Source organism: Diabrotica undecimpunctata, chromosome 3 (genome assembly GCF_040954645.1).
Source record: "Diabrotica undecimpunctata isolate CICGRU chromosome 3, icDiaUnde3, whole genome shotgun sequence".
Classification (NCBI taxonomy): Eukaryota; Metazoa; Arthropoda; class Insecta; order Coleoptera; family Chrysomelidae; genus Diabrotica; species Diabrotica undecimpunctata.
In genome coordinates, this window is record NC_092805.1 from 167,095,682 (window position 1) to 167,167,770 (window position 72,089).

Below are 72,089 nucleotides of genomic sequence, written 5' to 3' on the forward strand. Positions count from 1 at the left end.
CTGGATAATAATATGTTATACTTTTTACAATAATATTAACAGTAACACTAGCCTTAAAACGTGTAAGTGTACATTACATACATGAGTAAAGTCGACTCCAGATATATATCGCCCGTCAAAATTCTAACCGTTTCAAAGATAAGTTCTTCTAATTATCCATTTCGCCTTAAAAATTTATTCAAATGGGAGTCTGCAAATAGACTGAACGCTTATAATATACGCATCAAATGTGTAATAGTATTGTTAAAAACATTTCATTATAATTGATTTGTAAAAATGAAAACAAAAAGAAACAGAGGAAACAAATTTTAAATTGTTTTTCACAATGTATTTGACACATTATTTGGTTAAAAATCTCATTTTAGCGATGGCTTAAATGTTTGGTATTAAAAATAGTTTTTTAATTCAATATCGATAGTCGATGGTTTATATATATATCTGGAGTCAACTATAAACTCAACAACCTATGCATAAATAAAAGTATAGAGCAGTGGTGGGGGGTTTGCGGTATTTTTAATAGTTACTGATTGATTACCGGTCTATTGAACAAATACTAATGAACATCTGAGCTCAATATAAAAACTATATTAGCCTGGTAGAAAAGTTCGCGCAACCCCTGTGTTCTACTATTAGAAACAAATTTACAACTGTATAGTAGGAAGTGCAAGCGCCGATTATTATAAGATTTCAGGCAGGTGTTGGCAATGTTCAAGAAAGGAGATAAAGAAGACCCCAACAATTATAGAGGTATAAATCTACTGAACCGCACCCAAGCTTACCACAAAAGTCCTAACCAACAAAATCAATAAACTAACAACTTTATCAGATAAACAACAAGGATTCAGATCCGGAAGATCCTGCGTAGACGCCGTATTTGTACTAAGACAAATCACAGAAAAGACCACTTTATAGACCTGACAAAGCCTTTCGATCGCATCCAAGCCGAAGACGTCTAACACCTACTGTATAAAAGGAATATACCAGTCAATATTATAATACACAGAAAACTAACACAGCGTATATCAGCACAAAGCGGAGTCAGACAGGGTGAATCGTTAAGCCCACTTCTCTTTATACTCCGACGAATATCAGCGAAAAGCCTGTTGGATAAGAAGAGAAGCGAAAACATAAGAAGAGCATGCAATATAGAAGACATAAATGGATGGGTGACAAAACGGAAACAGGAATGGAACGAACACATTAGTAGAATGGCAGAGGATAGGATAGTACCAATAGCACGAGATAAGTCACCAAATGGACAAAGAAGTATTGGCAGATCAAGAAAAAGATAGTGCGATAATTTAAACAATTTAGGAGACTAATATTGAAGAAGAAGAAGGTTATCGAAGATAGTGTGGAGAATAAACTAGATGACCAAAGAAATTTTTTGATTAATGAAAATAACTTTTATATTTTCAGAAAGACGGGGATTCACCCTATTTTGATCTCTATAAGAAACATCTGTTAAACCAAAATTATCCCTGCAAGTGGATGCATCCCTTAGCATCAATGGGATGCTATAGAGTGGCCACCTTGATCTCCAGCATTAATACCACTCGACTTTTTTTGTAGGGATATTTAAAATCTGAGGTCTACAAAATACTTCGAATTTCTCTTGATCATTTAAGACAGCGCATTATTCAAGTCTGCAGAGATATATAAAAAAAGAAACATTTCAAATAGTGCGACAAGAATTTGAAAATAGATTTTATTATTGCCTGAATCTTTATGGTAGTCACTTTGAACACTGTTAATGGTAGTCACTTTGAATCACTTTAAACTTTTAACAATGGAGGTTGGAATTAAAGAGAAAACAATATAATTAAATATAGTTTACCAGAGCTTTTAAATGAGATATGACTTGATACCTCCTGGTTTCTGGGAGAAGTAGGGAAGAAAGACCAAAGAAGACTAACTGGAAGGAGACGCTTAAGCAGAACATGTCGGTAAAGGAGATTGATATTGTAATGATCCACGATATAAGTTATTGATGCGTCGTTATTTCATATCTGCTCTACACTACCATCAGACATACTTATAAGAACTCATTAGATAAGTACGAAAAATATATATAACGTCTGACAGATTTGAATAAATCTATCAAATTTTGAATTATTGTATCTTAATGTTATTTTTCTACATTTATACTGAACAATTTCGTATTAATATATAATAATATACATAATATAATATTAACAATAAATAAATATATATCTATTATAAATTAAATATATGAATAGTAATAGTCATATAAAATATGTATAACTTTTTACATATCGATAGACACTTTTGGAATTTCTCATGACAATAATACATTTCTTATATTGTAAAAAATAAGATCTTTTTTTAACGTTTACCACAAGAAATTTCAAAGCTCAAATGTCACAGATAAAAGCTCCCGTTATGAAACATTAGATTTCGGTAAACAAAAGTAAAAACCGACTAATTCAGCCATTACTTGACAATAAATTTTATTTCATAAATTTTCATTTTATAATACTCGTGCTAACACAGCAGTAATGTACCCAAAGTAATGATTGTGTGAAATTAAACTGCAGCGTTGGAATCTGTTGTATATTCACTTCTTAGACTTCCCAACCTGTATGATACAAAAATATGAAAATATTTATTACAACCTGCGCCAACCGTCTTGTAATTTGTGACAATATGGCCGTAGAACTTAAGGCAGCTAATAGTTAAGCATATATTGATAGTTCTAGTTCTAGTTCTATATATTTTGATGAAAATTGTCAAATGTAATTAAATAAAGGAAACATTTTGAATCATACAAATTGAATTATAATTATATTTACAGAGATCTCAAACATGTTCAAATTGTGTAATGTATTGGCTAGGTTTAAGGATCATCCCGCTTAAGGCGCTCATTACATTGCACACCCATCGTATTTCGACAGGTAAAAGCATAGTACCGGTTGTGCACATAAAAATAAACGTTAATTTGGATTCCAAGTTTATTTCCAAGTGAAAACTTTTTATTAATTTTTAAATTGTGTAAAGGAATAATAAACAAAATAAGAAGGACAAAAAAATTATATTTAACATTGCATGTGGAGTTGTTAAAGCAGGACTTGTTGTTAAACCACTGGTCTGTCAAGAGATGAACTCAAGATGTCAAGTAGACCTAATTGACATGCATTCTCAACCACAATGAGTTTGGATTTATATTGGTTTATCAAGACCATTTAACGAAGTTCATACAGTTACGTGCCCTAAAGAGAAAACACGCAAAAGAGATTGAATGTAACCTAATTAATATTTTAACTATATTTGGAGTCCCCAGCATGCTCCAAAGTGACAATGCCCGTGAGTTCAGTAACCGAATCGTAACAGAAGCTTGTGCAATGTGGCTTTATCTGAAAATTGTGTACGGAAAATCTAGACACAGCCAGCCTCAAGATTCGGTCGAGCGTGCAAATCAGGATAAAGAAAATATGTTCTCGGTTTAATAGAAATCAAACTAGTAAACGGTGCATCCTATGAAAAAAAAAATGATTCCATAAAGGCATACCTACTCATTATGAGGCAATGTTTGGGATACCTGTAAAATTAGGCTCGACATCGTATTCCTTGCCGGATAAACCCATCGATCACTTGAAGCCAAAGAAGAGCTTCAGGCTCCAATCAAAACAGTTATAACAAATATTTTAAGACACAACCATTACCTCTCTTAATCTGTCCTGCTTTAAAATTTTCGAAGACAAATTTTACTTCTTTACACGGATAAGTATTCGTTAACTCGGATTGACGATTTATTTGATAAGTTACGAGACTCCCTTGTTAGGTATTTGGTTTTTTTTAACGAATTTATTGGATCAAACCAAATAGTATTCAATTATTAAATACATTGTCCTTTATTTATATTTTATATTATTATATTCATATTATTTATATCGTATATAATAACAAAAACCTAGGCTACAACATTTAAATGTTTCAAATGAGTATTCCAAGAAAAAATTGGTAATGAGTCCTCTGTTTATCTAATTAATAGATTAATTTCTGACTTAAACCAGACTAGAATCAATGTTTTAAGCCTCTTTAAGCGAAAAATTTAGTAATTTTAACCTAAGATAAAATTATGTACTTTACAATAATCCACATCTATTGGTTTTATCGATTATTGCTTTTAAAAGTTAATTTTCATCAGCATTTGTTTGGTATCTAGGACTCCTAGAAGTAACTCTAAACTCAACAGGCATATCGTAACATTTGCAAACGCAACACGATGGAAATTTAAACCAATCGGAAAATATTCCTCTGCACTCGTTGCTGGGATCGTACGCCAGTAGCCTGTGAAGCCTGTACTGCTGTTCGCATCTGCAACCCTCTCTACAGTACATTTGGCGATGTTCAAATGTGCACTTTTCCCAGTGTACGTATTGTTCGAATGGGTACATATTAAGAAGAGCCAGGACTTCTCCTCGGGTGTTGTTCGCCCAGAACGGGGCGACGACTTCTTCTCGGACGGGACAGGCGTTCCTAAAAGTAAAAATATGTATTACGGTACTGTCTAAGAAGGCAATTTTAACACTTTCGCTGCTACATGAATTATTAATAACATGAACGTAAAGGTAAGATTAATACTATTACAAGAATTAATATGAAACTCAACAGGCTTCTGGATTAAAACGCGTCGATTATCACTGGGCAGAGGTTTTGACATCCTCTTTGATGCCTTCTTCAGGACTTCCGAGGTCTCAGTCTCCCGAACTCCCAGACATTACTACATTGATTACTATTCAATGCATTACTGCTACTGGGAACAGCGTACAATTATATCGTCGATGGTGACCTGGTTTGGATGGAGGTTGGCATGGTGGTTGGCCTGGTGTTGGCGCAGGTGTTAGCGCGGAGGGTCAAAGGGTCAAGCGGATGATATTATCTTTATGAGAGGTCTCCAAGTCAAAGGTAACTAGATGCCGCCATCTCTTGTATTGAGACAGTTTGGCACATTTTCAATTTCTATGGCTTCTCGGATAATTCTTGGTTTATAAAAGCGGATGGAGGCTGTGGTTCTGGAGTTTTTAAAATCAATTTTGTGACTTGTATGAAGATGGTGTTGACTTAGTGAAATTGGATAGAAACTGGACTAATTGACCAATCTTAATGTTTTTTCTATTTGTTATTATTTAATTAAGTTAAAAATTGTACAGTTGTTTAAAATATTTCCTAGGCTCTCCTATTTAACGGATTTCAATGTTATTTTTAAGCTTGATACACTTTTATATGTCAAAAAAGTTTTAAAACTTTTTTTCAAAAATGAATCTATCTGGACTAATAAGAGATAAAGAAAAAATTGCAACAACATGATTAAACTTACACTCCTTTCATGTTATAGTTCACATGCAACTTTTTTTTTGATTGGTCGTTATCAACATCCTGGAAAAGCATAGTCTCTGCCATTTTTTCTTTTTCGTCAGTTTTCTTATCTACAGAATCCCCTTCTGTAGTAGTGGTAGTAATGGTGCTGTCCTCTCTAGTTTCGTTCATTAGATAAGTCGTAGATTCCAGAATTGATTCCGTAGTCGTAGTAAGATCGGCACTTTCTGAATAGTTCTCGGTGGTTGTGATCTCTTCAGACTTTTTGATAGGTGTACTCTTTGTAGTTCTCTCCGTAGCCTGTCGAAAGTGCGGAGCAGTTTTTAAACCGGCTAACTTAATGGATATTATTGGTTCTTCGGAATAAATGAACTTGGTATTAAGGACATCGTCGTTGGAGAGATCTTCGCGGAGAAATCTGGCTTCACTTTCTACTTCATTATCTTCGTTTTCGACACCTTCAAAATGGTATCTAAAAATATAAACAAGAAATGAATACAAAATTGTAATAAGTAAATAAAAATAAAATAAAAAAAAATAAAAATAAAAATTCTTAAAACTAAAAGAATACGTGTATATCGCGCCATCGAAAAAATCGTAAAATTAAGGTTACATTTGCGGAATCTTAGGTTAGTTACTGCCACATAGGAATTCAAAACAAATGTTGTTTACAAGTTCTTGCTTTATTTTGAACACAAATTAAAATAAAATTAGATAAAACAAAACATAAAATACGTTTATTGACGTTTCAATTTCCACTTCGGAAATCGTTCTCAAAATACAAACATTAGTAAATTAAATAAATTTTTTTATATATAAAAAAAATTAGTTTCAGAAAAATATTAAAACAAAACATGAATAAGCCCCTTTGGATACTTTTGTAACATATTTGTAAGGGAGTTATTTGTCAGCAATTTATTAAAATATATCAACAAGGTCATTCAAAGTTAAACCACATTTGACTGCGTGTGGTCTGTTTTAAGTAGTTTTAAAATTCCACCACCTCCACCACTTCCACCACCCAACGCAATTAACATTTCGACCAACAACTGACTCCAAAGGGTTCTTCTCAGAGCCATTTTTTACAATTGTTAGTCTAAATATCGAGGGACAGAACAAACAGAACCTCTGCTTTCTCTACAGTGAATCACGGAAGGCTACTGACCAAACTCTATGATATACTCGAAGATTACCATCTAGTTAAAATTGTCGAATCTTTGTTAAAGAAACAGAAAATTCTACGTCACGCTTGAGGGAAAGAAGTACCAAAAAAGACAAAAATAATGGCTTTGCTAAGGGTAGCGTTCTGGTCACCATCCTGTTTAATATACATACAAATGACCAACCAACACCTGAGTACACAGAAAACGTTCAGTATGCCGAAAACCTGGCCATTACTTGTGCAAAGAGAAACCTTTAAATAGAAGGGAAATTAGAGAAATCCCTCGGCACCATGCTAAATTACTACCGAAACAACATTCTTAAACCGAACATAACCAAGACCCAAGTAAGCTTATTCCATGGTCACATAGGTCAGAAACAGGACACACCAAGTTCTATGGGATGGTATTACTCTGGAATACACAAAGAAACTAATCTACCTAGATGATCACTGTGAGGAAACAGTTCCATCAGATAGTGCCATCCAGAACCAATATTTGGAGAAACTTCTCAATAGCAGGTTGAAGGCCAGACCAGTCATCTTGAGAACCACTGTCCATGCGCTCTGCTATTCTACTGCAAAGTACCCTGCCCGATTTGGTTATAATCAATTTATGCAAAAAAATTCCTAAACGAAACACGCAGAGTATCAGGCTATATGAAGACAACTCCAACAGAAAAACTCTATAGAGCTGCTGGTTTTGCTAGCCCCAAACTGCCGCAGAAAAGTACACGAATTCACAAAACGGACCAATCAGACACTCGTGAATGAGATGCTCAGTGGTGCAAACTTAAATACCAATATGAATAACACTGAACTGAATAACTGGCGTGGCATCAGTGAAATATACCAAATAAAGTGAAGTCTTAGACACTTAAGAGACAACAAATGCGACGGAGGCGTCATACAGAACATGGAACACATAATAACCTACCACAGCTGCCCAGTATCTGCAATCTCGATTATTTATATCTTAACAAGCAAGGAGCGTTGGACTGGGTCGAAAAATTTGAAAATCTGGACACGAAAAAGTAAATTAATTAACATTACTGATGGTGCTGATATTGAAACCACAATTACACCTGAAAAATGTTTATTTCATTATTATTAGTTTAACTTACCTAGAATATCTAATACTATTCTCAAGCGGATTCAAGATCTCCGGCTCATCTGGAAACTCAGCCCTTAGCACATGTCCATGTCTCTGGTCGCCGTACATACGCCTCATGAGCCCTTGGTTGTCTTTAACGAAACGTCTAACAGCTTGCCAAGGATAAGTTTTTCCCGCTGACGTACAGTATCCTTGCTTCAGTAGGTCGCACGGCGGTTGGAACATTTTTCCAGACCTATAAGGACGGCCGCAGGATGACTGATCTCCACCTGAATCGTACCCATATCCTAAAATAGCATGGGCATACAGCTGTAACAGAAAAATAATATAATATGTTATTTAAGTTATACTAACTCTCCAACATAGGTCGAAAGCAGTTGTAATAAATGTTTAGTAATAAACATTTAATTATAATTTAATTACAATTAATAATTAAAAACGCTATTAAATTAAATTAGCAATTAATAAATTAAATATAACAAAAACTAAATTTATGATCATCAGCAAAAATAAAGTTAGAGACGCTCAACTACTTATCAATAATACACCAGTGGACCGAGTAAAACAGTATAACTATCTTGGAACAACAGTAAATGAACAATGGGATCACTCACAGGAAATAAAATGTAGAATAGAGAAGGCTAGGAGTGCATTCAATAACATGGCCAAACTCTTTAAAAGCCACAATCTTAATCTGGAGATAAAAGTAAGGCTCCTACGATGTTATATCTTCTCAATATTGTATTACGGAGTTGAATCCTGGACACTAATTGAAGCAATGGAGAAAAAACTTGAAGCCTTCGAGATGTGGCTATACAGGCGAATTCTAAGGATATCATGGACAGACAAGATAACCAACGAGACCGTATTACGAAGAGTGGGCAAAGAAAGAGAGGTGATGTATACCATTAAAAGGAGAAAGTTGGAATATCTCGGACATATAATGAGAAACAGCACTAAATACAGATTACTGAAGGTAATCCTACAGGGTAAAGTATTCGGAAAGCGAGGAATTGGGAGAAGGAGAATATCATGGTTGAAGAACCTGAGGAAATGGTTCTCCACAACAACAACGAATCTATTTAAAGCATCAGTCAATAAAATAATTATAGTCAGAATGATTGCCAATATTCGGAACGAATAGGCACTGAAAGAAGAAGAAGCAATTAATACACGATCTATCATCTTATCATGGTTTAGAAACAAAAAAAATACCAATTCTATTTCAAAAATAGACAATAAATAACAAATAAGGGTAGAGAACTTCATGTTTTAGAAAGTTAACAATTTATAAAATAGTAATTACATAAATATATCGAAACCATGTGTTTGATTAGAAAGTTTATGGAATATTAAGGATCCTTCAGGGAAACATAAAAAGAAAAATCCCAACAAATTATTAATCTTTGGTATTAGACAAGAATCAATCAGTTTATATTATATATTTGGACTTTTCGACAACTTGAGATCGAGTTCTTTACCAGCGTTTATTGATCCAAGTTGAACGAAGAACATACCTGGTGTATTGAAGATTTTTGATTAACCAAAAATACTGTGCTGTGAGTCGTGTAGTAGTGTGCTACAGTGATTAGTTTTGGGTCCGATTCAGTATTGGTGTACATAGATATTCATTTTTTAATATCAAAAGTAATATTTTATTTTTTGGCTGATGACACTAAATTATGTATAATTGTTTTGTGTGGCAACAATCAACTTTAAGATTCTTCCTCTGAATATCTCCAAGTGTGAAATGCTACAGCCAAATAAAAATAATTAAACTTGGTATGTAATTTTTAATGTACTACACTTTATTTTAATTAACCAAATTTTGACCAAATATTTTGACCATATATTTTAACCAAAACATTTATTTTGTTAGGTTTTGTGTAGTTTGATACTGATACGACCAATACCTGAGTTCGCTTGTTCAGCTGGATCTATTTAACAAGTCTTGGACTTCTTTGGGATTGTCTAAAATTAGCACGATAGATAGATAAATTTAGAGAGCCTTTTGACCTATTCCACTGCGACCTTTTCAGAACTATTGTGGTCCTCTAGTCCTAGACAACATTCTCTAGCCTAACTCTTTTTAAAAAGTCTAATAGCTTCGAGACTGTACCTTCCGTGTAGATATTTGCTGGTATATTTTCTTCTCCTAATGTAAAGAACCGCACATTTGCAAGACTATCACACTAACATAGAATGTGCTTTGCTGTTTCTACTTCGAGGTGACAGAATCTGCACAGGTCATCATCTGATAATCCCATCAGCTTCAAGTGGCTATACAACTTACAGTGCCCTGTTAGAAGACCTACTATGGCTTGGACTGTTTTCCTGTCTTTGCTTATTAGGTCTGCCGTAAATTTTGACGAATGTTCTGTAATGAACTGTTTCGCTTGTCTTTGTCCTGGTGAATTTTTCCACTATTCCAGAGATTTGTGAGCTGCCCACTTCCTTGTAGCCATTCTTGTTACTGTCTTTGCAAGGCCGCAGAAGGGTTCCGGTCCAATGAATGGCATTGATGAGCTTTGTTTGGCCATTTCATCTCCTTTTTCATTGCCCTTATGACCCTCGTGCCCCGGTAGCCAGACTACCGTAACCTTGCAACATTCTCCTAGTTTATTTAGGGCACACACATAATCCCATACTAGCTTAGAATTGACCTCTACAGAATTTAGTGCCTTAAAGCACTACCTGACTATCTGTAAAGATGGAAACTGAACGGAACGTTCTTTCCTGCATTTCTATTTCTTCCACACAGTGTCACATCCTTAAAAGACTTACCGGGAAGTGTATCCCTTGATTTGTCCCTACTATGCCGGCTCCCACAACTTCCGATGTTTTTGAACCAACCTTAAAGCTATTGTTATTAGTTTTCTGTTGACAGCACCATGTATCTGGCTCATATGTCGCTGACTATGGATTAATTTGTGCATCACTGATCTGGCTTCGCCCTGTATAAAGATATGAAATGGTGGTAGATTCAGTAGGACTTCCAACGCTGCTGTAGGAGCTGTTTTTATGGCCCCCATAATACACAGGCATGCTAGTGTTTGTGTATAACCTAGCAGCCTTATTGATCCCACTTGCTGCGTCTTTATCCACCACATCACCGAGAGATAGGTTATCATTGGTCTAATACTATAATAATAACTAGAGTCATTTTGGGGTTAAGTCCTTAATTCTCACTACACAACTTCTTCTTCAACTGCTCAGGGACATAATAGCTTTCTATGTGGTTTTCAGAATGTGAGTATTACATGTAAGCCTCTGATTAAAATACACTCTAAGGTATTTTGTTTCTTTGGCAAATGAACTCTCTGTTCCTCCCTGCACCGGTGGTTTTAGGCCTTATAGTGCTGTTTTTTTTTGTAAAGTTGATGATTTGTGTTTACTCAGCATTAACTATTAGTCTCTCTTGTTTACACCAGTTGTCTGCTTCCGGAAGCTTCTAAAGTTTCTTAGTAGCTTCTGCAATGTGTTATTTTACTGAGGCCAAAAAGATACAGTATTGCTCTTTTTTGTAATTTTAAAATATCATCAGATTGGGCAGCTGTGCTAGAACCCCAAAAAGGAAGACCGTATCGAAGATGAGACTCGAACAAAGAAAAATATGTTATTTTGGAAGATACTAAATTGATTTCCTTTGAAACAGATCTTATTGCATAGCAGGCTGAGGCTAGTTTCTTACTTAACAAATCGATATAAAGCGACCATTTAAGGTTGCTGTCTATAAAAATACCAATAAATTTTACAGAATCAACGATACTGATCTGGCTATTATTAAAAAGCAAAAGTTGAAAAGCTCCTTTATAGGATAATGTTACTGTCTTATCCTCGTTTAAAGAGAGTAAATTAAAGTCGGACCAGGTTATTATTTTAAGAAGATCAGAAGTTATAGTTGCATGAAGAGTTGCAATATTAGAGTTCCTTCAGATAATACTGGTATCATCAACACAAAGAACAATTTTTCTAGTTGTGCTAATTTTATTACGAAGATCGTTTATTATGGACTAAATTTCTTTTGCAACATTTTTAGAGCTTTCCAGACGATTTTAATAGTACATTTTTTTAGCTGTTTTGATAAGTTTTAGATAGGTTCCTCTTGGTTTCTACTTGGTGATATATTCAGTCACAAAGACGTTGGTAGTAAATTTCTTGATGTGCAGATTCTTGGCTGTTCTTAATTAAAGGAAATGCTTTATTGAAAATACAGACAAGCCTATCTATAAAATTACTCAAATTATAGTCCACGTCAACAGAGGGAAAGTGCCATCCAGAAGTCAAGCACAAATTTTGGTATTTACGAAAGTTAAACCGGAAGCGGGAGCGAAAAAAATCGTACTTAAACGTTGAGTTTTCGAGGATTGTTTATTAAGAGTGTCTATAACTTCGTATATACTGCTTCATGATCAGATAGTCCTGAATGAATTATTGTAGAGCGTACATCAAGAGGTGAGGAATCTGAGACAATTTAATCAATTATGGTAGATGTTTTTTTAGTAATTTTTGTAGAAGAATTAACGTGTATAAAACGTATATAACGTGTATAAAAGTACCAGTTCCCTATTGTGATCCTCTTCAATAGGTTTTAAAAATAGGTAAAACATTTTGTGTATGAGGTGTTAAATGCCCATAAAATGTTTATTTCTTTTTTCAATAATAACTTTGATTTATTGTTGGAAAACACACTTGACAGCCTTACTTGTTCGTACTTTTTATACATATTAAAAATGTATATAACACAAATTAAAGTATAAACCGTGGAAGGTATTTCCTTTAATACGTTCATGACAGGTTCGTAAATCTAAATTTATAGTTGTTATTAAAATCCATTCAAAAGGAAAATAAATGAGCAATTAGAACAACATTATGGTGACATAATTAGCGATAAAGACATCAAATAAATGTCGTTACGGGTGATTTAAATGATAAAGTGGGTCAAGCGGAAGTACCTTTAAGCTAATAGGGACCTTTAAGCTTATAGAGAGGGATTAAATAGAAGTCCTCATAAATACACCATAGTCGCCTTCACACGCAGACGGTCACTAGAGGGATTAGGTCCTCTAAAGCTACAGGGACAAGAAATTCAGCCAAAGGGAGAGGTAAAGTATCTCGGGGTTATACTAAACTCAAAATTTACCTGGACCTGGCAATTAAAAAATAACAAGCAGTGCAGTTACAACACTTATAAGGGTCGGGCGTATGTATGGGTAGAAATGGAAATCAATACTGGACATGGTGCACTGGGTGTACACCATGGTGATCAAACCCTCAATTACCTTTGCAGCGACGATGTGGTGGACTAAGACAACACATACAGCTGCAAAAGCCAAACTCAGTAAGGTGCAAAGATTTGCGTATATGGGGATAACTGGTGCCAGGTCTGCTGGGACTGCCCCCTTGCATTTGATAATATAAGGAGAAGCAAGATTGGGGGCCTACAGAATAAAACCATCACTGAAACTTTGCAATGAAGAAACAGGGCATATGATTATCACAATTTTATCACATTTGTAATGAGAAACTAGATCACATAACAAAAAAATACAATTTTAAGAATTTATATAGGGTGTCTGTTCCAGACAGGAATGTATGGAGAAACAAGGAGTACCATAATCAACAGGGTAAGATCTGCTTTAGACATGTATCCAAAACACAAAGGGTATAGGGACAGGAAAATACTCCAACAATCCAAGAATTAGCTAAAACTTTGCCTTGAGGAGGAACTGTACGGTCAAGCGGAGATTTGTGCGATATTGCAATCTGAATCAAAGATCTCTTGAAAAAGAGCAGATCCATAATATAAATGTCTGACAAGCAAGCGGCACTGAAGGCACTGGCATGTCAGAAAGTGGCGTCTAGACTGGTCGCTGCATCAAAGAACTAAATAAACTGAGAGACCGGAACAAGGTTGAGCTCGTCTTAGTAACAGGACATCAGGGTATCGAGGGCAACGAAAAAGCAGATTGAAAGAGGATCAAACGAATCAAACGAACCAACTGTAACTCTGGGAGTACCAAACGCTGTAGTTTTAAGGCTCTAGAGGACTGGATCAGATCATGACCGATATTGGGAAAGCATGCCAAAACAAACACATGGAAAAATCGTCGTTGGTGGACCATGTAGAAAAGGAACAGAGGAACTGCTTCATATGGGCAGGAACAAATTGAAAATAGTAACAAAAATGTTGACCGGGAATGCACCAGTAAAAAAATTCCTGAATAAACTATATGACAAGGAACTATAAACTGTAAAATATGTATTATGCGATTGCAAAGCGCTGGACCGTAAAAGACAAAAACTGTATGGGTAGCCAAGAGGAGACCCTGGTATATTTACGACACACCAAGCAAAAGACCTGTGCAAACTTCTACAAGGGTACAAAAATTCTAGAATGGATGTAAGAAACAACAATGGGCAGCAAACTCAAAAAAAAGCCCAGGGGAAAACAGCTAGTAGGGACCCTTGAGCGAAATCCAATTTTACCTATGCTATATTTATTCATCCATTTTCACTAATTTATTAGCATCCTAATACTTTCCCCCCCTTAATTAACCCTTAATGGGAGCTAACTTTAAGTGGAGGCTAGCAGAATTCAAAAAAGGCTTTTTGACTATAGCTTATTTTTTCATCCATTTTTCACTAAATTATGGGTATGGGGAACCAACCTAATAATTGTTGCTCAGAAATATTCAAGCTAGCAGAATTAAAAAAAAAATTGAAATACTACCGTGTTGTGCTAGGTTTTTACTAATTTATTATTACCCTAGTATTTCTTCACCCCTCAATTAACCCTTGTTATATCACGTTAAAGGTAGCAAAATAAAAGAAATAATTTTCAAGTACCATTGTGCCCTGTAAGTCATCAACTACCTATGATGAGAAGCCAATGCTAGGTTGAATTTTGAACCGACAAAACGAAATTAAAAAAAGGTATTTTTGATAATTTTTCTGTATTGTAATTCCATGTAAAACTATAGAATTTCCATTGTAGGGCCTAATTTTCAAAATCTATATCAAGAAATTTGGTATTTGAACAATATGATAACAAGGTATTTGAAATATGCCTAAAAAACGCTGAATTTAACGCGTTGTAGATATTTTAAATTATGTACTTAACAGTTGTTTCGTTATTTCTTCTCTGTCAGTTGATTTCACCTCTTTTTTTCAAGTTCCAATATCACTATTTTCTCCAGTATTAAATATTTTAAGATTACTGTAACTTTTTAATACTGTAAGTTTGTTTATAATCTGTGATCCATTTTTTATCCCTCTTTATCACTCTCTTTTAACGTTTAACTGTAAAACATTGATTGGGCATCGAGAAATGTATGTAGACATTATCCACTGACATTAAATCAGTGAGAAGCGACACGGAGCCAATGACTTGTTGATAAAATAGAAAGCTTCTGTAATCACTTGTCCAACAAATAATTATATGCAAAACTACCATTTAACTTCACAAATCTGGTAAATAAAAGTTGCCAATAAAATCAGTGACATACAGGAAGTGAAAGTGAAATGATTACTAAGAAAAGATTTAACCAAAATCAATAAAAATCGAAATCGGACAGAATTTACCAGGAAATTAAATAAAAACATAATTAGTTATATTTTTTATGAAAATTCCAATTTTAAGGAATTAAAAAGCTAAAACTAAAGTTCAAAAACTAAACAGTACAATTCAATCTACGTATAACCACTCATGTTACTTAGCTGTTGATGAATCGATGATAGCGGTCAATGGCAGATCATCACTCAAACAATACAAGCCATAAAGCTTGTCAAACGAGGCTATAAAGTATGGTATTTGGCAGACTCAATTTCCTACTATATATACAAATTCCATATTTACACTGGAAAGCCGGCAGACGTCGACGGAGCAAAAAACCTTCTTCTTCAGGTTCCTTCTCCTATCGGAGGTTGGAAATCATCATCGCTATTTTAATTTTATTGGCCGCGCTTCTAAATAATTCTAATGAGCTGCAACCGAACCACTCTCTCAAATTTCTTAGCCAGGATATTTTGCGTCGTCCTGGGTTTCTCTTCCCTTGTATCTTCCCTTGCATAATTAACCTAAGTAAAACGTACTTCTCGCCCCTTATTATATGACCCAGATATTGAATCTTTCTAATTTTAACAGTTTTTATGACTTCACATTCTTTCTTCATTCTTTGTAACACCTCTATATTAGTTACTTTTTCAGTCCACGATATTCTGTAGATTCTCCTGTAGCACCACATCTCAAAGGAGTTTAATTTTTTGATTTCAGACTGTTTTATTGTCCACACTTCCATGCTGTATAGTAAAGTAGAAAAAACGTAACAACGTAGCATTCTTGTGCGGATCTCTAGATTAAGGTTACGGTTTTTTGCCATTTCTATTCTAGATCTGATTTCTTTTGTTTGATCTCCATATTTGGTTAGCCACGTTCCTAAATATTTATATGTTGTTACTCTTTCGATCGTTGTATTATTGATGATCAGGTTATCTACATTTTGTGGTTTTTTTGAGAATATCATTGTTGCGTTCTGCACATACGATGACCTCAATATAACAATTGGGGTCATCCTGAAGGGGGAGAGAAGATATTTTGTTCAATCTAGAACTCGCTGGTTTCCCCCTTTTTAGATTGGGTATGTATATTCAAATAAAGAAAAGAAATGAAAACCAGTGGACTGTATAAAACTCTATTTTAAAAAGAGGTGAAATAAACCATAAATATACATAACCCCATATACAATTATAAATAAAGAAGAATATATTACTTAAAAGAAGAAGAATATATGTAGTACAAACTTAAATATTAATCAATACGTAACGACACACAAAAAGAGAACCATAAACAAAACCATATATAGAAATAATATTATACAAAAAAGAAATAAAAATATGAATATATATGTCATATAAAAAAAAATTGATATTAAACGTGAAAGAGTGAAAAATATACGCACATATTATAATATACTTAATTCGTAATAAAATGAATAAACCTTGTTAATACAGTTACACAAAATGCAATCAAAAATATCATATATGAATTATATCAAACTCAATTCAAATTATATATTCAAATACAAATATTTAAACTCAATTCAAATTATAATCGGGAATGACATATTACAAAAAATAAGAATAGAGTAAATACTACACAAAACAAAAGCAAAATGTCCAATTGACAACGTTTAATGTTCTAAATAAAGTTCAAAAGTTCAAAATCGCGACACAATATGTAATAATTGGGCACCAAATAAACGTACTTAGCCCATGCAGCAACAAAATTATGGTATCGTTCCTTACCCAATGAGAAGATGGCACTCCGGCCACCGCAAAAAATATGTCTTCACCGACGAATAACAGGAACCACAAAATTCCTAATGTAACTTTTCTGCATCAAAACGACTTCCTCGGTCAAAGGACCGATGCTAAGTGTCTTAAGGTACTCTTAACCCAAACGCACACACATGTGTGTGGTTTGAGAGATAAAACTCCGACTCTGTTACATGACCGCAATGAATTGTCTCGACGCGCTGATCTTAACTTCAAAAACACATATCCTTATCTGGCATATGGAACTCGCCCTTGTTATCTCGCAGATGGCTCGTCTTGGAATGTTTAGCCCTTAAAACTGCTGTGCCCTTGTACACGCAAATCTCGTTTAAATATACGGGGAGAATCGAAACTATTAAAAAGTCTGTTAATTTATTACAAATGTTTATATATCGTTGCGAAACTGCAACAATCATTGATTTCGTTTTCTTGAGATTTATTTGCAGTCCGTCGTACCTTTCACATGCATTGTATACATGTTGTATTATGTACTGTAGATCTTCCATATCACTTGCAAATATGACCGTATCGTCCGCATATCTAATATTATTAATGCTTTCCGTTGACCAAAATACCTTCCACAATATCCAATAAAGCTTCTTGAAATATCACTTAACTGTAGACGTTGAATAAGAGTGGTGAAAGTATGTACAGATTCGATATAATTTGTAGATCTCTACTATCTATGGTTTTTGTCTTAAGAAGACTTAAAAGCTTTTCATGTTGAACTCTGTCAAAAGCTTTTTTAAAATCTATGAAGCAAGCATATATGTCCTGATTCATATCCAGACATCGTTGTGTCAGAACATTGACTCCGAATAATGCTTCTCTAGTTCCTAGACCCTTTCTAAAACCCATCTGGAAACCACTTATTTCTTGTTCTAATTTCATGTGGATTCTGTTATGTATGATTTTAAGGAAGGTTTTCAATGTGTGGCTCATTAATGCAATTGTCCGATAGTCATTGCAATCTTTAGCATTTGTGATTTTTGGAATCGTTACAAAAGTTGAGAGAAGGTATGTGTCCCGTCTTGTATATGGAGTTAAAAAGGTCTACCAAGACATCAATAGTATCTTCATCAATTATCCTCAATAGTTCAATTGGTATATTATCTGTACTGAAGCTTTTTTACCTTTTGTGTGTTTTATGGCATAAATAACTTCCTCTTTCATTATTTCTGGTCCCGTATTTCTCCGTCAACTTCTAATTGTTCTACTTTTTGGTCATAAAATAGGTGTTCAATGTATTCTTTCCATCTACGTCATTTGTCTTGAGTTTCAGTTATAGTGGTACAATCTGCATTTGTTAATATCCCAATTGGTTTGTTACGATTTCCTGAAATCATTTCTTTAACCTTCTTATGGGTGTTGAAAGCTTGATACCTTGCCTCACATTCCTCAATTTCTTGACATTTAATAGACATCCATGTTTCCTTAGCTTGTTTTATTTGTTTATTAATTTCTTGATATTTAATTTTATTTTTGTTTTTATGTATTCTTCTTTCGTCCATCTTTTCGAGAATTTCTTGTGTCATCCATTCTTGTTTGGCAGCTTTTGTAAAAGCTTTTGTAAATGTTACCTAATATTTTCCGTCCCACAGTCTCTATTGTGTTCTTTATATTCTTCCATTTTGTTTCAATATATGTAGTGTTCTTATTTTGTTGTTTTATTTCTTGGATACTCTGATTTATTTTATTTCGAGTTTCTCGAGTTTCGCAAAAAACCTAGGTGAAAAGATTGTTATAAACCTTGCGAACTGTATAAAAAAGAAGGGATGTTTGACAGCCTTTGATAATTTCTTTAAATCCTTTCCTCTTATGAAAAAGTTTGTGCTGTTGGTAGGGTGAGATCACACAGAAAGGGATTACCAGATATGTATAAAACGAAAATGTACCGTGGAGAATTTATGTTTAGTACAAAATAAAAGGTAGCTGCAATAAAGTGAATGGATAATAAATCAGTCAACATCTTGAGCAACTGTTTCTCTTCACGAGATACAGATTTTGTCAGTCGTAAAAATAAAGGTGGCTCTACAACAAATGTGTCATGCCCTAAAGCTGTTCGCGTTTATAATCAGATAATGGAAGGTGTCGATAAGTTCGACCAATAATACAAAGATATTCCATTGCATGAAGATCTGCCAAATGGTGGTTCAGAATTTTCTACTATTTAGTCGATATGGCTATAGTCAATTCGTTCATACTAATGAAGCTAATAGACGGAAGAAACTCGACCACCTATCATTTCGTCTAAATTTAGCAAGACAGTTGATTTCGTTATATTTTTAGCAAATGAACGTTTAGTTCCAATTGAAGTGAGGTTAGTGGAATTTGGGTCTCGGTAGGACTCGGTATATATGCATCTAGTGCAATCTTCCATTATGCATAACACTCTGTTTTAAGAAATTTCATGGTCAATGATGAATTTTCATGGTCAATTTACTTGTTTATGCATCCATGTTGTGTATGTTATGAGTTCTAAATAAAGTAAAATTAAAATGAAAAAGACAGTCAAGATTTGATTTCACGTACAAAGTGTCTATGTATCTGTTTATACGTATTTCGCCCTAATAAGGCTCATCAGAACAGATATTCATAGGCGTTCTCAACGTGAAAAATAAATCTTTTCTGTCTTTATGAAGCAACACTAAAATGACTTCGATGTGGACGCAATAGCGACATCTAATAATAAATCCGTAAAATAAATTTCGAAACACAATTCAGATTTCTGCCTTAATATGAGCCTTCTAAAAATTGCAAGGCAAAACAGACGTTGATAAAGATGTTAATATCGCCCTATTAGGGCGAAATACGTATAAATAGATACATAGACACTTTGTACGTGAAATGAAATCATGACTGTCTTTTTCATTTTATTCGGATCTACTCTGTATGAGTACAAGAAACCAATTCGCTAAGGATTTTTGCTTAGTTGAGGAGACATGTCGTGGAATGCAAATTTTAGATTCTCTATGTCTCTATTAACATCTTTATCAACGTCTGTTTTGCCTTGCAATTTTTAGAAGGCTCAGATTAAGACAGAAATCTGAATTGTGTTTCGAAACTATTTTACGGATTTAAAGTAAAATTAGTTAGAAATGTTCCTTTTTTTGAAATTACATTTTTCGCATGGACAAATTATACTGGGAAGTATTATTTCCACCACCCTAATAAAATAGGGGAAGGGGCAAAATTCTTTTTTGACACTGTGCATCATTAAATTATTAACCAATTAAAGAAAATTGTTTAAAACTATTTAATTGGCTCACGGCCATGAAAGGGTTAATTGGCCTATTTATAAAAAATGCTAGGTAGGAAAGTTTGCTAAAGGGTCGCGTCGTGTCGGAGATAAGAACTTTTCTAATCACTGTGTCCTGCTTGCTATTCCTACTCAGTTCACCTTACATTTTCAAACTGACACAGCTATGATATCTTATACAAGTAAATCTAATAAAATCTAAGGACATTTTTCACATTCGGTTTCAGTGAAGATAGCCTCAAATGAGTTTGACTACGTGAACCATGAATGACAATCAGTATTCGCTCCGTGCGTGACTGACGCGACACCTACCGCCTTCATCTGACAGTTTTGGACCTACCAATTTTCAGGTTAAACATTTGACATTAATGACATATGTTTGACATTGTTAAATACAGGCGAAATTGACAATTATTAATAATTAACTTTTTAATTATATTTTTTCAGTTTATGTACAAAATAAATGTAGTATTAAAAACTGGGTTTCTCAAAATTATCATAATATATCTTTTTAAGTCCAAACGGAAAAGAAAAGTTAAAAATCTAGTACTGGCAAATCAAATTTTTCACGTGAAAGAGCATATAATTAAAAACAGTAATAGTAAAAGTTATGATATAAAAGCTAAAGTCATCAGGCACTCTGCAGTTAGCTTGAAGCCTTATAAAATATCATTTAAGGTAAATTATTTAAATATTTCAATTGCATAAAAATGAGGTTACGTGATATTTCCTTTTTCATATTAATAGCACGGATACATCTTTTTCTTTTCTCTAATTTATATGTAATCTTTGGGAACCTATAAAAACTACACTTACTATTTTTGCTATTATTAGCACAATTAAATACGCAACATGTATTTGCACATTTTTGATAAAATTTATGCGTAAAAAGATAGTGTCCAATTTTGTCATATTTCGCCGCTACGCACGCTGGCATCGTTTCAAGGTACCCCTACCATGGTCACGCACGGAACGAATAGTCGGTTCGCTATTCCCAGTTCTGTCTGTCTAGTGAGTTTAGTAATTATTTAGTTATTAAAGTTAGTTACTTTTTGACAGACTAGAAGTGGCTGAAAATTATTATACAACCAAACACAAGTACTCATAGCCAATATTAATAGTAAACAAACTAAATAGTAAAAAAATGGAACTTTACGAATTACCGACAATCAATGTTTATTTATTTGCATCATATAATAAATAGTTATGTTAAATTATAACAACTGAAATATATTTTTTAATATATACTACCCAAAATTTTATGGGTTTAGAATACACTATCACTATTTATAATAATTCTTCTTTTTCAATGAAAGAAGTCTGTAATAAAAGTTTATTTAAGCTGTTAATACTGCGAGCTAGGAACTTTTGTGTTGTAGGTTTCCAGCTATGAATCTGTCAAAACATGCCCGAGTTAAGCGAATGGACCTTAATGTAGATTTCTTCGACGAAATGTGTGACGTCAGAGTGGGAGAGATACAAACTTTTGACAGGGGTTTCCTAAGTAAATTATTACTGGTGTCACACCAATTATATTTGAAAATATGACTCGTTAATAAATAAGTCTCATTAGTAAACACTACAAATTTATTTGCTTCTCTAGCTTTCTTAATGCTCCTCAGGTATTGCAGCTTTAAATGTCTAATTTCATGTTTTTCTATCAACATTTTTCTGTTTTAGACTATCGGATAATAGTTAAACTATGAATGACAGTCAGTAATGTAGATTTTTTCGACGCTATAAATAAATTTATTTATTAAATAATAAATTTAATTGACAGCTCATTTGATACTATTGTTACTGGGACCAAATGTGAAAAATGTCCAAATCTAATTCATCCCATTTTGTACTATCAAAACGACGATATGTAGAATATAAAGAAATTTTGCATTTTTTGCATAAGAAACTCGTACAGTAAACAAATTACCGTTCAGTTGCTTCGAGTCCGACTCTGGAAAACATTAATGAACATTCTACAACGTCACACACTTAGCGAGTACTTAAATTTTCTTTTGAAGATAATGGCTAGAATCAATTTCACTTTTCGAGTTTATTACGAACAAAAAGGCAATACCATGTTCCACTTATTTTAATGTTTATTGTGTCTTTATTGCAAATTAATAAAATATCATAAAGTTGATGTGGTTTTTATAATCACGAGTATGAGTTTGTGGGTGTTTCTTGGTGGGTTGTAACAGTATCGTATAACATACAAAAATACAGTTAAAAATAAGATGCGAATATTTGGGATGTTTATTTATTGCTTTGAAAACGGTGTATTTTGCCAGCGCATTTATGACCTAAATAAATAATCTACAAAATCAATGAATGACTAAAGATATTTTCAATAAATATTTGTGTAAAAGAAAATATCTTTTTTTGTAAAAAGGTAAAAGAAATAATAAGTTAGACTTACTCACAATCAATTTAATTTAACTAATCGGACGACCGGTTTCGCTTTCTATAATATGCAAAGCATCTTCAGGTCACGATACAAAGTTAAAATGCTGAAAATAATAATCCCATATTAGGGTGTTGTCTAATAAAGATAAAACATAGGTAGGTGATATAAATTATATAAATTACAGCAATTATGCTAATATTACATGTCTGTGGTTTTATAAATGAATAAAATGTTTAAGCAGACAAGGTAAGACCCACAAATTGGTAACATAGTCTATTAAACTGTAATGAATTAATAAATAAACCAATAAATAAACATTACTTACATGCCGGTACTCTATTAATTGATGGTTGAAAGAACATGGTTCAAACTATCTTGGATTGTTGATTGGAGAACTCAGGTCAACTATTGTAATTGTTTAACAGTAAACGGGGAAGTTCTTGAGGAGACAGATTTTATCCAATGAAGTAGAGATAGGTGAAATGTATTGTTTGTTTGATGTCCACCTATCTCTACTTCATTGGATAAAATCTGTCTCCTCAAGAACTTCCCCGTTTACTGTTAAACAATTACAATAGTTGACCTGAGTTCTCCAATCAACAATCCAAGATAGTTTGAACCATGTTCTTTCAACCATCAATTAATAGAGTACCGGCATGTAAGTAATGTTTATTTATTGGTTTATTTATTAATTCATTACAGTTTAATAGACTATGTTACCAATTTGTGGGTCTTACCTTGTCTGCTTAAACATTTTATTCATTTATAAAACCACAGACATGTAATATTGGCATAATTGCTGTAATTTATATAATTTATATCACCTACCTATGTTTTATCTTTATTAGACAACACCCTAATATGGGATTATTATTTTCAGCATTTTAACTTTGTATCGTGACCTGAAGATGCTTTGCATATTATAGAAAGCGAAACCGGTCGTCCGATTAGTTAAATTAAATTGATTGTGAGTAAGTCTAACTTATTATTTCTTTTACCTTTTGAAATGGACTCACACAAGCAACACATTCATGATCTTTTTTTGTCTTCTAGCCAAACTCAGACAAAGAATTTCTAATCAGAAGTACAGTATACCAGAACAGATTCCGATATTGGAATACTGATACTTTCAAAGACACAAAAAAATATCTTAATATCAAACAATCCTTTAGACCACCGTAAAAAAAAGGAAGAAGACTAAGAAAACTGGTTTGACGATGAATTATCACATCCACTAGACGTGAATTTTTGGTGATACGCCTGATGTTGTCAGCCCAACGTGTAGGTGGTCTTCTTCTACTACGTTTGTCTGCTCTTAGTCTCCAATTTGTAATTTTGCTCGTCCATCGTGAGACATGGCCTGCACAGTTCCATTTCACTTCCACTATGCGTTTCACAACATCAGAAAAACTCGTCCTTCTTCGCAGATCTTCGTTTCTTATTCGGTCCCGCAACGTCACTCTCAGCATAGACCGTTCCATTCGTCTCTGTACCACTCTCAATTTCGAAGCTGTAGTCTTGGTTAGAGTCATAGTTTCCGCACCATAGGTCATGACCGGTAATACGCATTGGTCAAATATGTACTTTTCTTCTGCTAATTGATATGTTGGCTCTAAGTGTGTCTTGCAGTTTTCCAAAGGCTGTCCAAGTTAAAGTAATTCGTCTTTGGATTTCGCATGCTTGGTTATCCCTGCTGACTCTTATTTCATGACCCAAATACGTTTATTTCTCTACCAGTTCTACCACTTTGTCTTGAGTAGTTAAATGGTTATTTAGAACCATATTTGTCATAAACTTAGTTTTGGTCAATTTTATTCTGAGGCCCATGTTCGAACATTTAAAGTCCAATTCATTCATTCACGGAGATGGCTAAGCTTTTCGCTGTCTATTGTTATTCCTCTGTGGTCCCAATTGACCATCTTAAAGGCATACTCTAATGCCGTTACTCTAAGTTCACTATATCTATGGTCAATTCTGCTATCATTCATTGCTTCTATCTTCTTCTTCAAGTGCCGTCTCCATCAATGGAGGTTAGCGGTTATGGTGGCAAACGTTTGTCTATCTTCAGCTGTTCTTAAGAGTTCCTCAAATCCAAGTCCTGTCCAGTTTCTGATATTACGTAACCAGGACAATTTTTTTCTTCCAATTCCTCGCTTTCCTTCTATTTTGCCTTTTATTATCAACTGAGGGATGTAGTATTTCTCGTTGCGCAACAAATGCCCTAAATAACTGGTTTTTCTTCTTTTGACTGTTCTCAATAGTTCTTTTTCTAAATTGAGTCTCGCTAGTACTTCTTCATTTGTTTTTCGTGCTGTCCAAGGAATTTTTAAAATTCTACGGTACACCCACATTTCAAATGCCTCGATTCTATTCAGGCTCTTTATTTTTAAAGTCCATGTTTCGACTCCGTAGAGAAGAACAGACCAGATAAAACATTTTACAAGTTTTAATCTCAATTTAATATTTATATGTGTATCGCAGAATAGAACGCGCATCTTAAAGAAACTATCCCTAGCTTGAGCAATTCTCGCTTTAATTTCTTGTTCTGGGTCCAGCTTGCAATTAATCCAACAGCCAAGGTATTTGTATTGGTTTACCTGTTCTAAAATATTCCCATTTATTTTTATAGGTAAGGGGATATTCTGTTTTCTTTGGATCACCATTACTTTTGTTTTTTTTTCGTTGATCTTCATTCCAAACTCTCGACAAGCATCCTTAAGGTGGTCTATAACCCTCTGTAAGTTTGTGTCTGTATCAGCCAGTAGGACAGTGTCATCTGCATATCTTATGCTAGATATTGGTTCTCCATTAATTTTTATTCCTGTGGAAAGGTTTTCCAAGGCTTGCTTGAATAGTAGTTCCGAGTAAAGATTGAACAGCATAGGGGATAGTATGCATCCTTGCCTTACTCCTTTATTTATACTAATATTTCTAGATGTATGATCGTCGATCCTAATCTTGGCACTCTGCCTCCAATATAAGTTCTTAATTAATCGGAGATCTTTGCTATCCAAGTTGATGCTCTGCAAGGAATTTAACATTTTATTATGGTTTACGCGATCAAATGCCTTTTCAAAGTCTACAAAACATAGAAAGACATCCTTTTGTTGGTCGTAACACTTCTGCAGCAGTACTTGTAATGAAAACAAGGCCTCTCTGGTCCCCATTCCGGCTCTGAATCCAAATTGATCGTATCCAACTTCTTTTTCACACCTTTTGTATACCCTATTGTGAAGTATTTTTAATAGAATTTTAAGCATTTGGCTCATAAGACTTATTAATCTAAAATCTGCGCATCGCCTGGAGTTAGCTTGTTTTGGAATGGGAATAAAAATAGATTCTAACCATTCCTCTGGTATTTCCCCAGTATCGTAGATTGTATTAAACAAAATTACTAACAAATCAATGTTATTACTTTCGATCAATTTAAGTATTTCAGGATAAACTTCATCAGGTCCAGGGCTTTTATTGGTCTTTAATTGTTTAATGGCATATTCCACTTCGACTTTTAGAATTGGTGGGCTTTCAGTGACATTATTTATTGTAATGTCTATTCTTTCATCTCGGAACAGCTGTTGTATAAATTTTTCCCATTCTTCTATTTTATCTTTGGTGTTATGAATTAACTCTCCGTTGTTATTTACCAGTGGGCAATGTTGTTTTTTGTGGATGAATGAAAATTCTTTCACCTTCTTGTACATATTAAAGAAATCATGTCTATGTTCTAATTCTTCTATTTCTTTACATTTTTCTTCGAGCCATTTCTCTTTTGATTCTTTTATTTTCCTTCTTATTTCTGTATTTAATCGTTTGTAATCGCTTGTGTTCTTATTTTTGTATTTCCTCCTTTCGTCTATCATCTTTAGAATAGCTGGTGTCATCCAGTCTTTTTTTGCCATTAATCGTGTATTTGGAATTTCTTCCCTTGCAGAATTGACGAGGATGGATTTTATTTGTTGCCAAGTTGTATTTATATTTTGGATATTTATTTGGGTTCGGTCTATTTCTGAGAGTTTTTCATTTAGTTTTACAGTGGTTTTATCTTTAATCTGTACATCTTTTAGTAGTTCCATATTAGGTTTGTTCTTCGGCTTTGTATTTTTTATTACTTTAATTCTTGTGCGAATATTTGCTACTACAGGGTTGTGGTCGGAATTTGCGTCAGCACTAGGATATGTTTTTGTACTTGTAATGGAGTTACGAAATCGTTGGTTGATTAAAATATAATCTATTTGATTTCTTATTATTCTTTCTTTTGTGTGTAGCGGGGAAGTCCAGGTGTATAACCTGCGTTGAGGTAACTTAAACCAAGTGTTTGTTGCTATCATATTGTGTTGCTGGCAAAACTCTAATAGTCTCTCTCCTCTTTCATTTCGTTCTCCTAGTCCGTATTCTCCTACGATATTTTGGAATTTCCCTCTTCCTATTTTAGCATTAAAATCTCCTAGGACGGTGTTAATATCTTCTTTCTTTGTCAATTTCATGAGCTTTTGTAGATCTTCATACCATTCTTCTAGTATGTCATCTGACTTATCTGCGGTTGGTGCATAGACCTGAATAATATTCACATTAAAAGGAGAACTCCTTATTTGCAACAGCATTGCTCTGTCAGAGAGTGGTATAAAGTTTGAAACTGCGTTACTCAATTCATCGTTTATTATTACACCTACTCCATTGAAATGTTTTGGATCATTGTTGCCTGAATAATAGAGTGTTTTGTTCATAATTTTTGTTGTTCCTGAGTTAGGCCATCTAACTTCACTCAGACCTAAAATATCTATATTCAATCTGTTCATTTCTTGGCACACGTTTGCTAGCTTTCCAGCCTCATAAAGGCTTCTGATGTTCCAGGTCGCTACTTTGACGTAATTGTTTGTTTTAGTTTTGTATTTGTTTTTGTTCCGATCGGGTCGAAAGCTTTATGAAAATCTATGAAAGTGAGGACAAGAGGTTTGTTGTATTCTATAGATTTTTCAATGAGTGTCTTTACTGTATGGAGGTGATCATTGGTCCTCTAATTTGATCGGAATCCTGCCTGCTCTCTCGGTTGGTAGAAATCTAATTTTTTCTCCAATCTTGATGTCATTAACTTAGTGAAGAGCTTGTATATGTGGTTCAACAAGATAATAGGTCTTTAATTCTCTAGGTCCGTTCTATCTCATTTTTTGTGCAAAAAGATGGTTATAGCTATATAGTTATAGTTATATGCTATAACCAAACGATGAATGATAGAGAGTCTTAATTTTAAGGAACCAAATCCTACAATGAATGTTACATTATCCAGTCAAAACAGTCGATAAAAGTCAAAAAACGGCATAAGAATAAAATATTCTCGAAGGAATGGAGTCTAATAGAATAAGCAACCGAAGTAGACATTTCCTTCGAGAGGTAAAATATTTAACCTTTCCTGCTCGCATAAAATATGTTCAATACGCTGATGACCTAATAATTTATTGCCACGGTAAATCTGTTCCCACCACATGTAAACTTCTGTAAAGTGCAGTAAATATTCTTCAAGTTAAATCTAACAAACTAGGATTATCATTCTCTTAGAATAAAAAGCAAATTAATAAAATTTTCCAGAAGGACCTCCACTACCTTGCCCCAAATGTTATTCAACAATTGCTTACTATTTGTTGCTAATCAATGTAAAATTGTCGGTATGATATTTGGCTCCCGATTAAATTGAAAAAATTACATCTATGAACTTAAAACCAACTGTTCTAAAAGACTGAACGATCTTAAAACCTTTATTAAGAGTCTGCAGAGCTCTCATCTGATCTAAACTCGAGTACGGTAGAATTCTCTATTCCTTTGCCTCTAAATCTGACATAAATCTAGATTTATTTAACTCTGTTTACAACAGCGTTCTCCATATATGTCTAGTTGCCTCTCGCTCCAGTCCTATCGTGAATCAAACGAACCTTCTCTCACCTTAAGACGACAATCTCTTCTACTTTTATATGCTGCATCAAGATTCGAAAATCCCTTCAATCCCGTTCATTCCTTAATTACAAAAATATCCTTCTTCCAATAACAATCCCCAACATCTTTATTTTAAAATTTATAACTCAATTAACTGCTCCATTACTGAAAAATATTGATCTTCGACTAACTTTTCCTCTACTACCTCCATTTTCTTCCTGAGCTAAAAATTTTCCTTCAAAAGAGATCTCACTCATCATATTTAACAAACATGAATTTTCTGACATTATTATAAAGTATTTTTAGATATTATACAAAAAATCATATGATTTAAATCTCTATATTGATGTTTCGATGATCCCCCGGAGGCGATGAAATAGTGGCAGATGCCTTGAAGGTGGCTGGAAAAAGATTATGGCAGGTCCTTGCCAAACTATTCACTAGATGTTTGCAGGAAGCAATAACACCAACCCAGTGGTATAACGCAGAAATTATCATACTTCATAAAAAAGGGGATGCTACCGACCTCAGGAATTACAGGCCCATAAGTCTACTTTCACATATTTATAAACTATTTACAAAAATAATTACGAAACGACTAGAAAATAAATTGGAATTTTATCAGCCCATAGAACAGGCGGGTTTTAGAAAAGGCTATGGAACAAACGATCACCTACTGGTAATAAAAAATCTTATAGAAAAATGCACTGAATATAATAAACCACTAGCTTTAATATTTGTCGACTATGAAAAGGCATTTGACACCGTAAATTAACAAAAAATGTTGGAAGCCTTGACAGAATGCCGAATTGACTATCGGTATATAAATATAATTAAACATATATACCAAAACGCAACAGCCAGTGTTAGAGTGGGTGATCGTCAAACCCAGAAATTCCCGATACAACGTGGAGTACGCCAGGGGGACACCATATCGCCGAAGCTGTTCACTACGCTTTTGGAATATATATGTAAAAGGGCAAAACTGACCGACAAGGGCATAAACATAAACGGAGAAAAGCTTAGCCATCTAAGGTTTGCAGATGATATTGTACTAATAGCTGATAGGATAGATGAGGCCAAAGAACTTTTAAATCAGCTCTACCTTTCCTCGCTAGAAGGGGGATTGAAAATAAATATATCTAAAACCCAGATGATGACAAATCTTGTAGTCAGCGAAGATATATGCGTAGGAACAAGATCCATAGACCAGGTAATGGCCTATAAATACCTAGGTCATGAGATTCGCATAGGAAAAGATAACCAAACCGTTGAGCTTCTCCGTCGTATAAGACTGACTTGGGCAGCCTTCGGCAAGCTGAACCATATTTTCAAATCGTCTGATATACCAATATGCCTTAAAAGAAAAACTTTTAATCAGTGTGTTTTGCCAGTGTTAACTTACGGTGCCGAAACGTTGACCATGACAAGGAGAACAGTTCAAAAGATCCGTGTGTGTCAAAGGGCGATGGAGCGTGCTATGTTGGGCGTTTCACTACGAGACAAGATCCCAAATCGCCAGCTACGACAAAGAACAGGAGTGGCTGATGCAGTAGAGAGAGTAGCAACACTGAAATGGAACTGGGCAGGTCACGTGGCTCGAATGACAGATAATAGATGGACAAAGCGGATACTGGAATGGAGACCAAGAGATGATGCCTACCGAAGCAGAGGTCGTCCACCAACACGTTGGACTGACGATCTAAAACGTTGTCATAGGAATTGGATGCAAGAGGCACAAGATCGAAATAGATGGAAAATTATGAGGGAGATCTATGTCCAGCAGTGGATAAGCGAAGATTGAATGATGATGATGATGATTGATGTTTCCAAAAAACTCCTCCTCATTCCTTTATTGGCTTGCTGCCTCCATTGGCTGCCATCCTGTGCTATATGGACGGCTTCATGTAGGAATTTTCCCACCAGTCTTTATTTGGCCTGCCCATCGTGTTGGAGATTTTCCTCTTAGTCTTCCACCTTCTACCTTTTCTTTTACTACCAAAAGTTCCATGGTCCTCGCTCTTCTAGCTATGTAACCGAAGTAAATTAGATATGCTCGGTTTACTTTTTTTTTCAAATTTCCAAAATTACCCAAAAATTACCAAAAAAACAACTGGTATTAACTGTGATGTCACCACTAAACATGAATCCAGTTACCCTTAACATGCATTGTTTACATTATATAGTGTTCTGTTGGCTCTTAAATACATCTCACATCACAACAGATATATCTCAGTTTCTAGAGATTCCCTTTCATCTATCCATTCAATCAATATAATTTTAATATAATTTTCAGGGATTACCTATTGGTGCAAAATATATATCACATCTACCAAAATCTCTCTACCCACAATGTAACAGTCTCTCTCATACGGCTGCCTTCTCATACAGTAATGGAACAGCAGATCATTTTGCCAAGCCCAGCAGGAAGCTACCAACCATAGTACAGCAATAACCATAATTCAACTAGCTAGCGATCTCAAACTCATTTTCAAAAAGTCGGTAGAGGATATCTGGCAAAACTTACAAAACTAATGGCAAAAGAGCAAAACAACTCTTCATGAACTCCAACCGTTTATTGGTCATCTTTCCCTGGACTTCCTAACTGGAAGAGAAGCAACGATTATTAGAAATCTTCCAATTAACCACAAAAAACTTACCCAAGGTACTTTATGTAATTTAAAAAAATGTTAAAGAACAGCTTTAAACTAAAAATTGGAACTGTCATAAAGAATTACAAAGGTAAACTGTGCAGTGCTAAACGTGCAGGCAGATGAAACCAGCAAGAAATATGTATACCTGGCTGCCGAATCCATAGTAGAAGAACATAAGTCGAAGAAGTATCAAGAGATATTCACAAACCAAAAATAACAAAGTCCCAGGAAACGACACTGTATCTACAGAATGTTTAAAAAATGGAGAAAACACTAGTACATACTTTTTTATGAGCTTTTTATGAGATTTTAAGTGCCAACTTTCTAGGGAGAAATTGTTATTGTACACACTTTTTAACATTTTCATATTGTACTTCATTTGTTCTGTAAAGATGATGAATCAACTTCCTTCCAATTTAGACAATGCTTCGTCTTTGATACGTAGCACACCATTAAAGAGCTTCATCCATCTCTTAAGAATATTTTCTTTACTGGCTACTAGTAACTTCCTTTTGATTTAGAAAATGCTTCGTCATTGATACGTAGCATACTCTTGAAGAGCTTCATCCATCTCTTAAGGATATTTTCCTTACTGGCTACTAATAACTTCCTTCTGATTTAGACAATACTTCATCATTGATACGTAGCATATTCTTAAAGAGCTTCATCCATCTCTTAAGGAAATTCTTCTTACTGGCTACTATGTTTTCCACCCTGCCTCTACATAAGCTTAGTCCTAGTTTAAATTATTTTTTTTGTGTTGTTGATCTTTCTGTAAAACTTTCTTGTGTCTATCTAGTTTCTAAAGCTTTCCATTTCGTCAAGCATTTTCTTCAAGTCGTGTTTCTCTTTGTTGTGGTTATGAAAAGAAAACTTGTGTCCAAAAGATACCCAATTACCCAAATAGCACGAGTTTTACAGTTCATTATGAAGATGTTTGGGATGTTACCAAAGCTAATATAATAAACTTATATCAAAGAAATGGACAATTTGAGACGAAGTTATGGTAAATAAAAACATTTAAGAGTCGAAAATTATGCATTATACTGCTGAGGCGTAGAAGTGAACACGAGAGCGGAAGAGGGAGTAGAAATAATAGTAAATGAAACTCTACAAAGAAAATTTTTAACTATGAAGCAATATCACCAATAATTATTATTACATTAAGCTTAGAAATAAAAGAGGAAATACACATAATACAGATAAACTTACAAGTTAAGGGATCAGATGATATCAAAATGGACGAGTTCTATACTCAATTACAAAACACACTAGATTCAATTAAAGAAAAAAATCCCAAAAAAATTCCAATAATATGAAAATAGGAAACAAACCTATTGTTTGGGCACATACAGATAATGAGAGATGAAAGATGGCCAAAGAGAATATTATAAACTAAAAGAGTAAAGAATCGAAAGAAAGGACCGCCAAAAAAGCTGGATAATATAAATAAAATTATAAAAGCAGGTAAAGCCCTAGTGATGAACTGTAAGTAGCTCCAATCATGTTATATCCCGGAATTTTAACCCTCCTAAGACGTCTGTTTCTGACAGCCTGTGAGTTTCTTGAATGGCTATGACGTCAACGTTATTTTCGATCAGTAGTTTTGAAAAAATTCAGATTTTGATCTACTAATTCTCTCTATGTTTCTTTCAGGACCCATGCTTTACTACCATAGCATGCTATTGGTCGAATTAAGATTTTATAGATTCTTATCTTTGTATATACGGGAGGGTGCAAAATAAGCTCTGTTTGTCTGCGTTATTCTCTTCCGTATTTCTCCATCTTCTGATCCGTATATATTTCTACTCCCAGGTATGTAAACTTTCCAACCGGTTCAATGTCATCTTCAGGTATAATGTTTTGTGGAACTATATTTCTTCTTGTCTGTATCATTATTTTTGTTTTTTCTGTCTTAATTTCCAGATCTGCCTCTTTGTTTGCGTTTTTAACTCTGCGTATGTTTCCTGTGCTCCTGTTGATGTTCTACTCATAATATTAATTATGAAACATCCAAAAGCAAACCCGACACATTCGAAAGGAAAGTACTGAGGAGAATACTAGGACCCGGGAGGGAAAACGGAATCTTCAGAAGTGGATACAACAACGAGCTTTATCAACTTTATAAGGAAGCACCACTGTCAGACTTCATTGGAATACAAAGATTACAATGGGCAGGACATGTGACAGGCTACCAAAAAGAGCACTGAATGCTAGAATGCAGGGAAAGAGACCGGTTGGAAAGCCAAGAAAGCGCTGGAAAGACATAGTTAACAGCCCATTTAGGAGTCCTGTCAAGGAGGACATAAGCTCTTTTAGGAGTCCGTGTATGGAGAAGATCAGCCACAGACAAGCAGAGGTGGAGGCAAAACATAAAGGAGGCCAAGGCCCAATTTGGGGTATAGTGCAGTAGAAGAAGAATTTTTTCTATATTTATTTGGCATATGCGAAGAGTTCGTCCGATACGCCTTGTCAAATGGCGTTGATAAACATCTTTGTAATTTTCCATACTCCTATATGGAAATTCCTTTTCTTACTTTTCTTTTTCTTACTTTTCTTTATCGTACTAATTACCAGGAGAGCTCAGTGGCTAGTGGCATCCAAAAAAGGGTTGTAATGATAGTTAACACTGTTCAACGCTAAAATGATCTATTCATTTGGAGAAATGAAAATGAGATCCAGTAAAACAAAATAGTGGAAAATGAAAATAGACACCAACACAACAAAAACTCCGCCACCATGACGGGTAAAAAGAGTTTAGAGAAGAAGACAAAGAAGAGTCAGAGACAAACAAGTACGAAACGATATAAAAATGGAGTAATTTGGAGTATTTAAAGATAAAGCTTAATTCCTTTATTAAAGAAGATCAAATAATAAAAAAGTAAGAAATAAAAAAGGACACCAAATGGGAAAAAAACTTAAAATAATCTGCTATGCAGACGACGCAATACTACTCTCTCAAAGTAAAGAAGATTTACAACGTATGCTGCACCACTTTAATATAATTGCCAGAAAATTTAACATGTTAATTTCCCCAAAAAAAGCAAAATGCATGGTTACAACAGCAAATTTATCAAGATGTAAATAGGAGCTGAAAGGTCAGATAATAGAACAAGTGCTGGAGTTTAAATATCTAGGCATCACATATCTAGCTACGGAAAGCTCGAAACTGAAGTGGAAGATCAAATGAATAGACCAAACAGAGCTGCAGACTGCCTGAATGAAGCAATATGGAGAAATAAAAATATCGGGAAAGAAACGAAAGACAGAATTTACAAACCAGTCATCACACCAATAATGACATACGCGGCAGAAACACAAACTGACACAAAAGGACAAAAAGGATGTTAGAAACAGCAGTGATGAAAACACTTGAGCAGAAAAAGCAGAGAAAAATTTATGGTAAGACACTATGGGTTAGAAGTACAGATATACGACGTAGATACAAGGTGGAGAACATCAAAAACTGGGTAAGAAATAGAAAAGTAGAATGGAACGATCATATAAGCCGAATGACAACAAGTAGAGTAGTAAAGATGGCAAGAGACGGTTGCCCAATAGGAAGAAGATTAGTAGGAAGACCACGAAAACGATGGAACGACAACTTACTGGAAGCACATTGAAAAATAGACAGAGACATGTCTATATTAAAAGAAGAAGAAATAAGATCATTCATCTTAAAATATATGTAGGTACCTAAATGTGTTTTTGTTTACATTTATTTTAAAATCACATAAAAATCAAAACTATTTAATAAATCTTAAAAAGTAACTGACGAAAAAGTAAAAGATTGTTAACACCAGCTGAACGCTGGTGATTTGTCTAGTAGTTGGTGGATTATTTAATTCACCAACTACTAAACAATCGGTAAATAATTATTTCTTTAATTCTAATTATTGATGTAAAATTATTATACAAACAATGTACCAATGAAGATGTCTAACAACTATGTATTTAAAGGAGTGTTCTGGTAATGATTTTTTCCTTATAATAACAGTTCTTGTATTTTTATCTTCAATTTCTTCATTTATGGTTTCCAAGGTGTGGAAAAGCAGTCCGTTACTGTACCGAACCAACAAATCGCCGATATATCTGTCCATCGGCTGTACTCAGGCAGAATTAACCGCGCAATGTGGGTTACTGGGTTACTTTTATGTTTTTATTTATTCAAGAAACACACTATTGCTTTCACCTGAGCAGCATCAAGACACTCAATTTTGATTTCCCTCTCAAAAAAGAAACGTTATAATTCATAATTATTAACATAAACGTATCAAATGATTAAGAAAATGGCGGAAGTCATCTCGTTTAATGGTCCCTGGAATACCGGAGCAAAACTGCCGTTTGGTATATAAGTTTTACGTTTATAGTAAGTTTGTGTCTGGTCATTGTCGTGAAAATGATTAATAACTTTAATATTGGGTATATATTAGAAATGAAAGTGAACAGTAGCGATGACGAATCATATTATTAATAGCCAGAGCTGTGTTGAAATTGCGTTTCTATTCCTATTGTGTCTAGTACAACGATTGGACAGGAATGTTATTTACACATCTGGTTTCTATTTACATTAGCGATGATTATGTTCATTCATTCATAAAAACTGTACAGTCGACTCTTTCACTTGGAAATATTTTTTGTATGGGAGAGAATAGTTTGATCTAACTTTTCTTTTCTTTTGTAGATTCTGGTGTATTCGAGTGATTTTCCCCGAAATATTAACCATCTTACGACTTTTGTCTTCTCTATTTCAAATATGTCTTAATATTACTTTATTCCACATACTTTTAAAGAAAAGAAAAGCAAAGTCTGGAGAAAGAATATAATCTTAAAGAAAAATAAATAAATAGAAGCTTCAGAAACGATAAACGACTCCATGTAGAACGTTTGATAGATAGAGCTGAAAAAGCAGCAAAAATAAACGATCTAACTAGGTAAGACTAAATTACGAACCACCCAATAGACCATTCAATAAGTAAAAAATAAACATTTTAGACATTAATCCGAGCTAAGATACTATTAAATGTCAAATTGGAAAGAACAAAGATGATCCTAAAAACAAGAAAAGCGAAATGGATTCCCCCAGAAAACAACGGCCTGTATGAAGATACACTAACCAGACATATGCAAGACGAAATAGAAAATGTAGATCAAGCAAATGATGGCATAATTAAGGCTCTAAAAGAAATGGAAAGGGAGTGCTGCCCGACCGTTCTGACTCATAAAGATTTTCGGACCTCACCATGACATCACCACAAACCAGTATAAGATCAGAACCAATATCGAATTAAAAGCACCCTACAATGACGCCGATATTGTCCAAGAAATGAAATCACAGACAACTTTTTCAGAAAAAAAGATACATATAATAAGATATTTTAAATTAAATCTGATAATAAACAAAAAAATTTATTTTTATATATTTATTTAACAAAATTAACAGCAAAATCGCCGTTTTTGAGTATTGTTAATAACTTTTTTATTATTTATTAAAATTTGTCTAAACGTATCTGAACTTGAGGGTCTTACTGTATTTGAATTGTATACAAAAAATGGGGCAGATCGGTTAAATAGTTTTTGCGAAATTTAATTTGTTTATAAGATTTTTTGAAGCTAATTTTTAAGGCTGGTCCAGGTAATTTGATTGAATGGATCTAAATGATCCGGAAACTATTTTCTTCTTTAAGATGTATACTAATCTATGAAAAAAAAAATAGAAACATATTTTTAACAAATAAAATTATTAAAAATTGTTTAAACTGGATGTTGTAAAAAGAGTACTTTGCGTTCCGACTAGAGAAAAATAAGTGAGGGTAACCGACTGAAGTGCCAGCGCGCTCTTAAAAAATGCAAAAGTTTCAAAATAGAGCGCTAGATGAGCAAAAATGACATATTTCGGGTTATAATGGATCAAATTTCCTATTTATTTATTTTTTAAACTGAGGTAAAACGTTAAAATAATAACATTTATCGTGTAGTCATTGTAAAATTATTCAAAACAAAGCAGGTAATAAAAACGGAATGTACAAATCTTTTCTTAAGTAGTCTTTTTATTGTTATTTGTTTATTTATTTATTTAAAATATAATTATATTAAATAAATGTTATTTATTAACATTATTAAATTGTGATTTATAAAAAAGTGTTCCATATACTCCATATGTTCCATATATATACTTATATGTGGTTTTGACACCGTATATAAGCAGAGTATGCGCCGGTGACGTCACTGTCGGTAAGCATTGGATCTACATTACTAACCAACGCGCAACTTAGCATGGTTCCGAACCTTTAGTCGTGACCGAAACCATATAGAAGAGGGGATAACGAATATGTTACCACAAGAAACATAGACGGCGGCACTGCCAAAAGGACACTAAGCTTGTAACGTCTAAACGGCTTAACTTACAACAACGTGCAAGCTATTGTCGGAAAGGGGAGGGGGGTAACGAATACGTTAACACAAAAAACAAACGCAAAAGACAATGCCAAAAGGACACTAAGCTTGTAACGTCTAAACGGCTCAACGTACAACAACGTGCAAGGTTTTTCCATAGTTTTCTAGCTGTTGTATGTATTCTGCAAGGTAGATGACATATTTAGATGTATTTTATCAATACTTGTCCTTTTTAACCGGTTCTTCCTATTCGTTTGCATTTTTATTGGGTGTTGAGCATTTTTTCCTATGTTTTCTATGTGTGTTATTGTCTGTCTTTCCATAGTTTTCTAGGTGGTGTATGTATTCTGCAAAGTAGATGACATATAGATGCATTTTATCGATTTTTGACCATTTATTGCATTTTTTCCTATGTTTTCTAGATATTTTATTGTCATGTCATTTTCTGCAGGAATTGATGCCATATTTAACTGTATTTTAGCATTTTCTAGGTATTTCTAATGTGTTTTTTTGACCATATGATTTTTGACCATTTATTGCATTTTTTCCTATGTTTTCTAGATATTTTATTGTCATGTCTTTTTTCCTGCAGGCATTGATGCCATATGTAACTTAGCATTTTCTAGGTATTTCTGATGTGTTTTTGTTTTTTGACCATATGATTTTTGATCATTATTGCATTTTTCCTGTTTTCTAGATATTTTATTGTCTGTTTTTCCATAGTTTTCTAGGTGTTGTATAAATTTTGCAGGGTAGATGACATATTTAGATGTATTTTATCGATTTTTGACCATTTATTGCATTTTTTCCTATGTTTTCTAGATATTTTATTATCGTGTCTTTTCCTGCAGGCGTTGATTCCCCTCCCCTTTCTGACGATACCTAGCACGTTGTTGTACGTTGAGCCGTTAAGACGTTACAAGCTTAGTGTCCTTTTGGCAGTGCAGCCATTTATGTTTTTTGTGGTAACTTATTCGTTATCCCCTCCCCTAAATGGTTTGGTTTCGGTCACGACTAACGGATCCATGCCAAGTTACGCGTTGGTCGGTAATGTAGATCCAATGCTTACCGACAGTGACGTCACACTATCTGACCTAACAGGCGCATACTCTGCTTATTATATATTTATATATATTGTTGTGGTTTGAATTGATCTAAATTATTTAAGAAAAATATAATATAAATTTAATTTCATCGACCAATAAACTCGATTTAATAAATAAATAGGAAAATTATTTCTGTAAAAACCAAATAGATAAGAATGAATAACAGGTATAGGAATTCTTTGAATACAAAATATACAGAATTTTGAAAGTAAGGAGAAAGCTTTTAGTAAAAGATGAAGGTAGATAATAATCTTGATGTTTAGTTATATTGTTATATCGAGACTTGTAAACAAAAAAAGGAATTATTTATTAAATTGGAAATACCACATGCTATAAGGTCATGACGACAGCAAGTTTTTTTACTGCAGTAAAAGTGAGCAGAGTTGCTTGTAAATAAAAATTGTGTATAGTGTTTGATGTGTCTGTGGAACATGCCAAAGGAGTGGTAGCAGTTAAAAGCGGAATTTACATCCTGTAGCAAGGAAAACAGGTATAGCATATAAGTAGTGCTAATCGGTGAAGTGAAAATCTTTTCGATTAGTAAGAAAGTGTGTTCCTGTGGGATAGTTGTTTATCCAGGAGGTGTTTTGGACAAACTGTAGCGGCGATAGTGTGTGTATGAGACTTTCCCCAGCTTTCAGTTTTCACCGCCAGAACAGGGGTGGTCACTGACCACCACTGGTCAGTCTGATATACAATAAAAAAAGGACTTTCAACCACTTTCGTAACGATATCATAACTAATTTGATTCTTTCAACATTTTGTTCAGCTATTCGCTTTCATAATAAATATAAAATTTAATTAAGAGCTCTTACTTTTGAGTACAAGTCATAATAAGTACTTATAATTTGTGTATGAACATTAAAAAGTTTTGACGTGACAACGTCTTAAATTAGGTTGTGGCTCGGAGTCACTCATGAAAAAGTGTAACGCCCGCTCACGTCTGTTACGATGAGTCACCGAACGAGAGAGAGGCCCGCCGGACCGGCGAATGCCTTGCGTCTCTCTCCCACTCAAACATGATCGGTCCGCTGCGCGCGCAGCACTAGAGAATTAGGCGCGTTGAATCGGTGCGTGCTTGTGTCTCTGTCTTTCCCGAGCGTTCTTGGTGTTGGAAAACCGAGAAAGCGTCATAATACAAGTTCACACGTGTGGTTAAAGTATCGTCAGCTGTGTCTGTAGTGAAAATGTGGAGTGCTTAGATTCGTCATTTACAACAACTACAAAAATAAAGGTAAATAATTGTACACTAATATTTCATTATCGTAAACTATGATTGATTGATTAATTGTTAGATTGACACAAAAGTTGAGAAACTGAGTTTATAGGTTATGTCATACTATTGACAAATGTTGATAGTGTTAAGTAAATTATTAGTTTAAATCACTCTGCAATCAATCGTAATTCAGTCGATTGAGAAGAAACAGCGCGGTTCAACTGCAAACAACTATTGTGCAATTTAATAATATTCATATCAATAAATATTCTACCGAGAAAAAGACGTTGTCACGTAAAATCTTCGCCCGTAAAACCGACTTTACAGGCAACCGATTTTTTTAAGTTTAATTATACGCATTAAAGCATAGGTTATATGTTTGGATTAATTATAAATTTATTTGATTTAATAATTTAAAAGTAATTTTAAATACATTGTTTGATAATTTATTATCACAAATTTATTTATTTTCATTTATTTTCCCATTGTCCATCGTTCCATTAAAGGCAATAGAATAGATATTACTTTGAAGCCACGTAGAAAAATTAACGATAAAAAATAGCCCTGAGATTAAAAATTAATTAAGAGAAATTTATTTGTTTTGCAAAATTAAGCCTAAGGCAAATTCAAGTTTAAAAAACATCATAGGGGTCATAATTTGCAATTCATAATAATTAATTATGAATTGCGAAAATTAAATTAAATGGCGCGAAATTAAAAATTAAAAATCAAAGGGTTGATATAAAGTTATTGTTAAAAACTCCTCGGCATCTCGTTAAATGGTAAATTATAACTCCAAAACGATGCATTTAAAAGAAAGTTATTAGCAACATTTTTTGCTCCTAATAAGGCAATGAACCTATAAAAACAAACTTTACCGACAAAAACAAAATTAATTTTACAATTTGTTTAAAAAAATTATTCAATCCATTTTTGAACATTCTTTTTTCTTGGTAACATGCACTTTTGTTATTGAATATTTCTGTTTAATTTAACCTGGGCCCTGATTCTAATTGAGATTTCGACTCAAAACATGTCGAAATTAATATGGCGACGTCGAAATGCGACTTTGCGAGCCTTGTGGATTTCAGCTGAACTAACCAAACGACGTCACTAATTTTCGATTAATCGAAATTAATTTCAACTTCAAGAAAGTGGTTGAAATTTCATTTCGAGTCGAAATTAATATGACATGACTGGCTGGACAGGGAGAAATGAACTTAGGTTCAGTTTAGGTAGGCGGTGTTGTGTTTTGAATCTTGCAGGAAAACTGAGGCAAAAAGTATTAATATGGCTTCGTTTTACGAACATTTGCTGGTTTTGGAGGAATTAGAGAGGATAGATATCCGACGCTCACAACGGAGGATAAGAAGAATGTTACGGGATACTCGAAATCCTTTTTCACTAAGTGATGCTCAATTTAGGCAGCAATTCCGGCTTAATAAACAAGCTGCAAATTATTTGATAAGGGTATTAGAACCATATTTGGAGGAGGGTGTTTATGTCTCTAGGATACCCAAAATGGTTAGGGTAAGTATTACTAAGCTGCAGTAAATTTAAAAATATATTAGAATATAACCACTAAGTCAAATCTTAGTGGTTATATTAACCTTAGTGGTTATAACTTAAGGATCTGCCACATCGCCTTTTTTCTTTCCTTGCCATCTTTTCTTTCAATTCAAAATATAATTGAGAATGGCCACTATTTATGATTTAACAACTCAAACAAGAAAAAAAAATCGGTTGCCTGTAAAGTCGGTTTTACGGGCGAAGATTTTACGTGACAACGTCTTTTTCTCGGTAGAATATTTATTGATATGAATATTATTAAATTGCACAATAGGAACAAGGAATTGAATGAAAATAAGAATTGCACAAATTTTAACTATAGAAATATATTTTGTTTACTAAAACATTGTACATGTAAACTTAAACTTAACTAATTTCTATTTAAGTGATTTTGTTGAGGATAGGACGATGATAGGAGAAATAGCATCGCAGCAGCGGACCGATCATGTTTGAGTGGGAGAGAGACGCAAGGCATTCGCCGGTCCGGCGGGCCTCTCTCTCGTTCGGTGACTCATCGTAACAGACGTGAGCGGGTGTTACACTTTTTCATGAGTGACTCCGAGCCACAACCTAATTTAAGACGTTGTCACGTCAAAAGACGTTCACGTAATCTAGACAAAACAAACATTCAACAAGTGTAGTGCAGCGTGCAGCCAATAAACAAGAGGGCCAATCCAAATTTTCAGCAGTGTCAAAATGATAAAGTAAATATCCCCAGTTTTAACTACAATCGAAATGAATGAGAATCGCTAGCGATTGCGACTGTTATGGCGTAGTCGCTTTTAAATTTCGACATCAAAATGAAATAGAATCAGAGCCCTGGTTACTTTTTGTGTCAAAAATGTCACAAAACTCATGGGTAACAAAGTCCCAAAAGTTTCATTAAAATTTTCTTAAATTTTTTTAATGTTACATAAATACTGGTCTTATATAAACTTTTTTTGTCGTCAAATAATGTAGAAAATAGAAGAAGAAGGAAAACGTAATATAAACCTTCTTGTCCAAGAAAACAATGGACAATTCGCTGATTGTGTCACCGAATAAGTTAAAACATGCATTTCACCAAATCACTTCAATAAAAAAGAACTGTACCCTGTATTAAATTCTATTTAAACGATTACCGTTGGCCTATATTTTTAAGTTACGGTATAGTTTGTGCCGAATGGAAGCAAATTAAAATATTTAATTGATTTACATTTCTGTTAATGGCGCTTATTAACACACATGCAATGTCCGATGCGGGCATAAGTACAATCTCTTGTTGATACGAAGGAATAATATTTTCGACTCTGGTGAGTAAGAGGTTCAGAATTATCATCGTTAATCCATGTACGAAATGGAACTTTAACAATTCTTAAATTTTATTGCGTAAACGGAATACTTTTAAAAAATTTCTACAATTAATTAATGATGAGGGTTTTTTGCTTGTCATTACTAACACAAATATTAGGAGCCAAAACATATCTTGGAGCTGACATAAACTCAGATCATACTGTACTTTTAGACACTAATCCAGTAACAGAATACGTTTAGATACGGATCACCTCAGAAATCCCGAGATAAATGTCAAGCTTACAGGAAGCATTTATAATAATATGGCTCTAACAAATACTATCTAGGATATAAGAGCTTAAGTAACGCTCTAAGCAACGGCGCGAAAGAAGTAATTGGTTAAATATAAGGTTTATGTGGGATTAAGCCACAAGCGGAATAGAACCACTTGGGAACACTTTTCAAGATGGCCTCCGCGTCATTTGTAATTTTTCAAGATGGCCGCCTCTTTCAAGATGGCCGCCGCGTCATCTGTCATATGTTTCAGCACGCTTTGACCAGCGCCTTGACGCGTACGCGTTTCCGTTTCACACACACTACTTCCGCTGACCGGTGTGTATTTTATTTTCCTGTTACAAAGATGTCTAAGACGCACATAAGAGTACAAGCGTCAACATGACAATTTTGACGTATAAAATTACGTGCTTCAAACTGCTGTTACAAGTGACAATTTTGACATCATATTTCGACACTTTCACGTACGTAAAATCACGTGCATCAAATCGACGTTACAACTGGCAATTTAGACGTCATTTCTATGTGCTAGTTTACATTGATTTATATGGGGGAATAAACAAGTATTTGGTACTATTCTACTGCCACAATTGATTGTAATGAAAATTACATTTCTAAATAGAGTTTGACGTTTAGATTTCCCCTCCGAAACTCGTTTTTAAAAAAATCGTTTAAAAGAAGAATACTAACCCACACACCTAAACAAATTTCCAAAAATTCACAAAAAAAATATAACCAATCAGACCAATTTGTAGCAGTATTGGTTTTCCTTGTAACAGAACGTCAGAAGTTCCTCATAGCCTTTAGTGCACAACTCACAGCAATTTGCTCACTGCAAAGATTAGCAGAAATAGATTACAAATCCAACAATATGCTAGTCAGTTTTGATATCACCAGTCTTCTCACCAACATACCATTGGAGAAAACTTTAAATATGTATAATAAGAGGCAAATTAGAGAGGGATGATACAGTGACAATAAAATCCCAACTAAATGTATCAGCTATCATGGAAGTTGTGTCATTATGGCACCCTGCTGCTCCCTTTGCCTGTGTCACTTGTTCCCTTACTTTCACTTCAATTTTATTGTCGCTCGGTATGTTTATTTCCAGATATTTAAATTTCAATACTTGTTTTATCATTTGGTTTTTCAATATCAAGTTTGCACCTTACTGGTTCGTTTGTCAATACTAAATTCTTTGGCTTTAATAATAAACTGGTACAGCATTCTTTGTATATCATCTTCATCACTGTAATCTCTGTAATTAGCGTGTCATCAGCGTAGCATATTATCGTTATCTCTTTGTTTCCCATGCGGTATGCTTACTTGACAATTCAAGCTCCGCTTGGCCTAAAACGCCGTCTACACTCTTGATCGAAGTTCTTAGTTCAAACAACCTATAATATGGTGCAGATATGTAGACGGTGTGTTATCCATTTGGCCTCATGGACTATAAGCATCGCATAAATTTCAGATAGACATCAACAATAAAGAAGAATCAATCAAATGCACTATGGAATAAGTAAACAACAAATCACTTCCTTTTATGGATGTGTTAATCACAAAAAAACTCACAGGATATGCAAGCAAAGTTCACAGGAAACCAACCCACCTCAATTACCATGAATTAATTACCATTTAAACCACCACGTAAACAAGAAAAAAGGAATTATCAAATCATTATATTATAGAGCCTGAAACACCTGCTCCAATGAAAATACATTTTAAGAAAAAAAACCTGCTAACCAAGCTTTTGACAAAAATGACTACATATTGTCATTTATAAACAAAGAATTTCAAAAGATTGAAGAAAAGAAATGGCAAAATACTGTCCAAAAACCAAATCCAACAATATAAACAAAACATACATTAAGAACAGAGACTTCGACAATGATCAGATATGGAAAAATGCCTGGGATATCTAGCACAGATTGCATTGAAAAGCATCAATAATGATGAAAGAAACAGACCTGAAAAAGGGAAAAAATCAAAGAAGCAGCTCTCATATTACTTCATGGAGAAAAATGTGTAGCAGCCTATCAGTAGAATGTAGCAAGGCTTTGGTTGTTAATACCAAAAAAAGGAGTCAACAACAATAACATATTAACAATAGCGGATTAAAGAAAGTTGCAGACATCATCCATAATTATACACAGTATATATGCAACACACAATACACCAATATATAATCTACGTTAAACATACATTATACAAATAAATATAACAATAAAACATACAAAAACAGTCAGAATTCGATACTACGATGGTAAAAACGCCACACAGATTTTTTGCCAACCAAAAGAAGCCTATTGCCTACAAGATCAAGACCAAGTAAGTCACCAACAATCTTAAAAACATAACCTACTAAAAAATTGTTGTACTTTTTTAAAATAACCTTTTTTTTAAAACGATTTCCGAAGTGAAAATAGAAACGTCATACAATAATAATTATAAAATGTTATTGTCATTACCATAAATTGTGGCTTATTCCCATATAAACGTAATATTTAACAGACATGCCACAAGAAAACAGTTTAAAAACCTTTTGAAGTTTGTGAGTAATTGGTTACTCCGAACGGAGGTTAAACGAAATATTAAAACTTTTCGACAGAGCAAGGGTAAATAAAATTAATACCGAACGATATTAAGACGTAGATAGTGTAGGGGATGTAAGTTAAATCTTATTAGAATTTCACGTAGAGTAATACAAAAACAAATCACTAAAACTAAACTGTATTGAAGAAATAAAAAAGGCACATGTAAAATATTTCGTAAGTATAAATTTAAAACTAGCGTCCTCATTGTAACGATGTTGTGATGAGACTGTAATCTGTCCGCAACTACCTGTAGCCTCTCTCTCGGGGTGTAAGATAGAGGTCGGGTAAAATTTAATTAAAAGTATATTGTACAGGGTTGCTCGAAAGTTTTAACAGATAGAACTTCCAACAAAAAAATTAAAGAGAAAATGTCTAGATAAAGCTACTAGAATGAAAACACGATAGTTTAACCAAAGAATATAGACGCATATATTTGCGTCTATATTCTTTGGTTTAATGTCTATATTAATATCAAAGAGTTGACTTATACTTACAAGAAAAGATAGCTTGGAAGATTAACAGACGAGACCAGCAAATTTATTGTGGACAAGGAACACCAGTTATAGACATAAAAAAAATTACATCAAAAATTGATTTACAGATTATTGTTATTTGCTAAACACTCTTCAATACGATGGACAAAAAATATTGAAAAATGGAGTAATAATAGCCCTAGAGATCGGAAAGTAACAGGATACCGTTGAAATGCCAGTAGAGTTTTTCAGAGAACAACCTAAACATCAGGTTTGAACTATTTAATGAAATATATGATATCGGTTAAATTCCATCCGACTGGTCGAAATCTACGTAATAAGTGGTATTTAGTTATATACGTTATATCGCTTTATAAGTTTATTGAGCCACACCATTAAAGTATTCCCGCGTATTAACCTATCCAGGATTAGAACATAGTATAGTCGCAGTAATATTGAAGAACATTTTAAATGTGGCGACGTTTGATTCCGTCTCTTATAGAACCTACCGGATATCTGTGATGAAGCACACCAAGAGCGTTTTATTAGGAAGCAGTTCGTTAGTAGAGTGTAAAGTGTTTACTGTAATTTAATTATTTTGAATAGTGATATTGCGTCCGTGGGACAATGTGGTTAATTCCTAAAAAATTACCCGTAAAGGAGATTCGAATGTATGTAAATGCTAAAACGCAGCAAGTATGTTTCAATGTGTACAAAAGTTAAATATCTATAAATGCTTAAAGAAACAATGTGATGCTTCAGAACTGGATTCATAATATGAAGACGACTACGGTAGCAAAAGAAAACAGAACCAAAGAAGGTAGCCTTACTAATACACCAAAGATACAAAAAAGAAAGGAAAACCTGAACATCATCTGAGTATACAGCCCAGAAAATAACAAGTCTCAAACAACAAGGAAAACATTTTACAACGAATTACAAGTAGTAGATCAAGTTAGAGGGAAGATGATAATACTGGGGGATTTTAACGTTTGAGTAGGCAACCAAGTTTTACCTGGAATTAAGCAAAAAATAATGAGAATGTTAAAAGGGAAAATGGAAAACTCATGATAAACTTTTGTGCGAATAACGAACTTATAAAAAACAATACATTGTTTGACCCACCCACTCATTTTTGAACATCTGTGGCCAAAGGACCATGTTATAAACCAACAGAGATATACAGTACATCCATCAAAAAAAGTCGACATAAGATGCCTTAACTCAGCATATGTAGGTAGGGACCATAGCCTAGTATTATGTAAAATATGTCATGAAATACTTGACACCCAAGAGAGCGGCGCCAGCAAAAACAAGAATCAGAGTCGAAGAACCAAATATGGAGTCCACAGAATATCATATAAACTGAATGAAATTATAACACTAGCAACGAAAGAACAAGGTTTTAGGTTAGGGAATATCATATACCGACGATATATTTATAAGGCAAGTGCAAGAGCAATCACTAGGATACAACAGACAGGCATATTTATGTTTTATGGACCTGAAGAAGGAATTTGCCAGGTTCAAATTAGAAACAACCGAAATAGAACAACCGGTATATATGTGTTTTATCGATTTCGACAAGGCCTTTGACCGGGTCGCCCAAAATAAACTGATAGGTGTATTAAAATAGTTAGGAATGGATGACCAAGACCTTCGTATTATCAAAAATTTGTATTGACGGAAGCTGTGGAAATACGACGTGGAGTGAGACAAGGGTGTATTTTACCACTTCTAATTTTTAATATCTACTCCGATTAATTTTCAAAAAAGTCTTAGATGAAGACGCAGACATTAAAATCAACGGGATTAATGTCAATAATCTCATATACGCAGACGACAAGGCACTGATTGCTTCAAACGAAAACAGTTTCAACGACTTACGAACACGGTGACCGAAACATGTGTTAAATATGGGCTAAAACTTAATATTTCTAAAACAAAACTTATGGTTGTCAGCCCTTTTGGGCATCAATGTTAAAAATAACTGGGATATGAGCAAAGAAATAATAATACGCATTGAAAAAACCACAAAAGCCGCCTTCTATAAACTAACGAAAATTCTCATTAATAGAGATTCCACTTTAAACCTTAAAATCAGATTAATACTCTGCTACACATTCTCCACATTGCTGTATGCTGTGGCTATTGCTGTGGCATGGAGAGCTGGACTCTTACAGAAATACTAAGATACTAAGATACAGAAATACTATAGAAAATTGGGGGCCTTTGAGATGTGAATCTATAGACGAATATTGCGGATAAGTTCTCCACATTGCTGTATGCTGTGGCTATTGCTGTGGCATGGAGAGCTGGACTCTTACAGAAATACTAATGAAAAAATTGGAGGCTTTTGAGATGTGGATCTATAGACGAATATTGCGGATAAGTTCTCCACATTGCTGTATTCTGTGGCTATTGCTGTGGCATGGAGAGCTGGACTCTTACAGAAATACTAATGAAAAAATTGGAGGCTTTTGAGATGTAGATCTATAGACGAATATTGATAGATCGAATAAGAAATAGAAATAAGAATAAGAAAAAGGTATCGGATGATAACAAAAACAATAAAAATTCGAAAGTTACAATATTTCGATCATGCAATGAGACATCCAGAGGGGTATAACCTTCTACACCTCATAATACAGGGCAAGATTGCCGGAAGAAGGGGCCCAGGCCGAAGAATAACATCCTGGCTCCGAAATCTCCGAGAAAAGTATTCAGAGACATCGGCTAATCTGTTTAGAGTTGCTGTAAACAAAGTTATTATTACCAATATGATCGCCAACGTTCGATATTCGGATGGGGCACTGAAAGAAGAAGAAGAAATTTCTGGAGGCGTACGGACGAGTCTCATTCATAGTAAACGCAAGAGGGTATTGTATAATTTATTATAATTAAAGCATCCATCCTCTAGACACACAAACTAGATAATGGGAACTGTATATAGAATCAGCAATCGAAGAAGATTGAAAACACTTTAACTAGATCTTGCTAGATAAATTACAGAGAAAGGTACTTTCGGCAAAGTACCTTCTTTAATTCCTCTGCTACTAGTTACTCATAAAAAGATATTGTAAACTGTTAAAAAAGGCACTTAATTCTAATATTTCATTATACCTTTAAATAAACAATAAAAACTAAATATAAACGTCTCTTCGTCAATGGATTTTAGCGAATTAGCAATTATTGTTTTACACAAATAAAGGTTTGTTAATTTTGACCCATATTTAAAAAATACTTACTAGCAGAACAAAACAACAAAATATCATCTTGCATCTCACGCACGTCTCATCCACAATTTCCCCCTAAATCTCGTCATTTCCGAGTCGGTAAAGATCCAAGGAGGCACACCACGAAAAATCGAAGACCGACAGCGAAGAGAAAAAAGTTGAAAGCGCGACCTACTAGCAGCGTTCACACACTCGTTGGAGGCCAGTCAGTCACCAGTGCCAATGAAGAACTAAATTGTCGGTGTCGGCGTACACGGGAAGTCTTCAAAGACTGAAGAGTTAGTTCGAAGACTTGGTGAATGGTTTGTACGATCGAGGGACCACACACACTAAGCGAGTAAGCGATCGATTTCTGTCTGCGAAGTGGACAGGGTACAGTTAACAGCGCGTAGGAGAGGATAATTGAACCTGTTTCATTTGGTCCAATTTCCTTTTGAATTAACGACGAATTTATTAAAATCTCATTATATTGTTTAAACAATACATCAATTCTTCTATTCTATACATCATGTCTTTTAAGTTACATAATACAATCAACAATATTAGTTTTTACTGCCTTTCATCCCTCAACCTTTTTTCTTTATCTCTGTCGTTCCATTATGAATTCTCTAGGATCTCACGAAGATCTTTTAGGGCGAAATTTATACCCTCGAAATATAAGCCTCCATTCTATTTTTTTTATACCTTTCATTGGTTCCTCTTACATGTTCGTACCAATTTTATATTCTATATAAGTTAATAATTATTTTACTACCAATGTTCCCTCGTTTATTTTCTTATTTATATAGACATCCGTCCATAAGAGGGATAGGACAGATGGAGCACACATCTTCTCTTCTTCAGGTACCATCTCCGCTACGGAGGTTGGCAATCATCACAGCTATTTTAGTTTTTGAGGCAGTAGCTCTAAAAAGTTGTTTTGAGCTGCATCCAAACCATTCTCTCAGGTTCTTGAGTCATGAAATTCGTCTTCTTTCGATGCTTCTTCTGCCATCTATCTTTCCTTGCATTATGAGTCGCAGGATGCCATACTTCTCGCCCCGCATCACATGTCCGAGATACTGTAGCTTTCTTTCTTTAATTGTAAGTTCAACTTCCTTCTCTTTACCTATTTTTCTCAGTACTTTATTATTCGTAACTCTATCTACCCAGTAAACCCTCATAATTCTTCTATAGGTCCACATTTCAAAGGCGTTAAGTCGTCTCATTGTGTCTAGATTTAACGTCCATGATTCCACTCCATAGTATAGTACACTGTATACGTAACATTTTGTTAGGCGTACTTTAAGAGCTAATGTTAAATCTTTGCCACATAGGACCTTTTTCATTTTTATAAAATTAGAACGTGCTTTTTCGATTCTGACTTTGAATGCTGCAGTGTAGTCATTATTTTCTATTATAAGTGTTCCTAGGTAAGTGTACTTTTTTACTCTTTCGATCTGCTGGCCTTCTACTGTCAAGATTTCGTTAGTATTATGGTTGTTTTTACAAATTTTCATAAACTTCGTCTTTTTGATATTGAGCGAGAGTCCGTACTACCTACTACACATTACTATTTTACACACATCTGCAAGATCTAAACTGCAAAAGAGTTGAGTGTAGGAATTTACGGTAGTTGTGAAAATGTAAACATTTCTATTCCTCTAGGACAATAAACCAGGCAGAGGTTTATTTAATTTTGCATTGCGCAATAATATGCGAGCTTTTGAACTTAGCAGATCAATATATGTAGATATACTCAAGCAGCCACGGAGACTCTAGGCTAGTGTGGAAATTCCAAGAACTCAGTCTACCAGCGGAGCTTAACAGAGTTATACTGGTATTAGTGTTAGGTCTGCCTGCGTTAGTTGTGGGGCGAACTGAGTAGTTCTAGGACCAGAATCATAGCATGCTTACTTAATGCTGATGCGTCATTCAAGAAACACCTACTTACAACGAGGCTGTTTCAGGTAGACTGAAGCTGCAGACTTAACCATATTTTGGTTGAAAGTACAGAAAAAAAGCTTTAACTTGGCCTATTATTGCAATAATTATTTTTTTTTATGGAAAACGCGTGATATTGAAACTTTTTTAATTAAAAATCGAATGAGACTTCTAAGATCTGATCGCTTAATTCCTTGTCGTGATACGTTTAATTGTTTGCAAAATTCTTAATTGTTTATACTTTTTGCAGGGAAAGAACTTTTTCTAAACTATTTCTCTTCTTGGTCGATTATATTTTTATATAGGAATAAAAATATTTGCTCAAAAATTTTTCTATCCCTTATTTATTGCTTGGAAGTGGAGGTGACTTTTGCCTTATAAATGAATTAGGCTGCAGCGTTCTCTATACATAATACACATTTTTAACTTACTGATTCTTATAGCTGAAGTCAAGACAAATATTAAAAAAGAAAGTTTTCTACGACCAATAGAAATGGAGTTAGCTTAATTTGTTTAAATTGTAGTAGTGGTTGCGGTGGTTGGGCTACTTCCCTTCACTTCAACTCTGACGCCGTTCAGCTCAAGAAGGGCTGGTTGGATCGTGACGGATGAGGGGTCGTTATTAAGGGCAAGCTTAATAAGTAAATAATAAATGGTTGGGGTCACGGGGTGAATTTTCATAAAGGCCTTAAACCTATATTGTATAAACGACTTATCATACAAGTCCGTGATATTATGTCATATGACACGATTTAGCAAATAGAATACGATGGTAAATAAAAATAAAACAAGGCGGCTTGTCAAAGAGGCTTTAAATACATATATTTGCTACTATGCTAATCGTGACATGTGAGGTATTATATAATAATAATAATAATAATAGCGTTTATTGTCCAACAGAATCCATTTATAAGACAAAATACAATACTAAAGTTAAATGATATATTAATAATTCATAAGTACTAACTAAATAACACATTTTTCGAGTATTTTACCTTAACATAAAGAAACTACTCAATCACCTAGGTAGATCTCAGCCATCCTAGTAAGCTGCTTTAAACTGCAGTGAAATATATCGCAGTAAGCACTTAAGGAATTATAATAGTTGCACATGAGAAATAGAGGAGAATTTAACATAAGATTAGTTCTAGCTAGTGTATTTCTGAACGTAATCGAATTTCTCACTGGATAAGATGGAACGTTAAAATTTATTTGTCGAAGAATATCAGGGCAGTCAATGAGATTATGTAGTAGCTTGTACAGGAATATTAGGGAGGCATTAATTCGTCTAGATTCTAATGATACTACGTCCAAACCGCTACACAACTCACTATTGCTGATGCCCCTCTTGGGATATATGCCGTTAATTTTGAAAGACAAAAATTTTAAAAATTTACGCTGCACCTGCTCTATAAGTTGGATATGTACATCATAAAAAGGTGACCAAATGACAGGGGCATATTCCAGTTTACAGCGTACAAAAGTGTAATAAAGTAATTTAATTGCCTTAATATAAGTGCTTCTTTAACCTTTAAATTTACATGTTCAACAAAGGTGAGTTTATAATCAAATGTAACTCCAAGGTCTTTAATTTTATTTAAACGTTCAAGTTCATTGCCATTGATAATATAAGGATGGTATAAATTAGACTGTTTCCTAGAATAACTAACTACTTTGCACTTATTGGCATTAAGATTCAAATGATTTGCATTACACCATTCATGTACACGATTCAGTTTACTCTGCAAAAAATGACAATCATTAAGGTCACTTATCAATGAATAAATCTTTAAATCATCGGCATAACATAAACATGGTGCAGAAATTGATTCAGACAGATCGTTAATAAATAACAAGAACAATAATGGACCTAGAGAAAGACCAAAGAGACACAATTTAGAAAGTAATACGCCGTGGTGAATTCTGTCGAACGCCTTCGTAAAGTCAGTATATATGACGTCAACTTGACTTCTATTATCTAGGGCCGCTGAGATATATTGTGTGACCATTAATAAGTTTGTCACAGTGGACCGGTTGGAGACAAAACCATGTTGATATTGAGACAGCTGATTACGAGTGCGTGAGTAAATACGATTATACAAAACTATTTCAAAGACTTTCGATAGATTGCAAATAATGGAAATTGGACTGTAGTTTTCTACCTACTTTTCACCAGTTTTGAATATTGGGCACACTTTTGACTCCTTCCAGAGACTCGGATATTCCTTGTTAAGAAGACATAAATTAAAAATTTTTAATAGTGGCACAGTTAAGGCACCTATGCAATCCTTAACCAAAAAGGATGAAATATTATCAGGTCCACACGTCATTTTGTCTTTCAATTTCTTACTAGCCAAAATTATCTCAGACTCTAAAATAGGATAAAAATTTAAGTAATCTGCGTTAATTGAGGAAGAGTTAGCCTTGAAATTAATATCTGATGACAGAAAAACACTCTTGAAAAATTCTGCAAACATATTCACAATATTTTGTGGGTCGGAGGTAGTAATGTCATTATATTTCATCACACCAGGAATTCTTGAACTTTTATTTTTTGAATTTACGTACGACCAAAACTTCTTGGGGTTGATGGATAAAGCAATTTGGATATTCTCGACATATACATTGTAGGCCAAACTGATTTTTGATTTGACAAGGTGTCTTAACCGTTGAAACTCAAGCAAATCACACTGATTTTTGAATCGTTTAAACTTTTTTCTAAACTTTGCTTTTAATTTGATGTTGTGAATGATATCAGCATCGAACCAGGGTGGGTATTTATGGCTAAAGTTTTTGTAAACTGGAATATACTTATTGAACACAGAAAAAATCTTATCATAAAAGTTATTTAAAGTTTCATTAACGTCATTAGAAGTATCCAGAGAGTTCCAATCCGTTTCATACAGTTCTCGATATAAAGCAGGAAAATTTGCTTTTTTAAAGTTGTAAGTTAATTGCTCCAAACCATACCTAAATTTAGGCTCTTTTACAAATATATGACGTAAATGTTATTAGAAGAGCTGGGTGATGAGAGTCTTCATAGACCAAAGGTGAGTCATCATGCTTTACTTCACAACTGAAATGCGATAAGACCAAATCTAGCAGTCTACCCAAGTGATTAACAACATTGTTAAATTGTTAAATTATATGATAAGATTTGTCAAACAGAATACAATGACAAAGAAAAATCAAATATAGCGGCATGACATAAACAGTATAAATGTATAAAAATTCTAAAAAATATATTATTTGTATAATAAAGATAATTGAGAGTAATTAAAAAAATTTTTAATAAAATCCTTTATAAAAAGGTATATAAAAACCCAGTCAGGCTATGTTAAATAACATAAAATAAAATTAACATAGCCCGACTGGGTTTTTCATATACCTTTTTATAAAGGATTTTATTAAAAATTTTTTAATATATGGTATACAGCCAACTACAGGAACTTAGTTTCCTTGTGGATTTTAATTAAAAAAATGTTATTTATTACTAAAGTTTTAATCGCAGCCAAAAAATATCTCAAATATTTACAAAATTGTCCTCTACCCTAGACAAAAAAAAATGAGCGAAATTGGTCCATGTTTAACGGAGATATGGTGAGTTTTTCCAAGCGCCGGGGATTTGAAGTTCCGAATTAAGTTTTTTTCTCTCCTGGGCAACTGAGAGGAGAAGAGTTCCCCCACTACCGAGCCAATTCGGTTACTCGAAAAATCAGTCAAATTTACTTATGTTTTTTGACTACAAATAGCAGTTTAAGTCGTTTTTGCATCCTAAAAGTGCCATAAAAAATTATAACCAACAGTTTGGAGTTGTAACCAAACCAGATGTAAAATAGAAATTGATGGCATCAGTATTAAACAAGTAATGGAAAAATAAAACCTTGGAATTACAGTATTCAGCTATGGAGACCAGGATAAAAAAGTGAGAGATCAAGTATAAAAAGCAAATAGACTGGCAGGATACCTTAATATCACTATATGGCGAAACACACACAGTAACACTGAGATGAAGTCAATAATTCATAAAGCCAGGGTAAGACCAATAATGACATATGCCTCAGAAACAATACCTGATACACCCACAACACAAAGGCTACTGGTAAAGGCAGAGATGAGAGTACTGACAAGAATTACAGGAAATACGCTGAGATATCCAAAGAGAACTCAAGACGTTAGAAGAAAATGTAACGTACAGAAAAAAGAATGGAATAACCACATAAGCATAATGGGGGAGTCCCGTGTCTTCAAAATAGCAAGAGATAAGTCACCAATCGGCAGAAGTATCGGACAACCGCGCAAATAATGGAGTGACAATCTTCCATAGAGGTATTAATCCGCTAATGAATAAGCAGAATTACTTGTAAAGCGAAAGAAAAAGAAGAGAAGTTTTGAGTTGAACGCACTTGGAGGTTACTCCAGGTCATCATCATCATTGGTGCTACAGCCCTATAAAAGAGCCTCGACCTTCCCAAGTCTATTACGCCAGTCAGTTCTATCCATTGCCAACTGTTGCCAGTTTGCTGCGCCTATTTGTCTACCATCCTTATCTACACCATCCCTTCATCTGAGTTTTGGTCTACCCCTTTTTCTACTTCCCACAGGTTGTGACATAAGGATTCTTCTAGGAGGATTGTTCTGCTGTGATCTTGCCAGATGTCCTGCCCATCGTAGTCTTCCTATTTTTATAAAGGATACTACGTCTTTACCACCAAATATATGTTTATATCTGTGATATATCTCGTAGTTGTACCTACTTCTCCAAACACCATTTTCACAGATGCCCCAAATATTCTTCTCAGGATCCTTCGTTCAAATATAAGCAGGAGATTTTTATCTGCCTTGGAAATGGTCCATGCCTCCGACCCATATGTCAACACTGGTTGTATAAGGGTTTTGTATATGGTTATTTTTGTTTTTTGGCTTAAGTTTCTGCTTCTCATATGTCTACTCAGTCCAAAATAGCATTTGTTTGCTAGAATTATTCTTCGCTTGATTTCTTCCGTCATGACGTTCTCCTTGGTGATCAGTAAGTATGTGAATTTGTCCACCACTTCAAAGGTAGAATTATCAACCGTGAATTGGTGGCCGATGTTTCTGGCTCTATTGTTGGGTGTTGATGCCATTAACTTAGTTTTATTTTCATTTACTTGCAGGCCCATATTTTTTTGAGGCGTGTGACAAGGTGGTATACATTTCTTCTAGCTTGCCTGTTGTGCGGGCAACTAGATCAACATCATTTGTTGATCTGGGTTACTCCAGGTATTGCCTTTATAACGCTGTGCTGGTTTTAAAATTCACTAATTAATGCTTGAAATTAATAATTTTCAAGATTCCTAGATAACATCGATGAAGACATGAGAAATATAGAAGGACGTGCTTGGCGGAGGAAGGCGATGGATAGGGACGACTGGAGAAAAATTCTTGGAGAGGCTAGGACCCACACAGGGTTGTAAAGCCAAAATGATGATGAATTAATCATTTTTGTCTCTACAGAGTAGACTGGTTCTCGTGTAATCACTTCTTCATTATCTGCAAAGCTTATTATATAGAGGTATTCGTTTGTCACTATAATTGAATCACTGCTTTAAAAATCTTATGAGAGCGTGCAAAACTCTGTAAACATTTTGTATTAAAGTATAACAATCCAACAAAGTGCCGAAAAAAATGTACATTTTTAAATTGTTAAAAATTTTATTTTCTTATAAAACGCGATCTTTTGTCAAGTTCCATAATTTCTTGAGATGTTGGCATACTGATTTCTTTCAATATATCATCTCCTCAGTTTCTCCTAATTTTTATAGTTACTGGTTCTTGTATCACATTTTTTACTTAAATAGAGTCTAACTGCGCTAAATATCTAAGATTTTGAATTATTCTTCTTATGTCGTACGGTGGGACCATCCAAGTATTCGGAAATTCTTAATGACACTAAGCGGAGGCTCTGTAGTCTGCAAGGTGTCATACCGGCAATGCATAATACTTTAAATAGTTCGAGTTTTCTTACGTGAATAAGATATATTTGCCTTACATGAATAATTTGTCTAGTATTCTGAGCACGGTGGATGCCTTGAATCTCACAGGGGTTCACACTCCTCGAGATATAGGAACGTCGGCAGAGTGTTGACTTTTCGACGGCCCTTCATTCGACTTTTATTTATTTCTGCCGAATGGCTTTGGCGACGAAGTGCTCGGCCACCGATTGAGGAGTAATTCTAAGTCCCTCTTTGGCTTTTATTCACTCCTAACCGTCGGTGGTCTAGTGGAACGTTGTGTCAGTGCGACACGATCTGAAATAGCTTTAAGACAACCTGTCTTTCCCTATTTCAAAGATCGATGTCTATCTGGCCAGGGAGCGTTCTCTCTGAGCTGCTGGCTGGCTCCCACGAAGCAATTATAAGTCCGTTGCAGGACTTTTCTTTACCTCGACGAAAGATAGACCAACAGTCAACAACGCCAGTTCTTATACTTCTTGTTCGCTTGAATAATATTGTAGCCAACAATTCTTCATATTTATTCAAACCTTAAAGAGCTTTTGGAATCTTCTTTGAATCGAAGTCTTCTTAAATCGAAGAAATTTTCACTCAGGTAATAATAAAAAAGGTGAGAATGTTTGAAAAAGGCACTCGGCCAACGAGGTCTAGCTGGAGTCAAGATGTAGACCAACTTGACCCCGATCCCTTTTTATGCATTTCTTGTTTGCAATTCCGCAGCGATATTCCGTCGGAAGGTCAATAAAAACGTAGTTAATAACGCTGTTTGTTATTGGCCGGCCAGAGTGATAATCTTCGCTGTGATTGGCAGGTCTGGCGACACTTATCATACATATCACAATATTCTTATTTTTGACCACCCGAATAGCCAAGTGCTATTCGGGTGCTATTTGTGCTAAGAGTCAGTAATTGGGAAGATCATCGTGTCATAAAAGAAACAAGATACTATAGTAAAGAAAAAATTAAAACCGATATTGTACCACCGAACACTTTTCGAGGCGACAAGAAATTCTTGAATCTAGTACTAACATATCCTTGACAGATTCTTTTGTATTTCATGAATCATGATACATATATCCATACGCGAATTAATTTCGATACTTTTTATAATTTTTTCTATAATTTATGTCCTGGATTTCTATTTTTTGTCAAATATTTGACTTTTTTAATCATAGTTTTACGTTGCATTTTTTATCTCTTGGAATTTGTTTTCAGTTTATTTTACTGACACTGTTTAATTTCAATATATTAACGAGGTAACAACATTACAAGAAAAAGATAAGAAACTTAATGATCCATTGTGGAGAACGCTATTGTTGAGAATTTTATAGTTTGACAATGATTTTAGGTTTATTAGCAGAGTAATATATCAGTATGATTATGTATATATAAACTTTATTCGGTGTTTAATAATATATCGTGCTATTCAAACTTCGGTATAGGCTAACAATAAAAATTTCCCATTTGAAATTATTTTCAACAACTATTTTTTATTATATTATTTTTTATCGGTTGTCTTCATCAGGCGTAATGTTTTATATCGTCCTTTGCTTGTGATAATACGGTCAGGGGTGTAGAGCTAGTTCGCGTCTGTAGTAGAATACTACACGTGCACCCTGGGTAACACTAAATGAACTAGCAAATACTGGCGGTCAGATAATCTCAGGATCTCCTGACCAGAGACACATTGTAAACAATGCCGTTAAACGTTATCAGAAGGCAAATTAACAATAATACAAATGGCCCTTCTCAGGACCCACCGACTAGAAAACTCGGACCTGTAATCCGAATTTGTCACTTTAATGTAGAAAACATTAGCTATTCAAAGAACCAGTACTTATCAAAATTTCTAAAAGAAAACACACTGCGACACAGGAAAACAACTGCGAAAAAGGAGAAAAATACCAGGATTCGAACTACTGGGTGTGACGTACCATCGACCATATGGCACAGCAACGTACGTTAAACGAAACATAGAAAACGCCGTCCTTGTTTCCACGTGTACTAATGATAAAATTCATAATGTTGCTGTAAAAATTGGAAGCATCACTGTTACTAACACCTACAAACTACCAGCTACATCCTGGCCGCTCAAGTCCTTGGCCAGTCAATATACGTGGGGGACTACAACAGTGTTTAATTGACAGTGGAAATATAAACAATGCAACAGCAATGGTAATGCACTAGTACAATGGGCGGATGAAGAACATCTATCACGAGTTTGATGCTAAAGACCGACCTACATTCATGTCAGCAGCATGGAAGAAGAAGTACAATCCTTATCTAAGTTTTGTCTCTACTAATAAAAACGAGCAACCTCTAGCAGTCTCCCGAAAAGTAATGGATGACTTGCCACACAGCCAACACCGCCCAGTGATCATAGAGGCAGGAACCCAAATTCCTATAATCACATCCATCCCTCGCCCACGGTGGAATCTAAAGAAAGCTATATTTTCTACTTCTTCTTTTCATATAGATATGACTCTGTCTGTTATTTTTAAATGTGCCTTCAGTAAGTTGTCGTTTCATCGTTTTCGTGGTCTTCCTACTGATCGTCTTCCTATTTGGGAACAGTTTCTTACCGTCTTTACTACTCTATTTGTTGTTATTCGGCTTATGAGGTTATATGATCGTTCCATTCTACTCTTCTATTTCTTAACCAGTTCTTGATGTTCTCCACCTTACATCTACGTCGTATATCTGTACTTCTAGCTCTGTCCAATAGTGTCTTACCTTCAACTTTTTTAAGTGTTTTCATCTCTGTTGTTTCTAACATCCTTTTTGTCCTCTCCGTGTCAGGTCTTGTTTCTGCCGCGTATGTCATTATTGGTCTGAGGACTGTTTTGTAAATTCTGCCTTTCGTTTCTTTTCCGATATTTGTAGTTCTCCATATTGTTTCATTCAGGCAGCCTGTGGCTCTTTTTGCTCTATTTACTCGATCTTCCACTTCAGTTTTGAGGTTTTCGTAGCTAGATAATGTGATGCCTAGAAATTTAAACTCCATCACTTGTTCTATTATTTGACCTTCCAGCTCCAATTTACATCTTAGTAAATTTGCTGTTGTAACCAAGCATTTTGTCTTTTTTGGGGAAATTAACGTATTAAATTTTCTGGCGGTTATATAAAATTGGTCCAGCATACGTTGTAAATCATCTTCACTTTGAGAGAGTAGTATTGCGTCGTCTGCATAGCAGATTATTTTAAGTTGTTTTTCTCCCATTTGGTATCCTTTTTTAGTTCTTACTTTTTTTATTATTTCATCCATAATCAGGTTGAACAATAGAGGACTTAGGGAATCTCCCTGTTTTATCCCATCGCCAGATTCAATAGGGTCGGTTAGTTCTTGTTCTACTTTTACTTTTATTGTGTTGTTTTGATTGATATTTTCGATCGTTTTGATTATTCCTAGAGGTATTTCTCTTGCGTACAGTAAGTGGATAACGTCTTTTAATTTGACCCGGTCAAATGCTTTCTTTAAAAGAAGGCTATGTGGGGTAGATTTTCTGTGGAACTGGACAAGGTTCTAGGCTGAATACATCCTACCATCAGAAATTACAAAAGATTCGTTGGAGCCGTAATAAGCACGACCAAAAAGCATATACAAAGAGGCTATCGAAAAGAATACATTCCTGGTTGGTCCCATAACAGCGAAGAACTGTGGCGAATTTCCTTGAAAGTGGCGATTAAGAATTAGCAGAGGAACTGCGACAAGACAACAAAAATGGACGAAAACTGTAGAAACTCTTAATTTTAAAACATCAAATAGGCAAGTATGGACACTACTAACAAAATTAGGAAGCGGAACTCCTATAACAAAGAACAAAACAACAATTAACCCAAACACTATTGCCTCACATCTGGTATCGACGTCTAGGGCCCCGAAAGACAAGCCACACACAATCAGCGTAAAAAGAGAGCTCAAAACTTTAAAATTCCAATCGACTGAAACCGAATATTCCAGCTCTTTCACTTGCGAAGAATCACTATAGCTCTCAAGGATGTAAAGCCAGGTAAAGCCCCAGGTTTTGACAATACTCATCCCGAATTCTTAATTAACAGCAGCAAATACGCGAGAGAATGGATAGCCCACTTTTTCACACACATTATGAAGGCCGATACCGTACCACAGGAACTGAAGCGCTCGAAGGTCATTGCCATATTAAAACCAGGGAAATCAAATGATAACAAACTTAAGAATCATAGACCAATAACCCTACTATCGGCGACGTTCAAGCTACTAGAACGACTTATCTACAACAGAATTAGTCCAAAGCTACTTGAATCAATACCGGTTGATCAGGCAGGTTTCCGACCGAAAAGAAGCTGTGCAGATCAGGTTTACTTACCACATTTATTGAGGCAGGGTTCCAGAGAAAACTTACAACTGCAACCGCATTCATAGACCTAACAGTGGCCTACGATACAGTCTGGAGAGAAGGCATGATATACAAGCTCCTTTATACAATCTCCTGTAAATTCACCGTTCGAATAATCAACAGCATGCTAGTCGACCGAACGAGTCAAGTAGTCATGGGAACCGACATCAGCACCCCAAGAAAAGGGGTCAAGGGGGGAATCAGGGATCTGTTCTAGCTCCTCTCCTCTTTAGCCTGTACATCGCTGATATTCCAGAAACAAGATCAAGGAAGTTTGGTTACACCGATGACTGGGTCCTTGCAACAAGGTGTAAGTCATTTGAAGAAACAGAAGAAATCCTCACGGCGGACTTACACACAGTGGGAAAGTATTTCCGTAAATGGAGGCTCCAACCAAACGCTACATTTTTTATTAACATTTTTTGAATAATTGCAAATAGAATGATTAATTGAATTATATATAATACCAGAAACGATCCTCCGTAATTTGGTATTTTGGAAATTTGGTTTATTTTTTACTATGGTAATGTAACAGAGATTTGAATAGAAAATAAACCACACCCCCAGAGCACAGTAAACAAAATTCCACAGAATTAATATATTTATGTTCAACATGGGTGACTTTATCGCCCGTGTTGGTGATGATATAGTATCAGGTATAAAACGGCGATATAACGAGAGTGCCAGAATTGAACACGGTTATCTTCTGACAGATTTCTGCAGCACAAATGAATTACGTACACTTGAATTACGTAGAAATAATATTTGAAGCTTTCTCTTAATGTAAATTTAAAGAAATACACCATAACTTGTTTCATTTAATTTGTATTAGTGAATTACAAAGAGTTTTCATGAAGCACACTTGTCTGAAACACACTTTAACTGCGATGGAACGAAGGTGAAATTTTGGGATAAAATGGTAACACTTATTTGACAGTTGTGGTGATGACACTTCAGATTTGGTTTTATTATTGACTATTAAGTAAACTCTGCTCTTTTTAGAACAAAATTAGTTTGATTTTAGTCCGTATTGTATTTTTTATATATCCGTAAACTAATTTTTCGAAACCAAACTCAGATTTCTGCTTTAATCTGTGCCTTCTAAGAATTGCAAGGCAAAACAGACGTTGATAAAGATGTTTACTACAACTAAGCAAAAATCCTTAGCGAATTGGTTTCTAGTACTCATAAAGAGTACACCGGAATAAAAGGAAACAGACAGTTAAGATTTTATTTCACGTATAGTGCGTCTGTGTATCCGCTTATACGTATTTCACCCTAAAAGGGATCATCAGAACGACTATTCACAGACGCTCTGAACGTGAAAACAAATCTTTTCTGTCTTGAGAAGCAACTCTAACACGGCTTCGTATGGACGCAAATCAAATTTAATCAATTTTCAAAAGAACATGTGGCTTTGACCTCTTTATGGATTCAATTGAAGGAAAACGAAATTTTTACGGGTTGTTGTATGTTGGTTTTAAATTTCTAAAACATGATCCAAGGCGAAGACTGATGGAACAGTCCCATATTGCTGAGAAGAGAGCAGAATTTTTGAGATTATATTAAAAATATAAATATGAAGAACTATACAAGTATGTTTTTATAGATGAAACTTTGATTTTTCAGAATGGATCTATATGTTGCTCATGGCAAGATGAGAATAAAAGAAGTGTAAAATCTATTAAAACTGATGGAAAACGGTAAGATATTTAATCATATTTTGTAGATACATTATTCTGCAAGCTGGTAATAAAAATGGCATCATTGAGGGTGCAGACGCTTTATTTTCCTCTAAATAGGCTTTAATGGACTATCACGGGGAAATGAATCAAGCAAACTTTTTATTGCGGTTTGAAAATCATGGTAACTGTTACCAGCTGAAGTCCGTTTGAAGAGGTTTACTCTCCGGACGCTGGAACTCACTTAAGGCATGGGTGTATATTACCTGAAGTAAAATTTAATTAAATATTAAACATCAAATATTAATAACAACATTATGTACAATCTTTATTAACCTTATATGTTTTAAAGGGTTTTTACCCTAATATTTTGGTGGCTCAGGCATGTTAACCTGCATTTTTAACCTGATGATGGAATTATTATTCCGAAAATGTTCGTGTTATTTGATGTAGCCCTTTTAAGGGTTTTTTAAATATACCCATTTACAAAGATTTAACCTCTTTTTTGAAATTAAAATTATCTGTTAAATATCTGTTGAATAAAATATAAGTTTAACTAAACAGAGCTCAATGAGAAGCTCAGGTTCAGATGGAACTTCTTTATCTCATTCTATATTGAAAACTTTTAAATGGGGCGATATTAATAGACGTCGAATAAATTTTATATATACATAAATAAATATATTGATATATTACGCTGCTAATATATTCAAAATTATTGTCAAACTATAAAATTCTCAACAATAGCGTTCTTCACAATGGATCATTAAAGATCATTTTTAAGTCATTAATAAGTTGAAATTACAAAAAAATATATATTAACGAAACATTCTAAGAGATTGCAACGTTACACTATGATTAAAAAGTGATTAAAAAGATTAAAGATTTAGTTACAAAATAAAAATTGTTTTTTTGCATTATCTCCTAAACTACTTGACATTTTGTAATAAAAATGGACAAGTTACTTTCTTGTTCTAAAAGCATTTTTCATACAAAAGAAACAACAAAATCTAAGCGCACAGAAAAATTTTAAGGGGGTGTGTAGCCCTAAATTTCCCCAAACTTTTGAGTACATTCAAATCAAATGAATTTTGTGATATCATTAGTTTACCACATTATTTTTAAAACTGTTTTGCTTCTTATCACTTTTTCGAAAAACTAGTTTTTTCCTAGTTGGCCATAAAATTACAATTAGTTTCTACGGATACAATAATTACAAACAAATCCATCAATAATAGTCAATAATTTGAAGCTATCATTTATTGTGTGAATAAGATTAATATTAAAAAAATTGATATTACAATGGCCTACACATTTCAGGAAATGGCAGATATGCATTTAACTTTGGGTAAGTTGGATCAGATTAAATTATGATTTCAATAAACTATCGGGAATATCGTAGGTAAATGTCAAGGAAATAGTGCAGCAGTCGCAAGGCGTTATGCAGTAAAATACCCCAATCGAAATACACCCGATAGACGATTATTTCTGACCATTGCTCGTCGTTTACGGGAAACGGGTACATTCCAACCGCAAGTTGCTGGCAATAGTGGTCGTCCAATAATGGATGCAACTGATGAAGACATTTTAGAAATCATTGAAGAAGTCCCTGGAACAAGTACAAAGGTAATAGCTGCTCAACTAAATATTCCTCATGTAAGGGTTTGGAGGCGTTTGAAGGATCAGCTGCTTAAACCCTATCACTTAACAACGGTTCAAGAGTTATTGGTTGAAGATTATCCTAAAAGGATTGGATTTTGCGATTGTTTGTTAATGGAAAACACTCGAAATGTTAATTTTATTAGAAATATTATTTCTTCCCAACAATTTAAATGGTGATAATTATTTGCAGTTCTTGGCAAACGATTTACAAGAGTATTTGGAAGATGTGAATATTGCAATAAGGCAAAATATGTGATTACTACAAGATGGCGCTCCACCGCATTACAGTAATGAAGTCCGGGAATATCTTTGCAGGCAGCATCCTGGTCGGTGGATTGGAAGGGGTCGTGACGCACATATTTCTTGGCCACCCAGAAGTCCAGGTCTTAACCCCATGGACTTTTGCTTTTAGGGGTTTATGAAAGAGAAAGTGTATTCTGTAACAATAGAGGACGAAAAACAATTTAGGGTTAGAATAATTGAAGCTGCAAAACTTTTTCTTCCGAAAAATATGATTTTTCAGCTCATTCGGTTTTCCCTATTAAAACGATACCAAATGTGTATTGTAGAAAATGGGGGTCATTTTGAACATTTATTGCAATATCATATTTATAGGGGTTATAGACATTTTTTGTACTTGTTAATTCATTTAAGCCATTTATTTAGTTGCACGTAATTTTTTAAAGGTTAATGAAAAGAACCGTAACTCAATAAAAACTGTTTTTTGAAAAAAGTGATAAGAGACAAAATTCATTTAATTTGAACGTACTCAAAAGTTTGGGGGGATTTAGGGCTGCACAACCCCCTTAAAATTTTTCTGTGCCTTAGATTTTGTTGTTTCTTTTGTATGAAAAATGTTTTCAGAACAAGAAAGTAACAAAATGTCAAGTAGTTTAGGAGATAATGCAAAAAAATAATTTTTATTTTGTAACTTCAAAGGGCTGTAACTTTTTTGTGTACAGTTTTGTACAAAGGCAAGTTGGATTTAATCAATTTATTTTTGTCCCCGGAGTGCGTGATTTAATTTATTATTATTATTATTATTATTATACATACGCGAGGGCAGAGGAACTAAGTCCCTATTATGCCCAAAAACAAAGAAATTTCATTAATAACCTACTAGTAAAAAAAAACAAAAATTAAAAATAAAAGAAATAAAATTACAATTTTTGGTTTAAAAGAAAAACAATATTTTAACTATAATGTAAAACGGTCAAGTCTGTTTTTGAACGAGTTGGTAGAGGAAGCAGAGACAATGTTATCGGTTAGGTTATTCCAGCACTCAAAAACTCTATGTGGTAAAAAGTTCTGCCTTGATCTTGTAGAAAAATTTTCTTTTTTTTTTAGTTTGAACTGATGACCTCTGAGGCGTTCATCTTGATTAACGGTAAACATTTCATCGAGATTTCCAAAACTGAATTTTAGTATTTTAAAAGTTGTAATTTATGGCATACCTTTTTGAAGCACCCTGTATACAAGTCAATAAATTGATAAAGTAAATACAAATATAGTTCGTCCCAAACCCTTCTTTCAGTGCGTCATAGTTGATCGAATTCTCTCTAACACATTAAGCTAGAAGTGACAGAAAAAAACGTGAGTCTGTGATTATTATACATAGAACTTAGAAAATTATTTATCGTAAAGCTAATTCTACTTACGGATGTATAATTGGTTGGAGTTTAGAATACGTTAAATAGATATCCAATCAATGTTGCGAATAAATATAATTTGACGCAGACTGTCTCGATCGTGACAGTACTTTCACAATGTCAACTGATAAAATAATAATTGTCATTCCAGGTTAGTATGGTATTATCAGACATTTTACATTGAAAATTTAATTTTGTATTTATTGTCATAAAAATATTTTAAATCTGCCGAAATATATCGAAAAAGAACAAAGACTAATATTAAAATTATCAAATTATCTTCAATTAGAAAAAGACAGATTACCATCCTGCAACTGTCAAATTTAACTAAAATGTCATGCAATAATTCTCGACATTCTTAAAATCTTATATGAAGTCAAAATTAGTGACGCACTGAAAGAAGGGTTTGGGACAGACTGTACATTTATTATGAGTACAATTAATTAATGATCAAAGGGCAGTCCAACCGAGCACCGAACTCTGCTTAGTTCGGTGCTCGGTTAGCTTTAGAATCGTTCTTTTAATGATCAATTTCAAATTCCCCATATTCAAAATAAATTCTAATAAAGCTATCTTTATTCGAATCTATAAAAATTAATAAATTAAAAAATGTAGATATAATTCTGAATGACCAACTTGACACAAAAAGCTCGCCCCTCAACTTATTTAGTTACATACTATAAAGTGTAGACGCATGATATAAATACTTAACTTGAGAAAAGTACTCTGTTGAAACAGCTGTAGTGAAAATAAAAATTTTAATAAATTTTGTTGTTTGACATTATTTTTGTTAAGGAGGTTAAATTATTTTTTGATCTAAGAATATAAATCAGTATAGACCAGGCGGCATCCGTTCTAAAACATCCTCATTTGGGTAAATCGTATATTATCCTATTTTTTTTTTAATTTAATCGCTTCAAAATATTACTATAGTAGGAACGTTTTAGCCTGTCGCATAAGTAATAAAAGTGTCTGTTCAGATTTGCCTCAGGTAGTCAGCGGTTCTCAAATTAAAAATGTATGGTTTTCTTAATATGATAATAGGACATTAGGGATTTTTTTAATAAAATAACTTTGTATTATGTATTATAATAATTGAATATCATAATGTAAATTGATAAACATTGAGTATGAAATATACAGGGTCATTCACGCAACATGTTGGTTAAAAGTTTTCAAAGTTCTGGTCGTCACTGGTTTCTGCAAACTTGGAATAATGGGTTATGCAAAGCATTCTTCATTTTTAAATATTTGCATTCTTCTAGCACTTCCGGTTGTACCGGAAGTCGCCATTAAGTTTCTTATTTTAAATAGAAACTGTGCTTTTTGTTATTTTTTTTAGAATCTACGTAAAATTCTGGATCGATTATTATTGGGATTCCATTTTCGAAAAAATAGCCGTTTTTGAGATATTTAAAGTTTTTGAAAAATTTTTCATAATACACATGCAACTTCAAAAATTAATATTGTGGTTAATATTTATGCTGAAAAAACAAAAATTCTTTTTCAGCGTGTACTAAACTCTATTTTTATTTAAGCATAAAAAAATTTGTCAATGTTAGTACTGGGTGTTCAAAAATTTGTATTATATTTTTATTTTTATATATTTTATAAATATATCTATAAAAATATATATCTATATAAAACAAAGACTTATTCCTATTTCCCACACACACCTTCCCAAACCCACCGAGGTAGGTTGTCCTCATGCGGTACAACCAGCTTGTACAATAACTTGTTCTATTTCATATTACTCTAAAATTTTTTTTTTCAGTATGCTCAATACATTTCCGCCATTGTTCCTCATTGACTTGGTTTAGTGCATCTTGCCAGAATTGTAAAACGCTGGCTTCGTCGGTGGTCTTACATGCATGTTTATCATAGTAGTTTTTAGTGATGCCCCACACCAATTCAATTGGATTGTACTGGCAGTGATATGGTGGTAGTCTTTGGACCTCATGACCATATTTTAGTGCCATTTGGTCAACGACAAATTTTTTCTCAGTAATGTATTCTTTGCACTTATTTAATTATTCCGCTTTTAAAACTAGATGTTCGTGTTCTATATTTTTCTCCGACAGCCACTTTCTTAAGTCTTCTTTTTTCCAGCTACTTGTGGGAAACTTTTCTTCCTCTCTGGTGTAATACGAAGCATTGTCTAAGCCTATTAATGACGGATTTTCCAGATTTTTTAATAATTTTTCCTCAAACCAATGTTTAAAAATATCGGCGTCCATATTTCCGTGGTAATCATCGGTTTTTTTTGTCGAAGACTAGCATTGGGTATAAAACCTTCCGTATTTCCTGCATGCAATATAATATATCTTTTGCCATTACTCGCACTAGTACTCGAATAGCATTTCTTGCCAGGATGATTTGGTATTATTTCCTTTCGCAAAAATCCATGTTTCGTCAAGAAACACAAATTGTCTGGCAAATTCGGAATTCTTGTTTTTTATATAGTTTCTTATAAATTTCCACCTTTTTCCAACAACATTGGACAGCTCGCACAACACTGTACGATTATTGGTTTTTTTGTATCTAAAACCCATAGCTTTTAATACTTTTGATAAACTGGTCAAACCCATATCACAAAGTTCTCTGTCCTTTATTTTTTGAATAAGTGTCTTTCTTGTAACATGTTCTTTTGCTTTTTACATGTCAGAAATGATATTTCTGATTGAGATTTTAATACCTTGTGGCAAGTCGAGGATTTTCGGATGCAAACGAATCCTTTTATTTTCCTTACTTAATTCCTCCTCACTCATTTTGCGAACTCTTTGCAAGGTCCGTTCTGAAATTCCACAAGCTGCACTTGTCCTTTTTTGAACTGCCAGTACTGATGTAATTGGTCCCATGTCGATTTTTTCTAAAGTAAAATAATTTTCTACTTTCAACACAATTCGACGCTCACTCGGAGATAAAAACTTATATTTAGGTGTTCTATCGTTTTCTTGTCCGTTATCCATTGTTACTATTGAAAACCGGCGATCGTTGAATACTAATAGCGAGATTTTTCGGAGCTCTCTGAATTTATACACGAGGGGGCGGGGCCTCGGTGGTAGGGCGCGTCGGTCATTGGCCGATGAGTCCGGTCAATGGAGAGCCTAGACTCCGCAGACTGTTTACTATTTTTGCAAATATAACAACTAAAATTATCCAGTTATGCAACCGCAAGGAATGGATGCACTCCTCGAGACAATTTTATTTGAAATAAAAGTTTTTTCAATAAATTATCATCACAAAGCATTCAATTTGCGTTTTTTCACGATTTATAAAAAAATTGTTTTGGTAGCGCTGATTTATCCTCAAGTACTATAGCCGACCAGTAGGAGGTTCGGTACTACAAAGCAGGTAGAAAAGGGAGAGCATAACAGAGTGGCTGTAACTAGAGTCATAAATTATTTTTCGGGCGTTAATCCGAAATACGACAGAGTAAAACGACTTCACTATAGGGAGGATAATTTCACTATTCGCAAACTTTAAAAGGTGGGGTAAATTTTTTGTTGAACAATTTGTGAAAAAAATTGGAAAATTTTGTTTCTTCTTTGACTTGCTATATCTCGGAAGATATGCATTTTAGAAAAAATTGTAAAGACGATAAAGTTTTACATTTAAATTTTCTATAATATACAATTCATTTTAAATTGAAATAATAGTTATTGTTATTGCAAAATTAGCGAAAAACATTAAAAAAGAGTCAAAAATCAATGTATTTTTAAATTGTTTTGTACTAAACACCGAAAATCTTTTTAGTAAAAAAAATTATGCAATACCAACAAAAAATGAAATAATTAAATTTTTTTTAATATAAAAGGGTATTTAAGCTTTTGAATAAAATGCGAATCATTGAAATTCGTTGAATAGAAGAGCCTAGGAAATTTTGAACAACTGTACCTACAATTTTTAAGCTAATAATCAAATGAAAAAACCTTTTTCAATTTATATTTCACATTTTTTTCCAAACTTATATCGAAAGTTCAACAAAGAAATAAAACATATTAATAAAAAGCTTGGATTAGAATAGATTTTAAAGTTGTGTCATAAAAATATTTCATATCCGTTGTATATTTTTGTATTTAACACAAATAAAATTATATGAATGTTTACTTTTTATTAAGATGCCACAAAAAAAAGGTTCAGAACAATATAATTTTTTTGTGTTTAAATATTGTCAAAAATGAATTAGTAAGTAATAATCGTTACAGGATTTATTAAATTAATTTTTTATTGAATCATTTTTGATGAAGTTTATTTGATGAATAAAATAATTATTTAATTAAAATTAATATTTACATATGAGTTTATTTGGATTAATTGATAAAAAATACTACAGTAAACATTCATCATCATCATCACTGGCTCGACAACCCTTTTTGTGTCTTGGCCTGTTCCAGGATTCATCTCCATTCTGATCTGTTTCGTGCTTTTTTTCTCCAGTTTTTTATTTTTAAGGTTGTTATATCATTTTCTATTTGTTCTAAGTATCTCAGCTTCGGTCTTCCTCTTGTCTTCCTTTTGTGCCCTTATATATGTGTCGCAAGATTTTTCTTTCGAAGGTGGCTAACAACGTTTCCTCTCTTTTAGTGAGGGTCCAGGTTTCTGAGCCGTATGTGAGTACCGGTCTTATTAGGGTTTTATATATTTGGCATTTTGTTTTTCTTGCGACGTTATCTGATCTTAGTTGCCTAATTAAGCCATGGTAACATTTATTTGCAATAAATACTCGCCTCTTCACTTCCTCCGCAACGTTATTATCAGACGTGACTAGGGATCCCAAGTATATAAAGTTTTTTACCCCCTCAATGTTGTATTCTCCTATTGTTATATTCTGTGGCTGCCTTATTTCTGCGTTTTTACTTACCTGCATATATTTTGTTTTGGTCTGATTGATTTTAAGACCACTATTTTGTGCAGCTCGTTCTATTTGGTTGTATGTCTCTATCATTTCTCTTCTTGATCTTACAAGTATGTCAACATCATCTGCAAATGCTAGTATTTGCACGCTTTTATTAATGATTGTTCCTCGTGTATTGACTGTTGTGTCCCTCGGTATTTTCTCGAGTACGATGTTGAACAAGATGCATGATAGACCGTCTCCCTGGCGTAGTCCCTTTTTCACATCTATTGTTTCCGTTAATTCATTTTGTATCCGGATTCTACTTTCTACTTTAAGAGATTCTTTTATCAGTTCTATTAGTTGTGTTGGTATATTAAATTCTTTTATTGCTTTTATTAAGAATTCTCGGTTTATATTATCATATGCGCTTTCAAAGTCTATAAAGAGATGTGTGTCGATGTTATATTCACTTGTTTTTTCGAGGATCTGTCGCAGAACAAATATCTGATCTATTGTTGACTTCTGTCCACCTTGGTACTGTCAACTATTTTTTCAGCGTGTGGTCTAAGTCTTTCATAAATGACAATAAACATTATTTTGTTGCTGCATTCAGC

General features: G+C 34.0%; 1 protein-coding gene across 1 annotated transcript; it reads right to left on the reverse strand.

The window, feature by feature from the left end:
* Nucleotides 1-3,848: 3,848 nt before the first annotated feature.
* spz4 (Spaetzle domain-containing protein 4) lies at nt 3,849-49,689 on the reverse strand. The gene is made up of 4 exons (XM_072527506.1): nt 49,363-49,689; nt 7,624-7,922; nt 5,342-5,812; nt 3,849-4,500 (listed from the first exon to the last, which is right to left on the reverse strand). Exons 1-4 carry the CDS (start codon nt 49,387-49,389, stop codon nt 4,155-4,157), a joined length of 1,143 nt encoding a protein of 380 aa, XP_072383607.1. The 5' UTR covers nt 49,390-49,689; the 3' UTR covers nt 3,849-4,154.
* Nucleotides 49,690-72,089: the final 22,400 nt, after the last annotated feature.

Bases quoted from the DNA above. Each gene is read 5' to 3' on its own strand.
- spz4 (XM_072527506.1), bottom strand. From the start codon at position 49,389: ATGATATTTTGTTGTTTTGTTCTGCTA. The intron at 7,923-49,362 runs GTAAGTATTTTT...TTTCTGTTACAG, and splicing joins TTTGTTGTTTTGTTCTGCTA to CTGTATGCCCATGCTATTTT. The intron at 5,813-7,623 runs GTAAGTTAAACT...TTATATTTTTAG, and splicing joins AATAGTATTAGATATTCTAG to ATACCATTTTGAAGGTGTCG.